At 36.4% G+C, this 72089-nt stretch overlaps 3 protein-coding genes across 3 annotated transcripts; 1 reads left to right on the top strand and 2 right to left on the bottom strand.

Moving 5' to 3' along the window:
• Window positions 1-20714: 20714 nt before the first annotated feature.
• Window positions 20715-28873, top strand: LOC114354857 (sodium/hydrogen exchanger 7-like). Its single transcript, XM_028307428.1, has 8 exons — window positions 20715-21200; window positions 21597-21755; window positions 21841-22001; window positions 22245-22460; window positions 23035-23108; window positions 23359-23500; window positions 27110-27215; window positions 28617-28873. The coding sequence occupies exons 1-8, from the start codon at window positions 20975-20977 to the stop codon at window positions 28871-28873; spliced, it is 1341 nt and encodes a 446-aa protein (XP_028163229.1). The 5' UTR covers window positions 20715-20974.
• A 16389-nt stretch (window positions 28874-45262) lies between these two features.
• LOC114354853 (uncharacterized) lies at window positions 45263-50181 on the bottom strand. The gene is made up of 6 exons (XM_028307424.1): window positions 49745-50181; window positions 49551-49676; window positions 49303-49344; window positions 49161-49228; window positions 48008-48211; window positions 45263-47370 (listed from the first exon to the last, which is right to left on the bottom strand). Exons 1-6 carry the CDS (start codon window positions 50079-50081, stop codon window positions 47257-47259), a joined length of 891 nt encoding a protein of 296 aa, XP_028163225.1. The 5' UTR covers window positions 50082-50181; the 3' UTR covers window positions 45263-47256.
• Window positions 50182-50231: 50 nt separating this feature from the next.
• Window positions 50232-65932, bottom strand: LOC114354852 (uncharacterized). Its single transcript, XM_028307423.1, has 2 exons — window positions 65907-65932; window positions 50232-51675 (listed from the first exon to the last, which is right to left on the bottom strand). The coding sequence occupies exon 2, from the start codon at window positions 51392-51394 to the stop codon at window positions 50471-50473; it is 924 nt and encodes a 307-aa protein (XP_028163224.1). The 5' UTR covers window positions 51395-51675; window positions 65907-65932; the 3' UTR covers window positions 50232-50470.
• Window positions 65933-72089: the final 6157 nt, after the last annotated feature.

Genomic DNA, 72089 nt, shown 5'->3' with positions numbered 1-72089 from the left:
ACAAAAGTTTAAAACCCCTGTTTTCTAGAAATCAGACTAAATTAAGTAGGTACCCCAAATTCTTCAAGTACCACAGAATAGTTATGGGAAAAGCACGAGTTTTTTGGGCAAATAGGTCCATTGATCACTTACATACCTACTTCGCAATTGGCCTTTGATTCTTACTCACCCTGTTAGGTTAAAAAGCTACCACATTCATTGCACAACGGTATTACCAATAAGTGAAGTCTGTGGTCTGCGCTTAAGATTAAAGTCTTTCAAAAAGCTGGGATGTAGGTACGGCGACCAGCTCATCAAGTTACTCGTCAACAATGTCAAAAATGTAGCATCTTATGTACCTACCTAGTTCTATGTACTTAATAATATGATAAGTGTAGCTGATAAATATGTAAAATGGTGGACTCATGTGCTGTCAACTGTAGGTACCTACCTACAAATAACATAAAGAAGTAAAACATGGCACTGACTTCCAAGTAGATTCATAAATTCAACGCGCTGAAACTTATTGAAATTCCCCAAGACGAATGCGGCTGTAAAAGCCATAGCACACCATAGTACTTACATGGCAAGGCTCCCCATGATGAGCTCATCTGGTGACGTCACGCGCCCCCTTGGCGACGGCATGGACAATGAGTACATGTCGCTATCCACTGCTGTGTTTAGTGCACGTTATTAGATGAAACTATCTTCAGCAAGCGATTTTGCTTTGGATTTCTGTTTGTCACTGTCTTTTTCGATAAAAAACACGATTGCAAAATTCACAAACACTGTATTTTTCACTGAACACCGCGATTAGAAAACTTCAAGCACTTTATTTTATTATTATTCTGTTTAATGGAGCACTTCATTTTTCACCAAACACTGAATTTTCACATCCTATAGCTTGACACATACTTGACTTCTCATGGCTTCTTTCAACTGTCAATAAATAAAGAAGGAAAAAATACTTTTTTACGATCCAAGGCAATCGAAACAAAGTTCCCTATAAGTTTTCAGATCAATTTTACGATAATGATTCGATTAAACTATCTTAGGTGTCTAACCTGACTGTAATGCTGCATGTGTGGGTAGTTTTAATTTTTCCCACATTTTTTCTGCCTACCCTCAATCTAAAGCAGTGACGTAAGTACAATTTATGACACATCGATCGGGCGAGTGTGACCACACTCGGCGTAATGAGTGCTCTCGTGTGATGGTGTTGATTTATAGCCTGACCAGGAACATAAAAACCCTCGCCATGTTGCGGAAAACTAATGGTACTAATTTCTTTTAATGGCAACAGTAACTGAAAACTTCATTGACATGTCACCTTGCATGTCAGTCTATTGCTGTCAAAGTGTAAACAAACTTTATTTTAAATGTGCGCAATTGGTTTTATGAATTAAATTGCTAAAATATTTTTATAGTCGTGAAAGAAAAGTGGTTCACAATGTGTTAAAGTATTTGTCGAAGAGAAATACTAAGGGTTCGGACAATATTTTCATTGAATAATGTTTCCGACAAAGGTTGTCAAATTGACTGACATGTTTATCGTATAGTACAGTCCACTATGAAAATTAGCTGTGGTTTGTTTCAACTACCTATTTTAAAAATTTTGTCACTTTCTAAGTGTTGAATTTTATGGGATTGGGAAAGAAGTACCGAGTTTGAAGCGTTCATGAGCAGACATTGCAGTTGAATATTCAAGTTCTGAATTTGCGCCCGTATTCCAGGGGTGCTATCAGTTTTCGCGCGTTCCCATATTGATTTGCTTATAAAATATTCAATTTTCATGATATCAACAAAAATTTTTCACAGTTAGTCTTATTTTAGCTTAAAGTTTTTGTTAGGGCTGAAAAAGGGGAATAAATTTTGATTTACATCTTCCTCATTATGGCACATCGATCGGGCGAGTGTGACCACACTCGGCGTAATGAGTGCTCTCGTGTGACGGTGTTGATTTACTTAACTGGTCAATTGATCAATTTTGATGCGTATAATCGGTGTGCTCTGAAAGTTGACTGTTTATAAACAAACTAAATTGAGTAATATAAGTTGAACAATATAAATTGAGTAATAAATTAATAAATATGTAAAAATCGATGTGGAAATCATTGGGGGCGGCCAATGTTTAGCGAGGTTCAAGAGTGAAAATCTTATATTTTTAGAGAGATGAACATTATTGAACATTGTGTGAAAAAAATCAGTCTACCTTTGGGAACAAAGACATCTTCCAACTAGAGATAGATTATATTAGCAAATACGCAAAACTTTTTTTTAAAGGGACGCGCGCTGGTAGCCTGAGGAGCTTTTCCAGCTTCACCGGGCAGAGTGGCGAGTACAGAACCCNAAACCTTATCTGTAAAAATAATTATTACTCTTAAATAAGTATTCAAGATATCTTCAACTCTGTTTCCTTGTCTACAGTCATTCTACAAGTTATATTACAATACTTGTTTAGAAATTCTTAAAACTACACTCTTAACTAGGGTTTAAGTCTGCCTTAAGCGTTGTCTTAACTCTGTCTCAGTGATTTCCAAAGGATTGTGCCCTTTTTTGCTTACCATTGTCTTGGGGCATAACTTCAAGATTTCTTGAGTGCGACTATTGTCTTGGCCAAGACAACGGCTGGAATTAGGCTACTAGTCTTCAAGATATCTTCAATGCCTTATGAAGATAATCTGTTGCTACTTGGGAAGGTACTCTAGCCGTTTGGCGATCGTCGGTGCGCGTGCCGACGAGGCCGAGTGTGGAAGCCCAGGCTCCTCCGCGTCGGTCGCAGACCGACGTTCGCGATCGGGCCGGAATACACAAAACGTTCGTATTACCTATCTTTATACCCGCAGCTTTGATACATTAAAGTAGATACACAAAAGATTCTTCTGTCGCGTAGATTGTAAAAGAAATCACAACCCCAGGGCCAGACTGCTTAATAAGTCTAGCAGATCATCGTTGATCAATCAAGTCGCACACTCCGTACCTGCTTTATACTAGAAAATAGACTAACGGAGGATACAGTAGGTAGGTTTACGACATCACATCGATATAAACAGTGTAGCACCTTAATTATGTAGTTCTACAACTGTTATACCTACTTATTGCAAGAAAAATGTATAGTCCTATTATATGAATTGATTTTTATAACCTTGAAGCCTATACAAACAGCCTGACACCTCACCCAATCAATATTAAAATGCCTTACAAAGCTTCGCATTGATAGCTCACACCGGCTCAAAGGGGGTCGAGGGCTCTCACTGGCACGCCAATTAGGCACGGCCGGCTCAGGTGGACAAGTACGTACAGGTTATACTTATTTTGTTGCTGCAATATAGTACCTATTACAACTGTATAAATGCCACATCAGTCAACAGCAAGTCAGGCTATACATTTTAGTTGCTAAATTCTAAATAGCACCTAAAATAACTACAAAAGATGCCAGAATGCATAAGACTTGATATGCTGTCGGGTTATCGTATTTTACGTGCCACTTTCAAAGGTTCCTGAAAAACTTTAGATCGTAGATTTGACCTGTGATTTTGTCAGGTATCTATCCGAGAATGTGTATGTGTAGTTTACTCTAATTCAAAGGTTTAGAAGGTTTACAATCCATCCCACCTTATAGCTAGTGTTTAGCGCAGCTTCGTAAGATTCTAGTTAGAAATTTTAAAACTATTTTTTATATTTAAATGTAGCCATGCTATCAGATTCTATCAGCCATCACGTATCTAAACCAGAAGTTTTAAAATTGGTTTATAATTTTAAAACTTCTGGTTAAATAATTAAGGTCCAAATAAAACAGTCCATAATAAAAATATTTAATTTATTGTCGTATCACATTGTTTAGTCATAATCGATTAAAATACAATACTCGAATCGGATCTAAAATAGTAATCTCCTTACAAGGTAATGATATGCCATATAAGGTGTAGGTCTAAAGCCCGGTCTGTGAGCACGTAGAATTTTGTCCAATGACCCCAAGCTACCCATCCTTATCGCTCGCGCGTAATTATATTGCTGTCGCGACTGTGCGACTGGCATCCGCAGTGAGTGTGCGAGCGCGACATCAACATAATTACGTGCGAGCGATAAGGATGGGTAGCTTGGGGTCATTGGACAAAATTCTACGTGCTCACAGACCAGACTATAGACCCATAATATAAACACTAATAAACTAAACATTATAAAATGATTTAATGTTAACATTTTCATATTAATAATACTATTCCTGTGTACATAAATCAAGGTGTACAGACGACAGCACGTAAAATTAATCAATTTTGTACCTTATGTAGTTCTTTGAAGGTGTTTTTGAAACAAAAATGTTTAGTCTCATGTGCTGACGACTGTACATAATATACAAAAGCCTAACATAATATACAAAAAGTCTAAAATAATATACAAAAGCTTAAAAAGTAATAAAGTCGCACCGCAAGCGGATGTCATAAGAATATTTAAGTTGTCATATACAGAGTGTTCTGAGACTTGTTTTTGATATACAGGCTGTCAGAGAAATGTTGTCAATAACTGATAGTCAAACTGTTCCAAAATATACATAGCATTAATTCTTTTCCGCGTAAATAAAAGCGGAGTGTACTGTAAGCTATTCCTTTCGAGGTCGTCCGTCCATCAAGCAGTGGGTCAACCACATCTGTCGTTTAATCATGTAAAAGGAAAGTAAGGTCTCGACCACAGGGTTTTTGCAAAAACGTAGAGTAGGAAGCGCATCGCTCAATGGACTGACGACCTCAAGACTACAACCTGAAAGTTACTGGCATTTCTTTCCAACTATTTGTGCCTTTTTATAAGGATTTATCAATAAAATAAAAAAATATAATACAAAGTATAGCCTGACCAGGAACATAAAAACCCTCGCCATGTTGCGGAAAACTAATGGTACTAATTTCTTTTAATGGCAACAGTAACTGAAAACTTCATTGACATGTCACCTTGCATGTCAGTCTATTGTTGTCAAAGTGTAAACAAACTTTATTTTAAATGTTTGCAATTGATTATGTGAATTAAATTNGTATCAAGATTTTACGTCAGATTACTTTACGAAGTTATTTATTTTAACGTAATGATCTCTGTTGACAAATTATAGTTCAAGACTCTCGGAGGTCAATAAAGATTTTATCACAAAAAGTTGCTACTAATTTAGGTGTTTCATTTTAATGTTTGTGGGCAAACTAGTCTCTCCTGATCAAGGACTGGCTCTTATGTAGCTTCTAATAGATATTTTTCCAATGTCAGCAGTTTAGGGAAAAGATTTTAAGAGCTCTTTCAAAGTAGGCGTTTTGAGCCGGACGTTTGTTGTCCATTTGCAGGACCGCAAGTCCGAAATTTACAACTGCGTTGAAATAAAAAAAAAATAACAACGAGAGTATGCGTGCAGTCTCGCAAATCGCACGACAAACGTCTAATTTTAAAGAGCCCTAAAAGTACTTTTATTACTACTTATCAGATCTCATAGAAAAAAGGTAGAAAATGCTGGCCTGTTTTAAGCCAGATTCCGTGTCAACGTAATAGTTACCCACATTGTAACCGTTTTCACGGTTGAGCTCGCGGCCGGCGCCGGCGCACCGTGTAATTGAAGATTTGATTTTGAACCAGTCGGACGATCAATCGGGCCTTCGATCTTTACGACTGAATTTACATAACGCGTATTAATTATAGCCTAAGTAGATGGTTGTGTTTTTTGTTCTGAGATGTTAAACAAATGACTGCTTAAGTATTTTGGAATTGAAATAAAGCATTATTTTAGGCGTTTGACTATGTGAGGCACAGCCTATTATTAGAAAAGTTATATGCATATGGGATAAGAGGAAATGTGCTCGATCTTGTCAAATCATATCTTAGTAATCGAAAGCAATGTACACAAATTTCAAAATTATGCCCAAAGACTAAAAAGATTGTTAATTACAGATCAAAATTCAAAGATGTTACATTTGGAGTACCGCAGGGGAGTGTGTTAGGTCCTTTATTTTTTATTATTTACATAAATGATCTGCCTAAATTAACTCACTATCAAACCATATTGTTTGCAGATGATAGCACTGTGGTATTTACAGGAAATGACAAAATGCAAATGGAACTTGACATTAATAATACTTTATCTAATATTATACACTGGTTGACATTGAATAACTTAAAAATAAATCTTGACAAAACCAAAGTAATGACATTTAAAAATAGACTTGATAGAGTTGATAACATAAAAATACATTATTTAGATCAAAATATTGAACAAGTAAATTTAACAAAGTTTTTAGGTCTCAACATAGACAATGGCTTAGGTTGGAAGTCACACACTGACACACTATGTACAAAATTAAGCCAATATTCTTACGCACTGTATATGCTTAAAAGGACAGTAAATATGTCTGCTATCCTAACAGCATACCATGGATATGTTGCTCCCCTTTTAAAGTATGGTGTTATGTTCTGGGGCAACTCAGTAAATAAAGGTTGTGTGTTTAGAGCACAAAAGAAATGCATAAGGGCAATGTGCAAAATAAAACAGACTGAAAGCTGTAAACCGTACTTCTTAAATCTAAGGATTATGACTTTAACCTGTATTTACATACTTGAAGTGTCAATGTTTGTTAAAAATAATTTGGATCAGTTTGTAACTTTAAATAGTAAAAGACATAAATTGAAAATTTGTATACCTCCAAATAAATCAGCACTCTTCAATAAGAGCGTTTTCTGTATGGCGCCTCGAATATACAACCATCTACCAAAAGATATAATTGAAACTACATGTATACTTGTATTTAAAGCTAAGCTAAAGGACCTTTTGTTAAAAAAAGGTTACTACTCTGTAAATGAATATCTTTCTGACAATTTATAATGATTTGTGTGACAATTTGAGTACCTAAGTATTTATTAATGAAATGGTTTTTTTTTTCTCTCCGACTGACATACTATTGTATTCTGCTGACATTTTCTGTATGACTTAATTAACTTATAATTATTAATAATTGACTTGTATTTGAATTGTATCATTTATTGTGTCATAGATTTTTACTAGCTATCAATTGTATCTTATCATTATTGTATGCCCATGCGGCGGAACACAGCTGATCTATCATACAAATTTAATGACCTGACTTATGTACCTGTGATTTCACAATAAACACAATTTGAATTTGAATTTGAATTTGACTGTGCGATTGGCACCCGCAGTGAGTGTGCGAGCGCGACATCAACATAATTACGTGCGAGCGATAAGGATGGGTAGCTTGGGGTCATTGGACAAAATTCTATGTGCTCACAGACCAGACTATAGACCCATAATATAAACACTAATAAACTAAACATTATAAAATGATTTAATGTTAACATTTTCATATTAATAATACTATTCCTGTGTACATAAATCAAGGTGTACAGACGACAGCACGTAAAATTAATCAATTTTGTACCTTGTGTAGGTCTTTTAAGGTGTTTGGAAACAAAAATGTTTAGTCCCATTTGCTGACGCCGTACATAATATACAAAAGCCTAACATAATATACAAAAACATAAATAGTAATAAAGTCGCACCGCAAGCGGATGTCATAAGAATGTTTAACATGTCACATACAGAGTGTGTCAGAGTCTTGTTTCCCATATACAAGGTGTCAGAGAAATGTTGTCAATAACTGATAGTCAAATAACTGTTCCAAAATATGTATATAGCATTGGTATTTTCCAAGTAAATAAAAGCGGAGTGTACTGTCAGCTATTTCTTTCGAGGTCGTCCGTCCATCAAGCAGTGGGTCAACCACATCTGTCGTTTAATCATGTAAAAGGAAAGTAAGGTCTCGACCACAGGATTTCTGCAATAACGTAGAGTAGGAAGCGCCTAGCTCGATGGACTGACGACCTCAGGACTACAACCTGAAAGTTACTGGCATTTCTTTCCAACTATTTGTGCCTTATCATAAGGATTTATCAATAAAAAAAAATATAATACAAAGTACATACAATAAACGTATTAATTTCGTATTTAGGCCTACATGCGGCCTTATACATAAACTGTAAAATTATGTCATTTATTAGTTAAAACTACAATTAATGATAATGGTTTTCATTTAAAAGAAATAAAAAAGTGACGCAATTAAACCTACAAAATGACGAATTTAAGTGGATTTTAGTGTCCTTAATATACGGTTTAAAGTCGATTAAAGAAATGTTAAAGCGGTGATACATAAGACATAAGCTCTGATAATACTAATATGTAATAAGGTATTTAAGCTACATTTGCACTATTAAGGCCACTCTTATGGTCAAATCCTGAAACTGAAAGTTATGGTCAATTCTTGTTTATTTATATCGTATAGGTAATATTACGCAAAAGTATCAATAAAATTTAGAACAGAAAATTCACGTCGTCGTTGTCTATTTTTTTTATGATCTCGATTTATAAGAAAAGTCCACGAAAAATTGAATTTAAACTTTTAAAGCCTGCATAGAAAAAAATAAAATTTTTAAGAATATTTAGTTACTTCAACGACGATCCCAATGTGGAAGTCAATATTTTTGTCTATGTTATCAATGCCCAAATTTCATTAAGAGCCAAAGCACACGATACGTTGCGGCTGCGGTGCGACGCCGGAGCGGTGTCACTGCGTCGCCTTACATAGAAATATAATATGTGGCTCCGCAACGCATCGTGTGCTTTGGCTCTAAGTTGTATGAACAATGTTACAAATTATATGGACTTATTTACATTCATCATTTTAAAATACTGAGTACTTAAAGTTACAGTGAGTCAGATGAATAATTTGTGATTGCTTATGTAGACACTTATCAAGCAATGAAAACTATCTAATAGAAAAAAAAATGACAATTCGAGAGATCTAAATTTTTTTTATGAATACGTAATGCAAGTTTTTTCTAAAAACTTTACCCTTTCCTTTTGAATAAAAGGTGATAATGGATATAACATGTTTTAGAGTTTTTTAATGTTTTTTTTTTTTTCGTGAAAACAAGCAAAATCATCATTTACTTTGTCAAAGTTAGCCTATCAATTGAGTATCATAAAATACATAATTTCAAGCGTATTTGCACAATGTTGTGGATTTTTATTCAAAATTGTATCTACAAGATCCAAAATAAGTTATGCGTATAAAAATGATCTCGAGACGTTAAAAAAAGACAAAAGTTACTAGCACTTGATTTCTGAATGTTTGAACACATTTTGTTTCCTTAGTCTACATACATGGAAATCTATATTATTAATGTTTATATAGAACATAAGCTTTGGGGCGGAATTAGAGCATAATAGTATAAAAATAGTACAAGTTTTACAAAACAATAAAACTTGTATTATTGAGGAGAGACGATGCACAGCATCTGGTGGGAGCTGTGTAGTTTTTTACCATTTTATACCTTAAATGACGTCACGATTCCTATTAAATAATTGCGGAAATGAGGTCATTTAAGGTATAAAATGGTAAAAATCTACACTGGAAGTAGACGCATCTCCCACCAGATGCTGTGCATCGTCACATGCCGAATAATAAGTGCGTTAATGCTTCATGATTTAAATATCTTAATTTTTTGATCTCACTTAATATAAACATAATTTATTGGTCAGCTTTGTTAATAATAATCTTCTCATACAGAAATATTTCATATCGGCTTCAAACAACTACACTACAAAATTAAATAAAGTCATAATTCCAATTAAAATGAAGGGTCATTTTTTATCACCCCACAAGACGTGTTTTATTCAAAAATGCTGAGCGAAAATTACCATTGACCATTCAAACATTATTTTCTTTCAGCGTTCAAAATAATTTGTATCCATAAATAATTAATCATTTCGAAAAGTATTTATTTCACATAATGTCAATGAAAATTTTGATGTCATGTCAAGAAACGGGACTATTCTCACTGCTGCAAATCCTGTGTAGCCAGGATCTACAGCTTAACCGCAAATAAAAACCCAACCAGTGAAGGTCAAGTTTGTCCCGGGGGAAAGTTAAGCTGTCATTGGACCCGCAACGAAATTAATCAGAAGAACATAGGAGTTCGAAGTTCATGATCAAGAGAGTCATACAAGATTTGTTCCCATAAAATTTAGCTAATATTATTATTATAAATAAGCGTACTTATGTGAATCATAGTGCAGTAGACGTCACCGACTTGAGCCCGCGAACCAGGATTGTGGGCGAAAGATCTTTCGTGAATTCGTCTAAAATCTGTAAAAAATAAGAATATTAGAACATGCATATTTTTAGTACTTTGAATTGAAAAAGTCTAGAAGATAGCGCAAGAAAAGTGACGCACTTTAACTAAAGCCTGGTCCGTGAGCAAGTAGAATTTTGTCCAATGACCCCAAGCTACCCAATGACGTCTTGTTTATTTGTTGAAATTTAGTTGGTCACATATCGTCATAAATTATAGCCTATAATAATATGTTAATCTGGGTTATAAACAATAATACTGTAAATTTTCAACAAAATCCGTTCAGCAGTTTTTGCGTGAAAGAGTAACAAACATCCAGACATCCAAACTTTCGCATTTATAATATTAGTAGGATAGGATTTTTCCTATGTGTTCTGATAGTGTAACAAGAAGATTCAAAGATTATTATTATAACACCTAGTCTTTATACAAGCCCTTCGTCTAAAGCAGGGGTTCCATAACTTATTTGAAACGCGCCCCCTTTCAACCGTACAATAAATCAAGATTATTTATTGGTCGTATCGAGCAGTCTGGTATGCATTTTCTCAGCGGTCGCAGGTTTTTTATACTTAAGTAGTTCAGTACACAGCACAGGTGGCCCGCGCCGCCCTTTAAAGGTCTTTGCGCCTCCCCACTTTGGGAACCAATGGTCTAAACTCTAAAGTGAGGCTAAAATCATGACATCCAAATGTCATGTTACATAAATTTTTACTAGTATTTGACTATATCAACTGTCAGAACGTATGGGAAAAGTTTGAAGTGCCTCACTTATGTTGCGCTTACTTAAAAAGCCCGGTCTGCTTAAAGCTCGCACATTCACTGCGGGCGCCTGTCGCACAGTCGCGACAGAAATATAATTACGCGATAAGGATGGTTAGCTTGGGGTCATTGAACAAAATTCTACGTGCTCAAAGACCAGACTATACAAGGCGTTATAATTTTATGCATATAAGTACAAATTTAATACCGGCGTTACCTTTAGATACTGCTCGCAAACGGCGACGCTTTCCGGCGTAGAGGCGGCGGGTAGTTTCGGCGGCGGCGGCAGTTGTACGAACGTCACCGCCGTGCCGTCAGCGCAGCGGTGCTTGATTATGTTGTTCACGCTGAAATTAATCACAAATTAATTTTATCATCTTCAAGGAGGCGCAGCGTGATAAAATTTTATCGACAATATTAGACGACACATGTATGGGCTTATCGACAAAGTCGATTGACTGTCTCGATAAAAAAATATTGTATTGGCGCAAGTCGGCCGTTTGGTGTAGTGGTTCAGAACGGACTACTATGCCGAGAGGTCCCGGGTTCGATTCCCGGCCGGGCAGAAATTGAAATGATGAATTTTAATTTCTGTGACGGGTCTGGGTGTGACTATGTATAATATTTATGTATTTAAAAAAAAAAGTATATAAGTAGTATATCCGTTAAGCTAGCACCCATAACACAAGCATTAAGTTGCTTACTTTGGGGCTAGCTGGCGCTGTGTGAAATTGTCCAAAGATTTATTTATTTATTTAAGTACACTATACGGGAAATTGACCGAGACGAATCGCGAGCCCGCACCGAAGTATGGGCACGGCGAAACTCACCGAAGTGAGTGTTTACACACTGCTCCCGATAGTTGAAAAGGCGCATCTAACACCAAGTCAAAACGGATACAAAAGTTTTAAATAATTGAAATGGGTAATTCTTAGCTAGTTATCAAAATTTTCTGGAGTTAAGACGCCTACCGATCTAAAAATTTTCGAATCCCACCTTAGGCAGTTCGATTTATATTAAGTTATTCTAATAATTCGCTGTCCTTGAGTTTCACTTGTATCCGAAAAAAAATATTAGATGCGCCTTTTCAACTATTGGGGGCAGTATAGTGTAAACACGCACTTCGGTAGTTTCGCCGTGTGTCGCCCATACTTCGGTGCGGGCTCGCGCTTCGTCTGGGTCAATTTACCGCATAGTGTACTTGCGCCATATGATGAAGAAATAAGCGAGATTCANGAGATTAATGGCCATTTTCATCATCAATCCCCAATATTTAGGTGACCCCTTTGAAAACAAAATTCCTGTTGTTTTACCATAGGGCTCGCTTAAAAATTAGCAATAAAAGCAGAAGTTTACTTCCGCAAGCTGTTACCAGTATGTAAGTTTTGCAGAAGTTGGCTTGCCACAGCTATTTTGCATGCGAAAGTCAATTTCTGCAAGTTTTATTACTAGTATAAACCTCGGTATAGGAGGATATCCGTTCGCTTTAAGTTTGCCGCTGGCGATATGACGTCACTCCAAGGCAAGCGTCTACTTATAACTTTATCAAACTATATTTAAAATATTTTTTTAATTATTATTATTGATAAAAATTGTGTATTTGCGTAAAATAAGACACATTAATTGCGTTTAATCACTAACTAATTGCGTTTAATCGCGGTTGCGGGAGGGGACTCGCATTCCACGGACCGGCAAACTTAGCGCGAACGGGCAGTAACAGTGTGCTTACCATGAGTTTACGTCATGTGTGCTCGCTAGCGAGTACATAAAAAAATCTATGAAGATTTTATTTCTTGAAAGTAGCCGCTAGGGGCGCTGTACAATATGTCATACATTTAATGTCATTTTTTTACGCAGTCGCTAGCGAGCACACCTAACGTAAACTTATGGTAAGCACACAGTAGACGCACGGTGTAGACGTCTTAAAATTATAATCGGCCGAGAGATGGCGCTGTACGTTATTAACTCGCGCAATCAAAGTTTTTTTTCCGTATTTGACTACCCAGAAGATTTGTCAGGGACGTTGCTTTGCTCTTTTCAAGTTAATTTTTGAAGTGACAGACTAGCGGCCCGATTTTTGCCATTTGCTAGTTTGTTGCGTAATATACAGGGTGTACGTACAGGGTGTTAGGTAAATGGGTATATGAGCCGACACTAGCCCATGTTAACATGGCCATATGGTATGGTGAAGTCAGAAATTTGATATCATTATTTTATTTTTTTTGAATTTTCATACAAAATAAATTTTATAAAATCAGATTTGTAAGAAAATTAAAATAATTAAAATAAGATATCAATTTTCTGACTTCACCATACCATTTATATGACCATGTTAACATGGGCTAAACTCTGATTTTTAATTCGACGGAATTTTGACATTTCAGAAGTGTTGTCAACACTGAAACATTCCCACTAAGAATGGAGAGCATTTTCATAAATTAAAAAATAATCCTTTCTTGAATTTAAGGTTTAACTTGAAAAACTAAGGCTTAAAAATGTACCGATCATTTCAAAATGGTTATTTGAATTTTTATTATCATACTTTTGAAGTTACAAAAAAAATTGGGAAATTATTTTTCTATTACTGGTCTCCCTGGCCAATAATCCATGGGTTACAAACCTTTTTTATGAAAATCCTTTTGTTAATAAAATCTTAGCTTCATAAAATAATCAACTTAACAAGATGCCAATTTTATAATCCAAGTTGATTATGATGAAAGATCAGTACCGTGGCCTTGATTATTTCAGGGACTTTGTGTCGCTCGGTTGCCAATTATTAACCCACTACCTGAACCTTCGTGAATTAGATTTAATAAACCTTTTGTTTGTACATGTTTAGTTTTTTATTGTTTAATTTCCTTTTTGTTACTACCCTTCTACTAGGGTATGTTACAGTATTTACAAAAAAGAAGTATTTAAGTATGTTTATAATATCCGTTGTCTAGTACCCATAGTACAAGCTTTGCTTAGTTTGGGACTAGAAGCGCAGTGTAAAATGTCCAAGGATATTTATTTATTTATTAAGGATATTTATTAGCTCTTTCCTACCAAGAGATAAATAGGTTTACCATAGAATGGCTTGATCATACTTATGATTATACGTAATACGTAAGATTGATATGTCTAGAGCATTATTGAGAGATTAATGTTTCTTAGAATTATCTGTAACTGTAGACGTTTTGAAATGTAGAAACGATTAGATTATGCTTAAAATCTTCCGCGGGAATACACCTCAAAAAAGATAAATAATAATATAGTTACGTGAAGAAGGTAGGTATCCTAATCCTACCTACCTATTCATTTGAAATTGTCCCAATTGACCTCATTCTACAAAATTGCCTATTGTCTTGTAAACGCCCAGATAATGTGATAACACTAGGTAATACCTAATTAAATATGGTGGTGGTTTAGTACAGTCATCAAACAGACTCTACTTTTTATTGAAAAATAACACCTATTCCCACTCATTAAGATGGTACTTGGTGGTGTGATGCGGTTGTCTATACGTCTAGCTTGGGATTATGAAGGTACTTACATAATTACCAAGTAATCATTAACAATATGAATGAATGCTTTATTGCCTTTAGCGCTATAAGAAATATCACAAAGTAGTCGCAAATGCTACCTACATTTCTACTTAGTGGACACTTTTTCTCGCATTACCTCAGAAGGTAGATTTTAATGTATGAATACAAACGTCAACACGTAAATATTTTTTGTACGTTGGTTATATTTATTTCCGCAAACCGTTATTAAACCACTAAGTATATAAATCAATTACTCTTAAAGCTTAAGTGCGTGTTTATATTTTAGATGTCCATGAATATTGATAATCTAATAGGAATCATTAATAAAATAAAAAACAAACAAGTTGTTAATAGCTAGCAAAATAAAAAACGGTCAAGTGTGCAAGGTTTGCGCGCTATGGGTTTCGTTCGTCATATAGAGGGAAAAGTTCAAATTCAAATTCAAATTCATTTATTCATCATGTTACTCGCACTCTATTGAAGTCAGTAGTAAATCAAACTAAACTTTGCAGTTAAAAGTAATCATATCAAAACAAACACATTAATAGAAAGCAATTAATGGAAATTATTTATATTTTATTGAGTTGAGTTACACAGGTCATTTATTTCATCATTTATTCGTTTAGTAGCTGTTAGCTTGCAGTAGTTAGCTTCAAACAAACGGAGGTGCAGCGGTGGGAACGAGAGCTGGGAAAAATCCTGTAGCTTCAAGCAAGAGTTTCGTAAGTACATAGTATTTGATATTAATTTTAATTTAATAACTCATAGTATTCTTGAGTAAAAGTTAAAATCTGTCGTTAAAGGGTATCTCTCTACAGAGCGACAGCAAAAATCTTAAACTTACGAACCCTTTTTTCGTTTTGTAGCAAAACGTGAAGTATACATTAATAACCATGCATTAATAATAACAATTTATTATTAATTGATATGATAACTAATTTTTTGCGCTAGTTTAAAGAGCATGTATCTATTAAACCAGTTTTGTTCAGTTCTTTAGACGGAAAACATGGTGTTGCAGCAGTTGTTACAGTCGGATCGCCACCATAAGCAAAATGTTAGTAACTAGGTATGATGAGCACGACCTGAAGTTAACCCAAGATTAAATGTACAAAAATATGCTTACATGGCTGTATTGATTAATGTTTATCTAATCGCCATAGTCACATAGCTTTACTTTGTTTGAATCATTACAAAAAAAAAGTATTTTCATACCTACAGGTGCCCAATCAATTCTTACAGATATTTCATGACTAAGAGATCGTCCTATCAGTCTAATTACTTAACTTGAATTTATTGTCATTGTAAAACTTCTAAATCTAATTGTTTTGTTAAAATGAAGTTGGTTAATAGTACTTAACGTACACCATATGTTATGTATTAGTTAAGTAACTTGTATCAAATTTTAAGAAACCTCTAAATAGGCTCCTTAAAATTTAATATAACCTCGACTTATCATTAAGTTGTTGGTAAAACATTAATTTCAATACTAAAACTTACCCTTCACAAATAGAGACAGCAATCAAAAATATTAATTTATACATTTTCATTATTTAAATTCACTAAAATATCTTACAAAGAATATCACTTTTATTATCACTTAGGTTTTAATTTACAACTTTAAGTTCTGCACATGGCTCTACAATGGGCCAGGGCTCAGGAAATGGTCATTGAGCGGAGTGATTGTTGTTTGGAAGGTCGATTGTCGCGGGTACGTGTGTCGTGCACGGATCTCCGCCGCGCACTGCGCCTGCGCCTATAAGTCTATACTGCAGGTTACAGCTGTTAGCGTTGCAATTTCAAAACCCATTGACGACAACAGGTAGCATTAATTGATAAGAGTGACACTGAAACATTCAAACTCGGAATACATTATCATTACTCATTTGTTATCCTTAAGAATTCGGCGTCCTTTCTAAAATGGGCATGGTATAAGTAATGTAGCGCTTTAAAAATAACGAGTTTTAAATGCTATCTACGTCTCTACATTACCAAGCAATTTGTATTGATCTCGGGATTGCCTTGCACAGGGTCGATTTGGAATAAAATATTATACGAAACTAAAAACCTTACTATTACCGTACTTATCGATGTATTGTAAAATCGCGATCTACTATTTTGCTCAAGGTCTCAAATCTCAAACTTTTTGTTATTGAACCTAAACTTTAACTAGAGTATACTAGACCGCATTTTTAGCCGTCACCCTGAACTAAATCATGCTCTCAATCATCTTAGAAATGCAATAATAATTTAATCGTTTGTGTCGAATGATTGAAATGATTGCGTCAGTCCGCATCTGATTTGAACTTGCATACTTTCGTTGAACCTATTATGAGTAGAAGGTTTTACGACAGCTTTCCCCGGATATAGGTACGAGTAAGTAGGTTCGTTGTAGAGAAATCCCAAAATTCCCTACCAAACTAGGTGGGTACTATTATTACCACAGAAACAAATATTGATCCGGAGATGGTTGCTTATATGATTTTTTTACTTGCCCACTTAGAGTCGATTCGACCAAACAAGAGTAAATATTAAATCTCAGAATAAATCGTCAATTTTGACATATGTATTTTCCATACTGAAACTGTCAATATGCCAGTTATACCAGGAGTTATTCTCGCATAAAAAATTGGTCAAATCAGGCCTTACTCGGTTTGCTAAACTATTGATAACTAGTCAATAACATGAGTTAAATATGGAAATGAAACAAAACATCACGGTTGCAGTTGCAGCCAGATGTCAATGTTAACAAGCATGAAATAATTCTTACATAACTGCAATATATCTCATTTGCATCTACAGACCTCATTGTTTAGACTGCGCTTAAATCAGACAACATTTTTACTATATTTATTTATTGTGTACTTTGCATTTAGCCTTCTAGAGGTCTGATTTCCCAACCTACCACCTTTCTTCATCGAGTTATTATTCAAAATTCTGTCAAGTCCAAGTATTTCAAATATGTCTCCTTTACAAAGTTGCAACTCGTAAAGTACTTTATTGGATCAGCAATAAGCACCGCAGTTGGATAATTTAGTTCTCAATAGCCCACAGCGTCATTATCTCGTTGACTGCAATCATCACGCGAACATGGGATCATTATCACTTCCAAGATACAAGCTTCAAAGTCACTAACCTATTTTTTCAAATATGATCTTGACAAATACGGTATTAGGTACCATGAATTTCAAAGGAATTTATTTAAACTATTTAATTAATAATCCGAATATTGATGTTTGCTTATCTATATTTTGAAAGATTTTGTCTATGTTATAGAATATCCCTTCGTTTTATTATTGTAGAGTCTTTTGTTTTTAAACAATTCCATACGAATAGAAAAATCTACGTCACAGTAACAGGTAATTAAGAAAGCACACATTATAAAACATTTAACATGTTTAAAGTTGAATGGCCTGAGAACAAAAGAACTAACATATACCTACAAATACTTTAATTGCCTACTTACCTAATATTATTAAAGTAAAATATTTAACATGGTTTTCAGTGTTTTAAATGCAAAAACAAAAAGAACAGGGAATTATTATCAGGAATATGGATACGAGCCGACAGGGATTAACCGATGAAGGAAGAAGAATGGTATTAGATTAAGCATGGTGATTTACGACATCTGGACTCTCCATTAATTTTCCGGTCTACGATATTAACAACTAAATGAGTTACACTTAGATTAGAAATAAGTACCTATTCATTATAAGGTAAATAGCTAGGTACGAAGGCGAGTGAGCTTTACATGTGTGGTGGCTCACTACTGATTGTTTTTCAAAAGTTTTGATAGACATTACTATCGTTATGTGCATGTACACGTACCTACACACACAAGTAAATCTCACTCGCCTTTGTGAGTTGCTAGAACTATAATTAGCATCAGTAGCGGCGTAAGGGGGGGGCGGTGGGGGCGGTCCGCCCCTGGTGCCAAGCATCAGGGGGTGACAAAGTCGCGCAAAGTCGCGCAGATTAGTACTCACTGACGCATCTGCATGGCAAGGACGGTCGTGATGTCATGACAGGGGGGGTGCCTTAAGCTAAAATTATANTAATTAGCATCGGTTCAGTTTTGATAGAAATATTACTCGGTTTCCATAAAACGTCATAGGAAATATCCCTATACAATTCAACTGCAGGCGATGTGTCACTAATCACAGAGTAATGTAGTGTAGTTTCACGAAATGTTATCAAGTGGGTTACATTCTACCATGGCTAGTAATTTAAATTGCGTCAGTAAGGTTGGAACTGTAACATAAAGTACCGCAGTTTTCCTTAAAGGAAATCTCACCTGGCTTACGACTTTTACCTGAGAGAAGTGAGAACCTATAATTTTCATATTTACTTACTGAGTAAGTTCCGTTTTACATAATAATGTCTTGTTTAGAAATATTTTATAAGTTTTTGACGGTAGGTACGCATGGACGTAAAGATGTGGATGGTAGAGATTGCGAAAGTCTATTTTTGTTTCTATGCTACGTTTTTGCGCCTAGTGCTGGGCTAAACTCTACATAATAACGAGATGAAATAGAATTACTTATGTAGGTACTTCTGAAGTTACACTTAAGAAAATAAATAAATAATAATAAATAAAACGTTTATTGCCAGTAAAACCAAATACATAAAGTCCTTATATCTAGCGGATACCGCACTAAGCGAAGCTTGTGTCGCGGTAAACTTTAAAACTTGTTACACAAAAGAATCTTTACAAGTGGTCTGGGAACATTCAGATCAGACTATTACTAACAGTTTCAGAGTGTTATTAATCAGGTAAATGAAATTACTTACAATATTTTAATGTTACTACTTAGTCTCTATAAGTAGGTATAATAGTCACCTTAATAAACTATTGTAGGAAACTATGTTTAAAAATTAAACAAAATATATAAAAGAAAACAGAGTGTAGGTATAATATGTTAGTGTAGGTATAGTAATCATACATTATTATGGTTCAGTGTGTTTGATAAGGAGACATGAGATAAAAGCTTTCTGTGATAGACCAAACGTCATGTGGGTGAAAGTTTGCAATCGATTATCTTAAGTTGTAGGTAAAGAAAATGTAATGATAATAACATAAATTTTCATTATACAACGAATGACATTGAAACTACGAAAAATTGCACGATTTGAGTAGTCCTGCAACCTACAAGCCTTGACTTGTATTAATAATAATGCCTTGACCAACCAGTTTTATTCAACAACTGTGGGAAATAAAACCGATCAAAACACTATTATTTTTAGTAAACTCATCGACTTGGGGGAAAAATGAGAAAAACTTTAAGCAGGATTCCTATCAAGTACCACCTAACTACTATTTTGAAATGCTGAACCTATTTTAACAAAATTAGTTAGTGTATGTAGGTACAAACTACTCCTAATCAATTTATTTACAAAATATTCCTTCCAAAATTGTAGCTTTGATTCATTTGTATAACAATTGCAAACCTAAATCTTTATTTTCATGTACAGCTCTTTTCGTGATCGTAATGTGTGGTCTTAAAAGACTTTTCCAGCCAGAGTTTAAGAGATATCATCGTACCTATCTACTCAATGAACTCAATCCCATATCAACACTGCAAGAAAAAGAATAGTAGGTTAGAGCCTCTTGCGTGCGAAGTAACCTTTCCTGAAATCTGGAAGTGAAAGAAACCAATAAACCCATCTCTGTATTTGATCACAATCATAGGTAGAGTCATGCAATTTAGTCGTCCTCTCCATCTTACTCTGTCAATATTTTTCTGGTTCATTATGACCGCCTCTCAACCAGAAATTTTTTGTGCCCCAACTATGTNGGCCGTGCGCGAGGCATTATTATTATTATGTTCCCAACATAGAGTTATTTTAGTGTGCGAGTATCAAACATATTATGTAGGTTTAAGTAATGAAATAAAATATTAGCATTTATAATATTGGGTGTAAAAAATCTTTTGCAAAAAAGAGTGAACTTTCAAAGTGCCAACCGCGATTCAAAAATTAATAATATTTTATTAGAATGCCTAAATTATTTAAAAACATTCGTAAAAATCTCTTTGTAAAAAATAAAAAGAATACTGACGAACGAAGAAACGAGGATAAAATTCCAATCATACTGAATAATATTTTATGCCTTTGCATGTGACAGTGTGGAAAGTCAAATGACATTTGATGCGTATAATCCGACTAAATTTAGGAGATCTACTGACAGATATACTTCTATCTCTTTTTTACGCGTTCCAACTATGCATAAGTAAGGGATGCAAAGAGAACTCATAATATTACTTTTATTTTTACATGATTATACACTTCGTCGTACCGTATCGAATAGTTTGGATTTTCACGAAAAATTTCGTCGGATCACTGAAATTGTAAAAGTTCTTGATGCTCTCCACATAATTTTATTAAATGTTTTTCAAAATCTGAATCTTTAACTAGATTAAAAGTGTTTTGTGTGGGGTTCTTCTGGTTGCGTCAATACATTGAGATGTGAACAGATGTGAAGTGTTTTTTTATTTACTTTAAATTAAAAGTGTAGATTACACCAAAAAACGATAAACATGCATACTATAATTTTCCTTGGTGTCTTATTACATGCTGTATTATTTTGCTGTGGATCGGGCACGGATATCGCATTAGATGCAAAAGCGACGTTGCTACATCGCATTGATAGCTTGAATCTTCTGATTTATACCTGCCTTCTTACCCTAACTGTTCTTACTATATGGGTATTCAAGCATCGTCGAGTGAGCTGGCTCCATGAAACAGGATTGGCAGTAATTTATGGTGAGTAGACTTCTAGAACCTACTGTAGAGAAGAGGAGCAAGTAGGTATTTAGATACCTATTAGTCCTAATTGTTAAAGGTAAACATGTGATCAGCAGACCTTGGTTTTTTACTGCGATACTGCGATTTATGTAACAACAAGTTGTGCCTTCCTATAATAAAGAATAGCTTCACTTAGTAATTTACTTTCCATTGCAAAATCAACTCTACTGGTTGTTACCTCATCCTTATTATTATTCTAAATGCTTCTTTGGTTGAGTGAATCTAGGCCTAAATACACTGGGAATATTAATGTTTATTTTAAAATGAACTGCAATGAATATCAACTAAAATAGGTCAGTTTTTGTGACAAAGGAACATTATTTACTTGTCTATAAATGTAATATTTTCATGCAGGCCTCATCGTTGGAGCTATCATACGATATGCTGGCAGCACTAACCAGATCACGCACATCGATGTGCATCCAGCACCAGACACCAAGTACAACTTATCCGTGCCGCCTGATGTCCTACGATTTCACTTCCCCGACAAGTTGCAAGTATCACATGCTGGAGGTAAAACTTACTTTAATTCAAGCAGCATAAAGTTTATATTATTATTATTTTCATTCAATGAAATAACACATTACTTTGCTTACAGACATCCCAGTCCCAAATAAGACCTATGCCTATAGCTTTAGAGGTGAAATAGTGAATATAGAGCAAAATGAAATAGATCTGAAAGCAACGTTTGATCCTGAAATATTTTTTAACATCATCCTGCCTCCAATTATTTTCCACGCTGGATACTGTCTTAAACGGGTAAGCTTTAAATAAAATGTCTATTATTTCCTTAAGTTGTTACTTAACATAACTACTTCATAATAATAATATAGAGATTGATAAAAGTATAATGATGATGAAATATTATAAATATTTCAAGAAAATTAATGTTAAATTATTAGTTAAGTAAACCAACTAATATTAAATAAATTAATAGACACTACACATTTTTTCAAGGCACCATAATGTTGGAAAATTAAACGTTAACACATTTTATTGCAGAAATATTTCTTCCGTAACTTAGGGGCAATATTAACCTTTGCGATGGTTGGTACGGCTCTTTCTGCGCTAGTGATTGGATCTCTAATGTATGGCTGTGTGCAGCTCATGCCAGCGTCACTTGCAGCCAGCTTCACTTTTCTAGACACCTTGTACTTTGGTGCATTAATCTCACCCACCGATCCGTTAACTGTCCTGGCTATATTTTCACAGCTGAAAGTAAGTTCTGGTTTACTTATTTTTTATTCGACAGAATTTTTTGATTAACCCTTTAACAGCTGTTCACGTACCTACTCAGTCTGTGACACATATTCCGGCGGTTAAAGGGTTAAGCTCCTTGGGATTGTTTTGGCCATCTGGTATTAATTTAATTTGTACTTAATACACTCATTCATTAGACGTGATATACATGAATTTAAAACTTTTACAGTACTTATTTATTAAAATATCTGCTTAATTTATATTGTAAGTGCAGAATAGAGTAACTCCTTTGTTTGAAGAAAATTACACATTCATTCAAGTCCTTGTTGACTTTGTTAATAATACTCCAATCACAAATGAATTTGTTTTTATTATGCTTATGTACAGACTCAGTTCTAAAAACTTGTTTACCTCATCGCATAAAAACTCATACCTGCATAGAGGCATATAAAAAGCTTCGTAGTCACAAAAAGATAAATTCAAAATATTTATTGCTGTAAACGTTGATTAATGTTTTTGACTTTGATGAATCTCTTACGCCTGTTTAAATCTTGTTATTTATTAATATTAAATGGCTACATATTTATTCTAGGTGGATGTCAACTTGTACGCCATGATATTCGGAGAGAGCGTCCTTAACGATGCTGTGGCGTTAGTACTGAGCGGGTAATTACTTTGCATTATTATCTTCGCCTCACGTGACACGAAGCCGTGATGTCATCGTGACTGCTCATTTGGACTGGAACAAAAAAGGAAAATTATCCTCCACATTATGGTGGAACGCTATACTGAAATAAATACGCCACTATTTTCCGTTGAACATAGGGTTACCTACTTGGTCAAAAAGGAAAATATTGCCATAAAAACAGAAACATAAATAGATTCTATCAATAATACAATTTGTTTTTTTTTTCAGTGCCATACAAAACTATGAAAAGAGGTACTCTAACGACGGTGGCTTCGAAATCACTGCGTTCTTGGGTGCAATAGGAGATTTCATCGGGATATTCAGCCTTTCTCTCCTCGTCGGTGCTTTTATGGGCTGTCTGACTGCATTGATATCCTTTTTAATAGATTATACCATTTCGTGAAAATAATTTTAACATTGATTTCGATTGCGCTGAATGCGGAAAACTAAGATTAGAAAATCTTTTTTCATCTCAAATGGTAAATGGTGATCATAATATTCATAAATAATCAGTAGAGATGGGCCGACTAGGGATTGCAATCCGGTCCGGCGGATCCGGTAATCCGGCGGATCCGGCGTGTTTTTGGAACTACCGGATCCGGTGAGTCGGCGCCGGTACCGGTGGCGGATCCGGTAAAGCAAAAAATACGCGAACGTGAACTGGGAAAGTCAAGCGCGCGCGCATTTGCCAGATCGCTAGACGTGCCGCGACACTACATTGCATTTTCCTTTGCAAAAAATAAATACTTCTTGTTTTATTGTTTCTTAGGAGTCAGATTATTTCTTAAAAAGAACTGAAGTTGAATTTATAAGTACAAGACAATGCCGGAAATTGGCGTCTTTTTTTTTTCGCGCGGCCATCGACCAAACCATGTTTTTTGGATACAAAATAGTGTAATAAACCAAACTTATTATGAAATGTATACCTCTAAACTCAGTCTGAACTGAGTTACGAGCATTAGAAGTTTGATGATTTACATACTAGATTTGCTTTTTGCGCGCAAGTTTTGTAAGAAATTGCAATAAAATAGTGACATTGTATGTGTAAACAAACAATACCATCCATTAAAGGCATCAGTGTGGAGTAGAATCAGCGCAATAAAAAAATAGCGCAATATTTTGTTGCAATTTCTTACAAAACTTGCGCGCAAAAAGCAAATCTAGTATGTAAATCATCAAACTTCTAACGCTCCTAACTCAGTTCAGACTGAGTTTAGAGGTATACATGTCATAGTAAGTTTGGTTTATTACAATATTTTGTAATCAAAAAACAAAGTTTGGTCGATGGCCGCGCGAAAAAAAAAGACGCCACCTTCCATACAAAATCTGGCATTGCCATTTAAAAGACTGTTTTGTTGATTTAAGTCTGTGTAAATTATTAATAAGAGTTTAATAGTATTATTACTTAAGTATTTTCAGATACATACAGCAATAAGTGAGAGTCAGACTGAATACTAACTTTATTATTTCGAATTTTCATAATTTTATTAGTACAAATAGTACGTACTTACCAAAAATTACAATTAATACCGGAAAATATAAATAAAAGTGACTTTATTTTCCATAAATACGTATTTTATTTTTCTTTTTATGTACTACTAGCTGACCCGGCGAACTTTGTTCCGCCTTAATGGCAATAAATAAGCAGACTTTTTTTTTTTCGAACGGGATAAAAAGTATCCTATGTCCTTCTCCTGGCTCTAAAGTTTAGAGCTGAAAATTGCTGAAAATTGTCAGGGAGGTAGTTTAGNCAAGTACAACTTATCTGTGCCGCCTGATGTCCTACGATTTCACTTCCCCGACAAGTTGCAAGTATCACATGCTGGAGGTAAAACTTACTTTAATTCAAGCAACATAAAGTTTATATTATTATTATTTTCATTCAATGAAATAACACATTACTTTGCTTACAGACATCCCAGTCCCAAATAAGACCTATGCCTATAGCTTTAGAGGTGAAATAGTGAATATAGAGCAAAATGAAATAGATCTGAAAGCAACGTTTGATCCTGAAATATTTTTTAACATCATCCTGCCTCCAATTATTTTCCATGCTGGATACTGTCTTAAACGGGTAAGTTTGAAATAAAATGTCTATTACTCCCTTAAGTTGTTACTTAACATAACTACTTCATAATGTTGAGATTGGTAAAAGTATAATGGTGATGAATGATCTTATAATATTTCAAGAAGATTATTGTATAAATAAATTATTGAATAATAATAATATATGACACTACACATTTTTTCAAGGCACCGTAATGTTGGAAAATTAAACATTAACACATTTTATTTCAGAAATATTTCTTCCGTAACTTAGGGGCAATATTAACCTTTGCGATGGTTGGTACGGCTCTTTCTGCGCTAGTGATTGGATCTCTAATGTATGGCTGCGTGCAGCTCATGCCAGCGTCACTTGCAGCCAGCTTCACTTTTCTAGACACCTTGTACTTTGGTGCATTAATCTCACCCACCGATCCGTTAACTGTCCTGGCTATATTTTCTCAGCTGAAAGTAAGTTCTGGTTTACTTATTTTTTATTCGACAGAATTTTTTGATTAACCCCTTAACAGCTGTTCCGTACTCAGTCCGTGACACATATTCCGGCGGTTAAAGGGTTAAGCTCCTTGGGATTGTTTTGGCCATCTGGTATTAATTTAATTTGTACTTAATACACTCATTAATTTGACGTGTTATACTGAATTTTAAATATTTACTCTACTTATTTATTAAAATATCATTTAAGTGCAGAATAGAGTAAATGCTTTGCTTGAATTACACACTCATTCATTTAAATCCTTATTGACTTTGTTATTAATACTCCAATCACAAATGAATTAGTTTTTATTATGCTTAGGTACAGACTCAGTTCTAAAAACTTGTTTACCTCATCGCATAAAAACTCATACCTGCATAGAGGCATACAAAAAGTTTCGTAGTCACAAAAAGATAAATCCAAAATATTTATTGCTGTAAACGTTGATTAATGTTTTTGACTTTGATGAATCTTTTGCGCCTGTTAAAATCTTGTTAATTATTAATATTAAATGGCTACATATTTATTCTAGGTGGATGTCAACTTGTACGCCATGATATTCGGAGAGAGCGTCCTTAACGATGCTGTGGCGTTAGTATTGAGCGGGTAATTACTTTGCATTATTATCTTCGCCTCACGTGACACGAAGCCGTGATGTCATCGTGACTGCTCATTTGGACTGGAACAAAAAAGGAAAATTATCCTCCACATTATGGTGGAACGCTATACTGAAATAAATACGCCTCTATTTTCCGGTGATCATAGGATTACCTACTTGGTCAAAAAGGAAAATATTGCCATGAAAACAGAAATATAAATTAAATAGATTCTATCAATAATACACTTGGGTTTTTTTTTCAGTGCCATACAAAACTATGAAAAGAGGTACTCTAACGATGGTGGCTTCGAAATCACTGCGTTCTTGGGTGCAATAGGAGATTTCATCGGGATATTCAGCCTTTCTCTCCTCGTCGGTGCTTTTATGGGCTGTCTGACTGCATTGATATCCTTTTTAATAGATTATTCCATTTCGTGAAAATAATTTTAACATCGATTTCGATTGCGCTGAATGCGAAAATATAAGAATAAGAAAAACTTTTTTTATCTCAAATGGTAAATGGTGATTTTCATAAATTAATCAGTAATAATAATCACTCGAAACTCGACATGAAGCATAATGAACGGCATAAAACTGGTTTCTAGGTAGAATTGCCATAATTTTAAAATGCCATCGGTAAATTCGACGATTTAGACCGTTTAATAATGAAAATGAGCTAGAAAACCGGTCTGCATTGCGATGCGCGCCAAACTACGTGTCTCAGAAAATTCCATCTTTTCATTTGGGGAATTACCAATTACTTACAATGTTTTGATAGTTGAGAATCAATTTACGACTTTATTAATATATTCAATTAATGCAATATTTCCTTAACCACTGTGCACATGACGAAGTTCACGCATGTCCGCGAATGGCCGCTGCTGGAGTCTGCGCTGTTTGTTCTCATGTCGTACGCCGCTTTCCTCATCGCAGAAGTGTGCGAACTTACAGGTACGTGTTATGTTACATGTTACTTTATACAAAGAAAATTAATCTATAATGTAAAAATGAAACGCAAAATGTGTTGGTAAGCGCATAACTCAACAACGCCTGGACCAATTTTACCAATTCTTTTTTTAATGTTCGTTGACGTTTAAGGATGGTTTTTACGATGAGAAAAGTTCGAATAATTTCTGGGAAAACCCTAAAATAGCCCTTTTGTCATGCGGGCGGAAAGCTAGTTTAATATGAAATTTGAAATTAGAATACTTAGTGCAAAAGTCGGCATAGAATCAGGTGATAGATGATTTAGTGCGTTTTTCCTGTTATGCGTGCGGATGTAATCCGCATGCGGGCTGCACGCATTTCATTATTTCATATGCGCGTGCCGAAATCCGCAGCACATAAAAAACACTTAAGAAAAAACTTTTGACTTTTTTTTTCTTTCCGTGATGGAAACACATTAGAAGATCACTGTTAGGCTTGTACAGACATTTTATAGACATACCCCGCGATTGCTGCCTCACCTTAATATCTACAGGTTGGAAATGTTTGATGCTGATAAAAAAAAACGCAGCGAATGTGCCTTGTGCACGTGTTAAAACGCTTGACAATCGCTCAGTTCGCTCACACTCGGCAAATATTGTGATAAGGCTTAAAACATACTAGTATTTTTCCAGCCAAAATGAGGTCAATTCGTTTATTCAAATTACTCCAAGTATCTTCTTTAAGTGTACAAATGGAAGATTGTAACAAGTTTCTGTTATCAATATGCAAAATTTTTCATTGCCGTATATCGCCATGTCAATTTAACCAATTTGTGCATAGGACACTAGTCTGAATGACCTTATAATGTAATANTAGAAATTAGCACGAAAATGTAAAATGGCTCTTAATCTCAGGCGAGATCGCCCGTCGTGATGTCTGCTTAAAATATAATAAAATTAAACAGATTATCATAATAATGATAATATAACAGCCAATATTATTATTATGTTTATGTATCTAGGTGTATGTCTATTATATTAATATGTATTCGTATGTTATTTATTTTATCTAATGCTATGTAAGTATATTAATTAAACGTCATATTTATTACACCGCCTTAGTCTCTCTGCTCGACCTGTGGTTGACTGGCAGATAATGCCACTTGGCATTAAGTCCGCCACTGTACAGTTGTATGTGCAAAAGTGTAAATAAATAAAAATAAATAAATAAATTATCAAAAGACTCGTTCGATCCGCATATCGGATCGTATCAGTCGTTATCGATATATTTAATATGAGAAGTCATTAATATTACATATTACCGATCAAGTTATCGGTTATCGACATAATTTATTATTACAATGAACAGATTTTTTCTGTCAAAAGCAGGTGAGCCTTCGAAACTGAACGAATTTTGAATTCGCAGGCGCTCAATCGGGCGGATGCCGGTTCGACAAGAAGCCGCAGTACCGGTACTCGGGCTGCCACGGGCAGGACGCGTCGGCGCTCAGCATCATCCTCGGGCTGCAGTACGGCTTCGAGGAGGCGGCGTACGCCGTGCGCGCGCGCTCGCCCTGGCGCCGCGTGACGTCGGCCGCCGCGCACGCCGCGCTGGCCGCGCTGCAGGCCAACCTCACCGCGTCCACGCCGCCGCCCACCGAGCGCCCCGCCACGGAGCCCTAGCCCCCGCCCCGCCCCGCCGCCCCGGCCCGGCGACGCTTAGAGTCGCGAGGGCACCCGTTGTATTCAAAAAACCTCGCCCGCCTCGATGAGGTGGGCGATCGCCGTGATCGTTTGACGCGTTTCGCTTCCTCCATCGCGAAGTATTAAAAAAATATCTCCCGCACTCGAGTTGACGCGGCGATCGAACGTTTTAAGTTCCGAGAGTTATAATCTTTTTCGAAACCCAGTTTGCGCGTCGGCCGAATGTTATGTCGCGGGGAAATGAACCGCTTTAAATCGCGGGAGGACCGAACCGACGCATCGGAGACGATCGATACGTTTGTCGCGTGCGTTCGTCGCGTCTTGACGTAAGAAAGGAAATGTTTTCGGAGTGTACGTTAACTGCGGTAGCTATATCTTATAGTGACTCGAGTTAACAATTTAAGGCTAGTGCGATTATGTGAACTAGGCAGCTCTAAAAACGATCGGATCGATACGTAATGTTACATCTTAGAAATATGATTGTATTTCGGGCACATTATCGTACCCGTCGAGACGTAAGACGAGTTCTCGTATCTGCAGATATTTGAGCATGGTCTAAAATTATCCTACTTATCCGCTATGAGCGGAGTTTATTTATTATCTATTTATTGATTGGAATTAAATTAGTTAATTTGCTTTATAATATTGCTGGGACGCATTGTTCTAAAGTCGCTGGGAATGTTTTTATACTTCAGCAAGTGCTCACTGACCGGGTGAATGATTCAACATTGCACTCGATGCACTTGTTTTGCCTTTCAAATGATAATACTGTTCTGTTTGTTTCTGTTGTGATAGTTTTCACTTTAAAAAACTCCACAATTTTGGTGTAAAATGTTGTGTCGCATTAGAACCAATTTATATCAATATTTATTTTAACACCCCCACTCTTGGGTTGCAAGTTATGCTACCTAACTGTTCAGTTAGGTCATCACATCATTTATGACCGCATCCACATCGGAAACTGGCGCGAAGCGACGCACGCGCGGTCTTGGGATAATGTCAATTGAAAGACGCGGCGCGCGCGCAGTGCGGCGCGTGGCTGCTCCGTAGACTGTGTACTAGATTTATTGTGTATTTTCTAATTATTGTTTACGCTACGAATTTTTTCCATGCGGAATTTCGTAATCTTGTATTTTATTANCTAACTTCTAAGATTTGTAAAAGGATTTTTATCTTGACTTCCTTTTTAAATGTTTATGTTAAAATAATTAATAGAGGCGTTTTACGTACCAATAAAACGCTTATTAATTTACTTACCTTATTCGAAGCTTAATTAATTGAGATAGGCACGTCATTTCCCGCCTCATATTGCTATCTCTTTCTACCCTATAGAGCTATCTCTTTCTACCACTACCGCCTGGCAGGGGCGAGACCGACCATTGAAGGAAGGTCCGCCATTTCTAGAAATCATTGAGTCGCTATACTACCAGGCAGAACTTATTCATAAGCTTCGAATAAGGTAAGTAAATTAATAAGCGTTTTATTGGTACGTAAAACGCCTCTATTAATTTGACTTGACCGTTATTCGAAGCTTAATTAATTGAGACTTGTTTGTTATCGCCTGGTGGTAGTGGAAGGACGCCCAATGTGACATTTTTATTAGGTATATTCGTAGGTACTTTCTAATTCATGAAAATACATTTTATATGTATAATAATGTATATTTAAAAATAAACAAAAGGGAAAAGTATCTTCTACAAAATTATAGGTACATAATAAAAACCATAAATCATAATTCTTAGATCTTGATTAAAAATAATACACATAATTTGTGATATTTTTCAATCTACAGCACTAAACAAAGCCGTCACTGATGGCGTGATTGATGCAGGCATAACTTCGCGTCGATAGAATTTACAAAAGGTATTTGTTGATCGCCAGTTACCTCTTGACAAAATATCTTCAATCGGGTAACTATCCAACCAATTCTTGGAGGCGACAGCAGAACGTATACTTCCCGGACTGGCAGTTATGCCTGCGTCCTTCAAAAGACTTTTGATCCACCCTGCTATTATTGCCCGCGATGCAGGCCTAGGGACACCTTTCGTGTTTACAAACAAATTACTGCATTTGGCGGAATCTCTATGGGATTTAAGCAAATCAATTGTCTGATTTATCCAAAACACTGGATTTAAATTAATACAAGCCGGATTATGAATCAATCTCCAACCTGATTGCCTGTAGTTCACAGAGTCAGTTTTAGACCCAAATGCTGGCCAGAAAACTACAGAGTCGTCTGAGAGAATATAGTGATTAGAATCAACACAAAGTAAGGTCAGATCATGAATTCTTCGTCCCGAGGTTAGCAGTAAAAGGGCAGCTGTATGTCGTTGTGTTTCAAAGGTATTATTTATATTGACTTTGTGCTTTTCCAAAAAGGACGCTAAAATATCTATATTCCAAACCGGTGGTTTATGACATATTGGTTTTTGTAATGCTATTGATTTTAAAACATGTTTAACCAAAACATGAGAACTTAGCACACCTGCACATTCAGCATTACAAAGAGTAGAGATTGCCGATTTATGTAGTAAGACAGTATTGTATGATAGTTTATGTACTAAAAATAAATCAGACAAGTATCTCGCCAAGTCACTCCCTGAAGGATTAGATGAATCTATTTTGTGCTCCTTAGCCCACACTAACCATTTTTTCCAAGCAGATTCATAAGTTTTCTTGGTCGAGGATCGCCATGATTTTTGAAGAAGGTCAATTTGTTGACTATTCCAACCTTTTAGATTTTTCGTCCACCCCCACATTTCCAGACCTCCAATGTCATGTCGTGTACATTCGGAGGTGGAAGGCCTGTCGACACATCGATCAGGACTTCCTCTAGGTTCAGAAGCGTGAGTGGAGGGGCTATTGCTCGTGCTTTCACGTCTGCTCTCCAAAATACCCGATCCCAACGAGGTACTACTAACAGGTAAATTCCCTGACACTGATTGAGATGGTTCAGTACCCTGGGAATGAGGTAGGGTGGAGGAAAAATCCATGCCAGAGGATAGTTCCATGTCCGTGAGAATGCATCGTGGAACAATGCCTGATGATCGTTCAGATCCAGCGATGCATAATTGATCACAACATGTGCTCGATTGGATGCAAATAGATCGATTAAGGGGATCCCCCATTGAGAGAATACTTTCAGAGTGCCCTTGGGAAGAAGATGCCATTCTGGGGCTTGTCGCAGCCTCGACAGATGGTCGGCATGTCCATTGTAAATTCCGGGAATGTGATAAATTTTCACATGTATGCGATATTGGTCCAGAATTTGATAAATTTGATATGTCAGGTTTAACAGGGGGGGTGACTTGGTACCTCCCTCGTGTCGAAGATATGCAATTACGGTCTTGTTGTCGCACTGTATTAGTACCGTACTGTGACTCAGGTACTGAGAGTGATCTTGTAAGACTTTTAGGATTGCTAACATTTCCTTCTGGTTGCAGTGAAGGTCTTGTTCGTTTTTTGTCCAGAACCCTGTCAACGATAGGTGATCTAATCGAGCTCCCCATGCTATGTCCGACGCATCGGTAGTCAGGTAATGTGAAGGTGGTGGCATGTGAATAGGTGATGGCAGTTTGCAATTCCGTAGCCACCACTTTAGGTTTTCTCTGGCGTCCAGAGGAATGTAGTGTCGTGGTTTGGAGTTCTTCTTCAACATTTTGTTGAGTAGATTTAACAGAGCGCGATAGTTTAGGCGGCCTTGTGGCACAGTAAAACTGGCAAAATAGAGAAGTCCTACCAGACTTTGTAAATTCAAGAGATTTGTGCATCTTTTTTCTAGCATCGCTGTCAACTTGGCTATCAGTGATGGAAGATTCTCTTCGGGAAGCTGTTTCTGGTTTGTCCATGGGTTCCACATAATTCCCAAGTATGTCAGGGCCTTTGACGGCACTAGAACCGACTTGTCGTAGTTGACCATCCAACCTAATGACTCCAAGAGCTGTATGGTATTCATTTTCCTGAGAACCTGAGCAATCCAATTCGTTAAACTGGCGAACGTTTTTGGTGCTGTACTCAGGCCAAAGGGCAAACATGTCATTTCCAATAATTCGCCTTGATAAATCAGATGGAGGAACCTCCTGTGGCTGTGAGCGACTGACAGGTGGAAGTAGGCTTGTGATAGGTCTACTTTGCACAGCCAATCTGACTCAAATTGAATATTGGACGGGGCGTACCATCGCTCTTGGGGACCAGAAAAATTGAGGACAGGAAACTCGGACCTGGTGTAGCACTTTTTGGGACTCCTTGGTCTTTCATTTGAGTTATTACAACAGACATTTCGTCTGAATGTGGCACGCTCAAGTGGTGTCTTAATACTTTTGGATGAACTAGCGGTGGTTTTCGATAAAATGGTATGCGATACCCTTTTAGAATCTTTAAATNTGGCAAAATTGAGAAGTCCTACCAGACTTTGTAAATTCAAGAGATTTGTGCATCTTTTTTCTAGCATCGCTGTCAACTTGGCTATCAGTGATGGAAGTTTCTCTTCGGGAAGCTGTTTCTGGTTTGTCCATGGGTTCCACATAATTCCCAAGTATGTCAGGGCCTTTGACGGCACTAGAACCGACTTGTCGTAGTTGACCATCCAACCTAATGACTCCAAGAGCTGTATGGTCAGGCGCACGTGATTTTGGAGTATATTCCTGTCCTGATTTGCGATCAGAAAATCGTCGAGGAATACAACTACCCGAATATTCATTTTCCTGAGAACCTGAGCAATCCAATTCGTTAAACTGGCGAACGTTTTTGGTGCTGTACTCAGGCCAAAGGGCAAACATGTCATTTCCAATAATTCGCCTTGATAAATCAGACGGAGGAACCTCCTGTGGCTGTGAGCGACTGACAGGTGGAAGTAGGCTTGTGATAGGTCTACTTTGCACAGCCAATCTGACTGCTGCAAAAAATCTGGTATACGGGTTACATTGATCAGTCGGAATTTTTCCACTATTATGTAACGATTGAGGGCTTTCAAATTGAATATTGGACGGGGCGTACCATCGCTCTTGGGGACCAGAAAAATTGAGGACAGGAAACTCGGACCTGGTGCAGCACTTTTTAGGACTCCTTGGTCTTTCATTTGAGTTATTACAACAGACATTTCGTCTGAATGTGGCACGCTCAAGTGGTGTCTTAATACTTTTGGATGAACTAGCGGTGGTTTTCGATAAAATGGTATGCGATACCCTTTTAGAATCTTTAAAATGTAATTTGGTGCTTTTAATTGTTCCCATCTGTGAATGAAGTCCTTGAGACGGCCCGCCCGAAATCTGATCGAGTCAGAATTTTTTACGTTTATTATCTTTGTTATATTCGGACTGCGATGATTCTCGCTTTTGTCCAGATCTATTCTGTCCTTGACCTCTTGTGTTTCCTCGCGAGGAACGGCCACGAAAGGAATTTTGATTATTCGCAGTGGCGGAATGAGAATATCCTTGCGAAGGATAGTGTGCATTACATCCACCTTGCGGAGGTGGGTTATGGCAGTAGGTGGCATGTGCGAAGTGCGCACCGCTATAAGTGCCATGAGAACAACCTTGCGTAGGTGCTCGACGGGATGCAACCCCCTGCGAGGAGGTGCTTGGTTTGTTAGGCTCAGCCTGCGAGGTAGAGCTATTTTTTGCCTTCTTTATTGGCCAAAAACACTTTCGGACTCCTCCAGCCTTTTCGATGGCGCTTGTAAATTTTTCGGCATCAAATAAATTTGAGGCTGTTGGTGGAATCTTTTTCAAGCAGGTTTTGACTAATGGATCCTTCACATATTTCGTAACACAGTCCCTTCTCATTTGAATTACTTCAGCTCGATGGCCACAAACAAGCTGTAATAAATCTGATGACGTTTTAATAAAGTCACCTGTGGAAAAAAGGTCATTGATTTTTGCACTTAGTCCCTCATATGAGAGGTTATCAGAATCTTTAGTCCATAGCAATAAATCTCGTAAAGCTTTTTGCAATGATTCTCTCTGTTTAACAGCACACATCGTTAAAGCTGCGAATGCTTTGTCAGCGTGTAATAAATGACGCGGACATTCATATATTTTCACCTCATCGTTTAAATCCAGATCAGTGTAACCTGGGCAATTATTATATAATTTCTGGGTTTCTAAGTACCTAATATCATTCCATTCAGTACTATCTAAATGCTGAAAATCATTTAGCAATTTTAGATGCTCAACAGAAGTTTTAGGCATAGTAGGCTCCTTGAGCTTCGTTTCAATACCGAAGGTAAAAGGTTCTTGGTCGTTAACAACCTGGCTATCGCGAGGTGAAACTGGCAACTCATTATATAGGTTANATCATCATAAAAAAAAACATTTTTTTTTACTTCAATAACCCACTTTTCTGGCAATTTTACTCTATTTCTTGCGAGAAAAATTACGTGATATTTTCCGAGACCCCCCCTCTCCCCTACGTGAGATTTAGTGAGGTTTTCGTTGACCCCCTCCCCCCCCTAAAAGTCTCACGTAATTTATGGACGCCCCCTTATGGCTAACTCCCGAAAAAATCGAAATAGCATCATCGTCAGAAACATAATCACGGGTACTTACAGTTTTCCTTTCTTTCCTCATCAATTGTTTCTGTAGGTTTCGCACTTGCTTTGATAATTTATCCACTTTACGATCGGAACGGTGCTTTTTACCCCTGCCTTTTTTTCCTTTTTTGCGGTGAGTACGTCCCCTAGTTGAGGAACTTGACTCACTTGAAGAGGAGGTACTGCTGCTACTGCTGCTTGAAGATGAACTCGTACTATCCTTTCGAAATCGTCGTTTATTACGCCCGGAAGATGGTTCCGGTATTGGTTCCGAAGCTGGCAATTTATCTACATTTTTGTCGTTAATTTCCATGCTAAAAGTTTAGAACACGATTAGAAACTCAACTCAATAACTCATAATATTACTTGTATGAGGGTAGACAAAAAAGAAAAATTTTCGAACGAACATTCGTTAAAGTTTAGCATTTAAAATAAAAGTAGGGTATAAAAATATTTGTTACTTGCGTTGCAACAAAATTAGTTTATAACGGTTTAGTAAAAAGAAAGAATTCTTTGTTACTTACGTGGGTGTGTGTTATACTCAACTTATTATTATAACTCACTTATGGGATTTTCCAAATATTAAATATAAATTATTTCGATCCGAACAAAAAATAGACCTTTGGACTATAATATTTTACACAGTATCTGTCGGAAGTGCAGAGCTCTGCACACGGCGGGAAACAAGACGCCAATGATTTCTAGAAATGGCGGACCTTCCTTCAATGGTCGGTCTCGCCCCTGCCAGGCGGTAGTGGTAGAAAGAGATAGCTCTATAGGGTAGAAAGAGATAGCAATATGAGGCGGGAAATGACGTGCCTATCTCAATTAATTAAGCTTCGAATAACGGTCAAGTCAAATTAATAACATAACTAATGTTGTGTATTAAAGTGTAAAAGTTTTGTTTTTAATGAGGATTCTAATACTTTATTTGATAAGTTTATTTNAAATTAATATATTATTATAAACTGACAGAGTTTACAATTTTACGGTGTCATAAAAATACAATATCCCAACTGCATAATTTTAAAAATAAAGATTCTACTTTTGAATTGCAATCACTAAAAAAATACAACTGCACTTAGGATTTAATGAATGCTGCTGGACAACGCCATTCTTGTGGCGGAGTTTTGGGCTGACACTGTGTAGGTTTGTTGTCGACACGATAAGAAGAGAAGAAGAATATTATATTATTTATAATTTTTTTTCAAGATATAAAACATAATACGAAATGTATATTACAGCTGCCACTGTGCGCGAAGCTTACGATTGCTAATAATAATACGAACATACCTTGAGCGCGACTCCTGCCAGCACGCTGGGGCATAGTCGATTTGCGATGTCGATAGTTATTATTTTGTTATCTGTTTTGCTCTTACCAGTGCATATTTATTTGAAGTACATAAAAGCTTGCACTGTATATAAATGTATAATAGTCTATATAATATATATGTTACNATGTAAAAGCTTAACTGTAACATAGGTTTCAAGTGATTTTGCATACCTAGTAACATTCTCAATTGACATCACGGGACTTAATTACAAAAATAACATGTTTTTATTTATTTGCCAGTCACTACCTACTTCACATACATTCGCTAACAGTAACAGCTGACAAACATCCATCACTGAACAATTAATATTTCCATCAGCTTCCATACAACGTCGTCAGTGGAAATGACGCAAGCAATTCGCCGGCAAAAACTGTTTGGAGCAAAACATTATACTGCTTCTATGAATGCTTTGTCGGTTCTCTGATAAAGTTTAATAGACAGCACATCAGGCTGTACATTTTTATTGCAAAAAAACTCATAATAAAACGACTTAAGATGCTAAAATGTTAATGCTGGTTTGCCGTCGTGCTTACGTGGTTTGACTCGTAAATGTTGGGTAGTCGCCATAGAGTTTTGACAGAAAAACGAAACCAAATTTGGGGGTTCTATGTTTATACAGCAGATAAGCAGAGCAGGCAGGAAGCCTGGATTTTGTATACGAAATTCAGTGCTTAAAATTAAAAAATTACAATCGCTAGCACAACTTTAAGAGTAGGCGCACACCGTTGAATTTTTGTCGGCCGATAGTTTAGTCGGGCAGTTGATCAGTATGGGCATATATGGGAGTGCGCACACTACGCCGATTCGATTTGGCCGATTCTTCATACAAATTAAAATCAGGCACAACTATCGGCCAACTAAAAATCAACGGTGTGCGCCTACTCTAAATGTTTGTAAATAACTTGATGTGCTATAAGTCTTTTTAGATAAAAACTAGAGATGAAACGGATATCCGGTAACTATCCGGTAGGCCGGATATCCGGCCTAAATTTACTATCCGGCCGTATACCGGATAGTAACTCACTATCCGGCCGGATACCGGATATTAAAAAAACTACGTCAATTTCCAATTAATAAAATGAAATGCATTAATCTTTGAGGTATGTAATATTTAAAGTCCAAAAAGTTACAAAAAAGCCTTTCACAAAAAATAACATCTTTTTCTGGGCTATTCACTCTAATAACGAATACATAAATAGTAAATATCTGTCAATATCGAAATATTGCCAAATAAAATAGACGATCTTTTACCCGACTACACCAGAAGGAGGGTTATGTTTTTTTACACTGATGGTCTGATGACATGATGCAGTTCAGTCAGATTGCGCAGCAAGTAAACTAAATTATATTTTCCCGCTAATTCCCGTTCCCGTGGGAATTCCTAAGTATACTATAACCTGCCCAGGAGTATGATGAATAATTGTACCAAGTTTCGTTAAAATCCGTCAAGTAGTTTTTGTTTCTATAAGAAACATACAGACAGACAGACAGACAAAAATTTTACTGATTGCATTTTTGGCATCAGTATCGATCACTAATAGTTATTTTGAAAATATATTTCATGTACAGAATTGACCTCTCTACAGATTTATTATAAGTATAGATAATAAGGCCCGCAATTGACTCCGTTTCAGATTTTTTATATTATTCTTAAAATTTTGATAACGGTCATTCATACACATGTTTATGAGTGAACGTAGTCGTTATCCTACTAATATTATAAATGCGAAAATTTGTATGGATGTCTGGATGTTTTTTACTCTTTCACGCAAAAGCTACTGAACGGATTTAGATGAAACTTTACACTATTATTGTTTATAACCCAGAATAACATATAGGCTATAATTTATGACGATCTGTGACAAACTAAATTTCACGCGGGTGAAGCCGCGGGCAAAAGCTGTAGTAGAATAAAATAAGAGCTAAGAAACAATAATAATGTCCTTCAAACTTTTCATTTATAAAGATTAGACTATGTATTTACAATGACGCATTTTCTTTAGAATACCGAATTGTATGAATTCGGTATTCTCGTTTCGCAAAATCCGCAACTGTTTGACCTGACCGATAAAATGTTTGTTCTTATCAATTGACTTTAAAATTACCTAGCAACATTAATGCGATTGGATCAGGTCATAGAAATTCAATGAACCTGACACGACTTTTACACAATAAAAATAAGGTACAGTTATGTGGCGATTTTATTTGCCGAATAAGGCCAAATGGTTAGAGAAGATTAGTCAACGACAGTAGCCTCTTCAATTAAATAATTACACATTGATTAGTCCAGTAAAGAACATGGCTTCAGTTCAGATAACCATGCACAGATGTAACCCCAAATTGGGACTTCATGTTATTTTTCATCTTTACCATTTAGCAGATATTTAGCTTTGATATGAATAATCTATAGCAGCTAAAACTTACATTTTCGTTACTATTCGGCAACCATCTTGAGAAAGGTTATTAAGTTCTTTATAGAGAACAATTGTGATTAGATTAGGTTTACGGCGAGTTTTACTGCCACTGAAGTCTTACTGTTTGGGATTTAGTCAGCACTGGCGTAGTCTAAATTCCTCATGCCTTTTTCATTCCAATGTTTATCAAGCAATCTAACTGGTCCAAAGAAAGTGAATTAAGAGCTAGATAAGAATAGCTCAACAATGGTCATAAGCAATCGATTTAAAATAAGTATAGACAGCTAATCAGGCTAAAAACCGTGGCATCTTATATTGTGGTACAATAATGGTTATTATAAATAATTATTTTGCTACAGAAATAATAGTCTGATGTGCGAATAATGCACGAATGTAGACCCAGATAGTAAGTAGAAACCTTAAACTTTGAAACTAAGGTGACTTAAAAAAACATGGTAGATATTATCGGATTACATAATCACAGCAAATTAATGAATAAAATAGGGTCAATAAACCTGTCTGAAAGCACCGAATGTAAGGAGTGAATCAGAATGTAAGGAGACACCATAGTATCAACTTTAGAGTTCAGAATCGGATCAGAATTGTCCTAATTTAAGACTGAAAATTGCATAGCAGTTTAGCGGCATATTGCGAACTTGCGACCACCACAAGAGAATGGAGTGCTATTAATAAAGTATAATAGAATGATCAGACAGTATCTAAAAGACTCAAATGGATTATTTTAGATACTGTCTGATTATAAGTGGATGATATAGAATGAGCTTATAAGCTGTAAAAGCAAGTACACATTGTCATCCATCTTTGTTTCTTATTACGAGTAGATAGGTCATTAATCATCATCATTTCAGCTATAGGACATCCACTGCTGAATATAGCCATGATTTGCTGAACATAGGCCTCCCCCAATGATTTCCACAATGGCCGGTTGGTGGCGGCCTGCATCCAGTGCCTTCCTGCTACCTTTATGAGGTCGTCGGTCCACCTTGTGGGCGGACATTCTACGCTGCGCTATTAGATAAGTAAATAGGATTAAAAAATTTGTTATTGCGAATCATTTACGTTACAATTGGTCGGTCCAACAAAACATCTCAATGATGCAATCCGTTCAAAACGAAGAGTGACCGATGTTTATGAGTTATTACAAGCAATCAAAACTAATAAACACTTGCAGCTAACGGCTCTATGAGTGAGTCCCAAATATGCAGAGGTTAAATGTATTTTATTACGCCGTCCTCGCCTTTATTGTTGCTCAATGCCTTTGCATTTCCGGAATATTGTAACAAATGGAATTGTTCCAATTATTTTAACTAAGTATTCAGAGACAATTTCAATTTGAAATTTCAGTATTTCAGGAGGACGCTCTATCACTTCAATATCACTACATAAAAAACTAAAGTCGCTTTCCTGTCTGTCTGTCTCTATGTATGCTTAGATCTTTAAAACTACGCAATGAATTTTGATGCTGTTTTTAATAGATAGAGTGATTCAAGAGGAAGGTTTTTATTTTAAGTATAATACATTGTACCTGTGCGAAGCAGGGGCGGGTCGCTAGTAAGAATAAGTCGCATAATCAGAGTAGTAAAGACTGAAAGAAATATATCTGATGACGTCATTACTATGACACGTATATTCTTTACCATGTTTCTATGTACCTATGCCTAATCCTATAGCTATATCTTTGTACACCAATCCCAACATTTGATCCCCTTCAGTGACCTAATTTAAATCTCGAAACTATGTCGCGACCTCTAAGCGCAGAGCTTTTAAGTTAAACGAATCGAACGTTTAGATTTATACCTATAACCTTTTTAATTTATTATCTCAGTGAAACAAACTTTGAACCCACAATATACAAAAAGAAGACAGTAATGTTTTTCTTACAATTATCTAGACATTGTTTTCAACTGCGTTCTTTGTGGACGTAATGGTCATTTCTCAGTTTTACAGATGATAAGCGACGTTAGGCTATTTTTGGAAGCATTTGCCACAGGACGCTTTAGCAAAAAGGCAAAACAAACGACCACGTCATTCCGATTCTTGGAATTAAGTTTCGACTCTTTAAAATGGACGCTAAAATTTCAAAAATGATTTTGGCCAAACCATATTATGACAAGGCATAGACTAAACAGGTATAGGAGTTGTGGCCACAATACTATCGGCAATATTTAATTTGATATTTATTTTTTGTTATTTCTTTGTTATTTAAATGTTGTGCCTGGCTCTAATCGGAGTTCAGACTTAATATTGTGCTATGTTGTTGTGTTAATTGTATTGTTACTGTTTGTTCTCTGTAGCTGTGCCTTATATAAATAAATAAATAAGCCATTTCTAACAAAGCAGTAATCTACCTCTACATTGTAATGAATGTTATTTTTTTAACTGTGTTTAAATGTTTACTCTAGTAACTTTTTTTGTATTGAAAAGTTATATTATAGAGTGAGCTTTACATGTGTGGTGGCTCGCTACTGTTCGTTCTTCAAAAGTTCTGATAGACACACTATCGTTATGTGCATGTACACGTACACACACAAGTAAAGCTCACTGTCCTTCGTGAGTTGCAAGAACTATAATTAACATTGTGTGCTGTTATAAAACTTCTTTATCGAAGCTAAAAAATATTACTTTTTACAACACTTAATAACTTAAATCAGCTAAACACTTTTTGTACAAACAAAACAGACTCAGAAAACCTTCAAAAATACATTTAACCTTTTTACGACTACATACGAATTTTTGACATCATAAATTACATATTTTAGAAATAGCGCGTGACGTCTCTAGTGTTTTGCAAATACTGTATAATTTGATATACAACAAGAGACTAAATCGCATTGTTCTAATGTCCTTGCGAAGAGACAATTAGCTAACTTAATTTCAGAGTCACTTGAACAAAGTCACCATTGTTGTCTTGCGTCAAATATTCTGATAATACGTTTGGCAGTTCATAACTGCTTTATCAAAACAAAAACATCTATTTTATAGCNTTTATAGCGTTAAGACAATTAAATGCTAGTAACTGTGTGATTTCAAGTGATATAATATTTTGGGTCCACGTAGTGCTGTATTGTCAAACCGTATTTACGCCCGTTTTCACAAACGATAGTTGCTTAAGTGAAGCAGCCAATCGAACGCACAGCGTTTAATAGAGCTCTGTGATTGGTTCGTATGTCAGTTGTCACCCTGTGCGTCCACGCGCACTGTGATACCTTATAGTAATGTTTGTGAATACGGGCGTCAAACCACTACTAAATACTTTCCTACACACTCATAAATGATGCTTTATGTTACGAAGTTGCTTTGTTAACTAATAAACAATCGTAAAAACATGTTTTTCTGAGCTAAATAATTAATGCTGATCAAGAATCAGACCAATATGTCTTACGTATGTGATATGACGTTAGTATAACATATAAAAGCCCCCCGGAAAATTTTATACAAAATAAGTGATGCGACTTATAATTAATATTCACAGAATACCCAACCAACAGTATAAATAATCTATACTAATATTATAAATGTTGAAATACATAAAGCACAACACTATGATCGTCAATTGATTTGCACTTCACTAGTGTCAATTTTTTTTTTCTTCTCTCTGGTCGCGCCGAGCGTCCCGTTGGTGTTAATTTGTATTAATATAAAATGTGCTGAAATAAAAGCAAGTTGATCTACAAACAAGTTTATCATTATTCTCAAAATGGTAGCAGAGCGTGNGATCCGAACAAAAAATAGACCTTTGGACTATAATATTTTACACAGTATCTGTCGGAAGTGCAGAGCTCTGCACACGGCGGGAAACAAGACGCCAATGAATTCTAGAAATGGCGGACCTTCCTTCAATGGTCGGTCTCGCCCCTGCCAGGCGGTAGTGGTAGAAAGAGATAGCTCTATAGGGTAGAAAGAGATAGCAATATGAGGCGGGAAATGACGTGCCTATCTCAATTAATTAAGCTTCGAATAACGGTCAAGTCAAATTAATAAGGAGTTATTATTGGGCTAATGACCAAGTACAAGTTCAGTCATGTTTTATATTTTAATTTTTACTCGTTATGAAGTTACCCAAAAATAACTTATTATTAACATGAATTTTAGTTGTTCTTAAAGAACCTTTATGTACCAGACTTGTGATTTTTCCAGGTTAAAAATCTCCAAAACAAGGGAGGATGTGACGCGCCCCGCGACGCATCGACAGCCCTAGCACCGAGCGCAGAGATTTTGACAACCCTACGGCTGCGCGGCCGCACGCCGCACGGACCGAGCTAATATTTATATGAGACGGCGGCGACCGCGGGCGCCTAGCAGTGTTGCCAGAAGGTTACTTTTGTAACCTTTTAGGTTACTTTTGAACTGCATTGGTTACTTTTTGGTTACACTAATGAAAAGGTTACTTTTAGGTGATTTTTCAGAAATTGTAGAAGTAACTTTTACAGGTTATTCAGTAAACNATAGCTCTATAGGGTAGAAAGAGATAGCAATATGAGGCGGGAAATGACGTGCCTATCTCAATTAATTAAGCTTCGAATAACGGTCAAGTCAAATTAATGATAGTTTTTCGGCAGGCCGTTAAACAGTGATACTCGATGGTATTTTATAATTTAAGTCGATCACAAAGTACGTACGGATGTGATTCATTTTGCCTTTAAGGTTCGCTTTTTGTGATTTTCGAATTATGTCGAATGATACAATTGAAACAAATCGATCCAGTGTCCATAATAATTAATTTATAATAATGTAAGTATGCACAATGCGACGTGCATCGCGAGCTTGCGTTTGTACATAGACACCGTTGCTGGCATGCGCATGCGTCAACCTTTAGTTTGTGCAGCCACGACTGCGAGGTTGTGAATTTGATATCAAAAGGAATAACAATTCGTGTAATTAGTTTGTGAAGTACAATGTGATATACTTAAGACTTAGCGTTAGTTTGTGTGTTACGTGCGACCCTATCAGTTTCTTCACTTGGTAAAAAAATCCACGCATTTTATCGTTTACTGTAAAGGAGTGATTTGTTGTGTCGGATTCGCCCCTTATGAGATAAAAAAAAAATTTAAAAACTAAAAAGCAATAATTTACAAGCACAATACCTATTATCTCGTAGAGGGGAATCCATCATCAAAGCACATTTCAAATTGTAATCGGTCGCACGCCGCAGTATCCACAATAATTACAATTAAAAAATTAAAGATCTCATTGTTACTTAACACGAGTACTACGTATAAATAATTAATAATAACCAGTTTTGTAAATATTTAATTTTTATAGTCAGTTTGCGACTTTGCGAGGCCCGCTTGCGACCGGAGCGCTCGCCATTTCCAAGTTAGTATCTATACTTACTCGTAGTGTTAGCAGTAAGCGGTGAGGGCACGCGGGGTGTGCTGTGCGTCCGTGTCAGATCGGATGAATTCATGACCACGGTCTCATCTGGCAGTGTGTTTTTATTTTGAAGTATATCATCGACTTGGAAATCGGCATCGGTCCGCAGAAAAAGTGAAGTTCGTCCCGTGCGTGGCTCACCCGCACCTCCCGCGCGTCGCCGACCAGAATGAACCGTTCGCTAGCTACAAGCCGCGTTCTTCTAAAGCCTGGTCCGTGAGCACGTAGAATTTTGTCCAATGACCCCAAGCTACCCATCCTTATCGCTCGCGCGTAATTATATTGCTGTCGCGACTGTGCGACGGACGGCCGCAGTGAGTGTGCGAGCGCGAAAGCAACATAATTACGCGCGAGCGATAAGGATGGGTAGCTTGGGGTCATTGGACAAAATTCTACGTGCTCACGGACCAGGCTTTAGGAAATTCGATTAGCCTGTCCCTTTTGAAATAGCCGTGTTTATCTGAGCAAGTTGAGCTTGTCCGGTATCCACTTAATTTTTACCTTAAGATAATAAATATAAAGTAATATGTAATTGGATACATAACTGCTACGTTGCCCAATTATTACTCGATGAATACTAACAAAGCCTCCAGGATACCGAATTACTGATCGAAGCGGGTACATTAACTTTAGGTAAATCCACATCATCGATTCAACTCAAAGAATTATGACGGAATAAGCATTTAAATTTGATTCAAGCTGCAACTTGCATCATCTGGCTAATCTCTGCATGCTGTCACGTCGCGGTAGATAATCCTAAAATTATGTAATTTTTCTAGTCTCACTTATGGATATGGGGCACCACTATCCTGTCTTACTTGTACTAGAATTACGAACGTTAATTAAGCGAAACTGACATTTTGTAAAACTGTACCTATTAGTGAAATATACGGCATGATAAGAAAATATACTCTTGTTCAGTGCAATTAAGACATTTATTTTAATATTAGTTAATTGTTTATAAAATTATTTGACTATACATAAGAATGTTTTGTAAACTGACTTGTAATATTTTATTACCCCCAGATAATTGTAACAAATTTCCATTAGTGGCGTAGCAACACCGACGACGCAGGCGCCGCACACGGCCGCGTGGCGGCTCCTTGAGACACTGACTAAATTAAAGCGGTAATATTTATGACAATCTGCATGTTTTATTTTATTTTTATTATGTTATTTTAAAATTTACGCTTGTCTCATTATTCGATTACTAATTAAAAATAAAACATAGGATCGATTCTAAAGTATATAATCATTCTAAAGTCATATAAAACACAAATAGTATATCAACAATCGTAAATAGGTGTGCCATTTAAATCATACATTCTCTCTGTAACCCTATAGTTAGTACATGTAATTAATTCATGTTGCTGTTCGCAGCAATTACATCTACAAACGAATTGTGATTATAAACGTGCATTACAACGTAAAATATTGTTAATCATATTTGCCATAACATAGGTATTTATTAACTTTTAACATGTACCACATGCCATTCTGTGCGCAAATAACAAATGCAAAATAGAGTCCTATGATTTTCAAATATTAGCAAGACGTTGAACTCTATATCTTTAATGTAATGCACTATGGAAAACGGGAACAATATTTTCTATTGCCAACTATTATATTTGTCACCAAAATATATCATGTAATTAAATATCTTTGTATACCATGTTTAATTTGCAAATAAATTGTGATTATTATCAGTTAATATTGCTGTTAGTAATTATCAGGAAAAATCAGGTGATTTTATTCTGGTGACAAAAATCATACTCTTGATTTAGGAACATTTATTAAATTTGTAAGATTTAGCGAACGTATTTTGTACTAAAATGTACCACTTCACTGTTACTGACTAGAGTCACCTGTTGGGCTTGCGTAAATGCTAATACATAATACAACACTTAATACGAAAATCGGCAGTAAAGAACCCATTTGAAAGTAAAACAGGCTGGAGTCAAATAACTCCAATGAAATCAATCACATGACACAATAATAAACAATTCATAAAATTGCAAAGATAACACTTAATTTATAACTATCTACTTTGGGTATTGTTACATTGCTTCCTCTAATAATAGAAAATGTTAGCAGCAAAAATATTGTATCAATATTATAGAATATAATTATCACTAACTTGGTGCATGTATTTATTTTTTGGTGCCAAAGAGAGCTGCCAGTGGCAAGTAAGAGTATAAAATATATTATTAATTATCACATTTAATAGAAACATCCCCTTTTCAGAATTCATACTAAGCATATTTATCTATCTACAACTACATATACAACAAAAATTGTCCTATATCATTGAGAATTCGAGTGTGTGTTCTCTGCAATAATAGTATTCATGCATAAGTCTTTGACAGGAAATAATTCATCAATCATTACACTTATCACAAGATATTAAACTTTTACAATCAAAATATCATCTCATTATCCTTAATTCAAGCAAAGAACTTTAATAGTATACTTATGAAATCTGATTTATTACAATTTGTTAAACTTAAAGACAATAAGTACTACACGCACATTGTGCATAACAATAGCTGAGAGGTGACTATAGACACCAGTGACTTCAGAATCTTTCAATTTACATCTTATTTACATAGATATAATACAGAGTTGTTATATTAGATAATAGAAACTTCGCTAAATCTGAAAGAATGTATGCTACTGTGAACAGGGAAAAATTCACTTTGATTCTGGCTTGTCGGGTTTGCTAGGCTCCGCCTTCTTTTCGTCGTCCTTGAACAGAAGCGGCGTCATGCCCAGGAAGCAGCCGATCGTAATGCCTATCACTCGGCCCTGTAGGGGAAATAAATTGCAGGTTGAGAATTAAGATTGGTGGTGTGTTGTAGACTTGTAGTCAGTAGTTAGTATAGATTGTAGATTATTGGTTACTGGGTGGAACAGTATTATCGTTATTAATCTCGAATGATCTGAGTAGGTAGTAACTATAAAATTATCACTGTCACGGGATTTTGCAACAAACTGCTGACTGTACCACTGACGAAAACATTGTGCAAATGCGGGTGAGTGAAGAAAATTCATCGCGCTCGAGCAGACGACGCCGCATTTCTTCAGTCTGCCCGCGATCAGACTCGTGCAGCCGTAAAACGTCGGGAGGGTAAATAATCTGTTTACCATTAATAAAGTGTTCTTTATCATTATTAAAGATGGAGGAGGTTTTTACCCAAGTGGGGCCACAAACAAGAGATACAGATTAATTGAATGACACTGTAAAAATGTGGAATATAAAGCTATAATAATAAATAAAAAGTGTTCTTGTTGCAAAATCCCATGACAGTGATAATTTTATAGTAAAAAAATGCAAGTTTAAAATATTAGGTAGAGTAACTATTTGCTATCTGTGACACAAGAACATGTCATGGCCCACGGGAGCAGCGTTTGAGGTGGTGTGTGCAGTGGGAGCGGCACTGACCATGTTGGTGAAGCGGCGCGTGACGGGCATGTCGAGCTGCACGGGCGACAGCGCGGGCGCGCCCAGCCCGATGAGCGCGGCGGCGCGCTCCACGTAGTACGACGAGCCGATGCCGATGACGTCGCTGAACGTGTTGCCCAGCGCCGCCGCCGCCATCGTCGACAGCGTGATGTACGCGCTCATGCTGCTCTCTATGCTGTCGCCCTGCACAACACGATACAATCGTGACATTGTATTTGAACAATAGGCTAGTTTCCTAAAAAAAATTTTTTAGTCCGTCATGTTAATATCAAAAAATATTGGACACATATATTTTTATTTGTCAATCTAACAAATAATTACATAGTTATGGTGCGTTGAAGTTCCGCACGACGTCACAACGTGCGGCACTTTTATGCACGCATTGACGTCATGGGCCTTTTCTTATGAACTTTGGCGCGCTTTATCTCTTTAAATTTTCATTAGTTTGAAAAAGTGAAAAATACGTGTAGAGTATTTTTTGATAAGTTAACTGACGGACTAATTAAAACTCTTGCTTTTTGACCCAGGAAACATCCCTATTCAATGCTGTAGTTTAATGAATTGAGCTTCAGCATTGAACTGTTCAAATTGACTTGTCACATCAGTGAGGTAGATATGGAAATAATTAACTACTTTTAAAACAAATTTTAACTACATCTAACATCTGTAATCACATTGTATTTGAGATATTAGATTGCCCATTTACTTAATATTTTAGACATTTTTTTTATGCTACACAAGGCATTTGACCGCAATCACACCGCAATTTGACATATTGAAAACAAACCTGTGGATTTTTACAGGTGATAAAATTGTTCATGATTTCAAATGAGTCATATAAAGAAAATTGTAGACTTAAATAAAAAAAAAAAAAAAAATATTACCATGAGGCCCATGAGTAAATCAGTCTCTGACAACATTATACAAAACATTATGATGTAATGTTGACTCATAATTAATAACTGATTCATTCACATTTCGCACTGTGTAATTATTGAATTGTTGTATACTAAACAAATATCTATTTCTGAAGTATGTAATGCTTTTCAAACTCTTTAATATAATTTATTACATCCGTAATGTTGCAAGAGGTGCTAATCATTTACTAACTTAAATTAAAAGAAACACTCACCGCAATAATCATAATGAAGTTGTCCAAAAACCCAAAGCCAATGAATGGTATAGAATTGGATAATGATACTGAAAAAAGAATATGTCGTTTTAGATGTTATTGTATTATTCCAAACTAATCTAATAAACATCTGTTTACTTACAGTGCAACAGCTCCTTGGTACTGGGTTTGGGTATAGTAGAAGCTGAAATACAAAAAATGGTATTTATAATAAAGTTAAGTCATTTCCAAATGAACATTAAGAATCATTGAATTCTCAAAGAAGTTATTTATTAGCATGAAGTATGCCAGTGATAACACTGCAAATTGTAAAGTCAACATAATTAACTGGGGCATTAGATAACACAAACTGTAGCTTGTAGTTTTTGATCTAAAACTTTGTCAACTAACCATATTTCTTCTTCAACCAGTCTTCAGGCACAGGGCAATAGGTTCCCGTTGGATCGACGTCTCCCAAAGAAGGGACTTTGCTAGGTCTCCCTAGCTTACTTCTCCAGCGTAGACCAGCCAATTTGTCTACAAAAAACATTATTCAATAAGTACATCTCCGAATAGTTTGGAACTCTAGGAATAAATCAACCTGCCTTCAAATTCTTCCTTGATTCTATTGGACTCGTATTCTTGTAATGCAGAAAATAACACTTTCCGCTCTTCATCTTTTAAATGCAGCACAAGTTCAGTGGCGTGCACTTTTGTTAAGGGCCCTGTTAGTTGGGTTTGTTCGTCGAAGTCTTTAGATGTAGGACCTAAGCCTAATTTACGAATTTTCATTGCTATTGGGACAAATATTTGGGACTTTGAATACACCACTGTAGCACTATGTCGCACTTGTAAGTTTGATGAAGGATTTTTGTGGCAACATGAATTGAATCGAATTAATGGCCGAGTACATAATCGTTTGATTACACGTGCTGCCGGCATATTGCAACTAAATACTTTAATTTAGCACAACAAATACAAATAAAATTCTATTTCCGACGTTCAACTCATTTGATGTAAGAAAAAACACGTTCCGTTCCGATCCACGATGTTAACTGTCACTCAAATTTATTTATTTATTTGTAATAGGTATACAAACAGTTTACAGTCTGGGCTTCATCGTAAAGAAAAAGTGTTAATTACATACTGGACCGTAAGCCAAAATTAGTATACACAGCATGATAAATTAAATTAAATTACAAGTACTATCCAAAAATAAATACAGTTCTAACTTAACTCTAACAGTTACAACACAATATTATGAAATTTTATTAGATATTTTATACTAATTGCGGTGATTACGACGGAAGCAAAAGATTACCCAGAAGACATTACCCACCGTTCCCACCGGGAGACGCTGTCGTTTCGTCATTTTTGAGCAAGTCGGATATAGCCTTTTTATACTGAGGAAATTTACTATTAAATACATCTATGTCCTTGCCCGCACGAGCCAACTCATTATATGCGCGACACATCCTGACTAGAGGGTTGTAGTAAGAAGTATTGTTTTTGTATGCCTGTATTGCGAAGATGTTAGACTTCGACCCACGGGATCTATGTCTGGTATTAATACTGAGTGAGGAGAGAAGATCTGGAGCATCTATCCGGGAGTGCAAGATTTTATGCAGATAAAGTAGGTCGTATCTTCTGCGGCGGGTACTTAGAGGAATTACGTCAAACTCCGTTAACCTTTCACTATAGTCTTTTAGTGAACGACCGTAGTGATTCTTGCGTGATATGTATCTTAAGCATCTACGTTGGACTCTTTCTATGTTTTCAATATGGACGTTATAATATGGAGACCACACCGGGCTGCAGTATTCTAGAATGCTTCTGACTAAACTATTAAACAGATATAGCACACTGCGAGGTTTCCTAAAATCTTTCGTAGTTCTTATTATAAATCCTAAGGCACGATTACTTTTTTTAACAATTTGGTCGTAATGTGGACGGAATGTTAGCTGCTCGTCGAACAAAACACCTAGGTCTCTGACGGTGTCCCTTCTGGATATTAATTGATCGCGTATGTAGTAAGAGTGTACAAATCTATTTTTCTTTTTTGTAAAAGTGATAACACAACACTTATCTACGTTGAGGGACATTTTATTGGATGAGCACCAATCATCGATAACCTTTAGATCGTTCTGCAGCACCAGAGCATTACTCTTCCTATCAACACTCGTGAAAATCTTGAGATCATCGGCATACAAGAGGGCATGAGAGGATAGTCTGTCAGTCAGGTCATTGATGAACATGACAAATAGGAGCGGTCCAAGGTGCGACCCTTGTGGAACCCCAGAGGTGACCTGTATGGGTGAAGATGTGTAACCCTTCACAGTAACGAGCTGAGTCCTATTTTTTAAATATGATATTATCCACCGTAGCAGACATCCGTGGATCCCATAGTGGGATAGTTTCTGGCAGAGCAAGGAATGGTTAACCTTATCGAAAGCTTTGCTGAAATCCAGATAAATTGCATCCGTTTGGCCTCTAACAGCAAAAGTTTGACAGAGATAGTTTTTAAAAACTAGTAAATTACTAAGTGTCGATCTATTTTTAACGAAGCCATGTTGTTTGTTCGTGATATACTTATTCAAGTGAGAGTAAAGAGTAGTGTAGACGAGTGACTCAAATAATTTTGCCAAACAAGAGAGGATGCTTATAGGCCGATAGTTAGCGCATGCTGTTTTATCACCCGCTTTGAAAATGGGTATAATATGTGCGACCTTCCAGCGTGTGGGAAAAATACCAGACTTAATAGATTTATTAAATATAATGGCAAGAGGAGAACACAGCTCCTCAGAGCAATATCGAACAAATTTGGGTGGAATATCATCTGGACCAGGGCCTTTACGCGTGTCAAGTTGTTTAATTTTTGTGTCTATATCTTCCGCGGTAATTTCAATATTATGCAAAGAGAAATTAGGCACATCAGGCATGTCCACCAATACAGCAGACTGAGTGCACAAGTCATAAACTGACCCAAAATATTCCGAAAAGAGTTCACAAATGCCTTGACCATCCGAACATGTTTTATTATTGAATGTCATTTGGTTAGGAATAGTAACACCACACTTTTTATCGTTCACATAACGCCAGAATGCACTAGGATTTTCGGGTAGAGACTTCTCGAAAATAAAGACACATTATAAAGTTGGTAATATTAGTTTTTCAAAATAGGGACTTAAGGGGTAGTTTAAAGTTCAATTCGAATTAATCCCGCTAAAGGAAATATTACTAAAAGGGATTTGTTGTGTTTAATAATTAATGATGACCTTTTGCTAGACCGGAATTAAACACCATTGGTGGGTGGGGTAGAAAGGGATATTAAATGTTACTTTGATATTAACCAGAAAAAGGCTACAGTGCCAAGATTTCACTTAGCGATAAATATTTCCATTAAGAAAAACTAAACTAAGCAGAGCTATAAAATATGAAAGATAGTTTATTTATTTATTTTTTATTGGGCTATCAACATGAGATACAGTATTAAACACAATAGTAATTTTTCTGATGATTTCTGCTCTTCAATTATTTACTTTAAGTTAAAGACACATAGATAGGACGACAGAAAATTTATATCCTTATATTTGACGACGCAAATAACTAAAAGCGGACTTTAAAGACGTGTATGTATGAAAAGCGAAGCTATTAATATCAAATATTTATACATAATGAAAGATAAAAGTAAATTAAAGTACAACTTTATCTTAAGTCTCAAATACTTTCATCCCTCTCACGTTTAAAGTGGGACATTACTCAAGCATAGCGGAAATTCTATTGAGCGACAATAACATATAGACCTGAAATAAATAAATAAATAAATAAATATCCTTAGACATTTTACACTGCGCTTCTAGTCCCAAACTAAGCAAAGCTTGTACTATGGGTACCAGACAACGGATATAAACATACTTAAATACTTTTTTTTGTAAATACATACTTATTATACATAGAAAACACCCAGTCCAATACAAACAAATATGTTCATGCACACAACTGTTTGTACTGTGCGGGAATCGAACTATACACTACACCAAACGGCAGACTCCTTCCTTTACTTCAAATTAAACTATGTAAGTAACCTCTGTTGTTTGTAAGTAGTCAAAGGATATTCGGCCTAATAAAAAAAAAATGTTATTTCTTTCTCTCTTTAACGCAGAAATAAGTAGGTAGCCCCGCAGTTTTGCCATAAGTTCTAGCCTAGCTTTTGCATAGCTTCGCTTTAAGCTAGCAACCGGTTGAAATCAGCGTTCGTTAACTAAGTCCAGTCGCTGTTTCTAATTAAACCAATGCGTGATATTCGGTCCACATCACGACTTTGATATTTTACTCCTCACTTAGCTTGTTTCACGTCACTGTACACGTACAGAGATGTCAGTTGGCACAGTAGCTAACAATCCAGTTAATTGCCGTTTCTGGAAGTGAAGTGGCTCTATCCGATATCTTGATAACGTATCTTAATCTAAGATGTAATTTCAATCAATAGAGCATGCGGTTATTTATTATACCAAAACGTAAGTATTTCTGAAGATGAATGGATGGATGGTTCCTTTTTAAATTATGTGTTTGTGAACTTATACTTTCACTAAACTTTAAAAAATTTATACCAGAACGGCACATACAGTGTAATTAGTATTAGTTGTTTTTTATCAAAAACTATGTGGAAAAAGTCACAGGCAAAAGCTAGTGTTGCTATTAGTTTTCTGAAGAAATTAAAGAAAATATCTACCTTTAGTGATGAAATATCTGTACAAATTCTAAATTATATCTGAAAGTCGCTGCCACATTCTAAACTTAGAAAAAATATTTACCGTTTACTCGTTTCGCTTTTGAAACGTTTCTAAAATGCAAATCTGATGGAAAACCTATACACCGACCATTTGCACTGACATAAAAGTTATACCCTGTATCGTTTGATCGCTTCAACGTATTTACCGACAGGGCGTATGCAAATGGTCGGTCGAATTTAGCGCTGTTCCCAACCTGTCACACCGAAACGAATAACACTGTTACTGTTACTCGTTGGGAAAAAAATCTATCTTTATTTATTGGGACATTTGTTTACCTATCTTCACAACGGTTCACTTAATCATCATCATCATCATCTTATCTTATCTTATCTTATTTAGGGCCGCGCATGAGCGCAGTGCACGTCGACCCATTGGGATCTTTTGTGCTATCATCATCATCATTTCAGCCACAAAAAGTCCACTGCTGAACATAGGCCTCCCCCAATGACTTCCATATCGCCCAGTTGGTAGCGACCTGCATCCAGCGTCTTCCTGCTACCTTTATAAGGTCGTCGGTCTACCTTGTGGTTAAGTACCTTTAATGTCAGGAAAGAAAAGATGGCGTTAAATGTACACAAAGCGCAAAATATGTACATTAAAAAATTAAATTACTTAAGTAAGCTAAAGCTGACGTTCAGAAAATACAGGCTACAGTGTGACCGGTTGGGAAGATGGACAATCAAATATTCTAACGAGTAAACGGTATTACTTGATGGTAGTTTTTTTCCCAACGAGTAAGAGTTACACGTTTCGGTGTGACTGGTGGGAACAAGCGGAATTTAGTATCCAATACTGTTCCATTTAGGTATTGCTGCCTTTTATTAGCGTACAAAATCCATCCACTACACTCTGAGCGACAGTGTTGTAAAATATCGTTATAGTAGATAAACCCTATCTATATCGATTTTACTCGAGGGTACAATATAGCTATCGATACGTCTGGATGCAGCACAGGACCGGTTGTTACTTTTTTTTTTATCTACAACGAGGAAGCTCTTGGCCTGTATCTCACCTGATGGTAAGTGACGATCAGGCCGAAGGTGGAAGCGAGCTTCACCCGGAATCCTCAACCACGGAGAAACTGGCTACCTTACCTCTAACCGCCGGAACACAACAATGCTGTTAACATTGTTGTTATGGCGACAGACTTAGGTAAGACGGTGGTAGCTAGCCAGGCGGACTTAGAACAAGCCCTACCACCAACCAAATCGAATAGAAAAATCTGCCCCCACTGGGAATCGAACCCGGGACCTCTGCGTCTGAAGCAGGTGGTCTTACCACTAGACCACAGAGGCGGTTAAACTCTTTGCTCTGATCCAACAGTGGACATTTTTCGGTTGAGGAAAAGATGATAGTTATTGATACACCTTTAGGTATAAGTGTGGTCGTTCCCATAGAACCGAGATCCCGCCTCGCCAAAAGTTTTACGAAACACTACTTGATGGAAACCTTATGAAAACTTTCATTGTTATCTAGATTTTCTGGTATGCCTGGATAACACCTGAGACTTATTTAAAGAATAATAACAGTTCACTACAGAAACTGATTTAAAAATCGTCACATATTGTATAATTTCTAATGAAGGAAGAGCCAAGCCATTGTATACAAAAAAATAATTATATTATTATCCCTTCTTGCTAGTTAAAGAAATGACGAATCACGTTGCTATTACCACTCCTTTCCATATTTACGTATAAACCGCTATCGTCATTTAGATCATTCGTGATTGTGTAGAACAATACCAAAATAATAGGTATTATCAATCATTTCCCTTGTTAACTCGGCTTGTGTAAAAACATGTTCGCGTGCTACCAATTTACACAAAAATGTCCAATGCCCATAGTTTTTTATTTGCGTTAATAGAATTCTTTGTCCAACTTTGGCTCGTGGGGTCATAAAAATAGCTAAAACCAGTAGAACTTGGCATGTCTAAAAAACGGCTGGATTTTACAAAATTTGTTACTACCTACGTTGAGGTGCTTACTTGCGGACTTTTTGCGGCATGCCTTGGTAATATAAAGCAAGAAGGACGTGGAAGTTAGCAAGTAAGGATTTGTACTTTTTAGCCTAAATTAAGCTAGTAATAGAGCTGTTAATTGCGTTATAATTGATGAGGTTATTTCAGCTAATTTGGCTCTGAAATTCAACAAAACAGATTATAGAATAGCCTTTTAAACAAGGGATATAAATTACCTATTAGATCTCGAATTTACAATCTTAATCGTATTATTTGGTTTTCTTTGAATCATATTAAATATCATTACATTTTAATTGAAATATATAATATAATAAAGTTTAATGATATCAGTGTAATTTGCTGAAATAACAAACTGAAATTAATGTGGTACGTTCTAACTAAAATACATGGAACATTCATTAAAATAGTTGGTTTACTTTGGTTACGAGTATTTCAAGGGAGTTCTGTTAAAATTTAATTTAAATCTCGAGATAGTTTGTAAAAACTTCTATTGCATACCACGCAGCGGCAGTTATAATGTTAACTATTCTATAGTTCGCATTGTTGACTGCTGGCACGCAAAGGAAAAGCCAAATTCATTGGCTTCAAAAGGTTCTAGACAGTTTATTAAAAAATAAAAAATACACCATTATTAATTTTAGGTCTAACAAGTTCATATCTGTTTTTGAGAGTCTAAATTGAACACAGCTCAAGCTGTCATAGAAGCTAAATGCGAGTAGACACTCATATCTTCAGCAAGTTTTCAGTTTTCTAATATAATTTTGATATCTTTAAAAACTTTAATTATTTAGATATTGTTTTGGTCAACTTACAATTGTTTTTCTTTGAAAACTTCAACTCTCTCACGTCAAAACATCATCACACAGAATAAAACAAGTCGTTTCGCTATCTGTGTGAAAGTATACATAGGCTTAGATCTTTAAAAGTATGCAAAGGATTTTGATGCGGTTTTTTAATAGATAGAGCGATTCAAGAGGAAGGTTTATATGTATACTTAGCACCCATACGAAGCCGGGGCGGGTCGTTAGTTGTTCAACAAACCATTGATCCCACCAAAGTCATTCAATATTCACACATAAATTACATCCAACTATAAATCAAACGTAAAAACATCACCGTGACTAACGGCGAGTTGAAGCAAAAACTTATCGGATCAAATCGGCATTCGCTATCGGAGTTGACAGCGATAAAGTGGGCAGTCCAACCGTCAGCTGGCAGACAGTCACGAGTCAAGCTCAAGGCTAAACCTTAACCCTGGTGCCCACTGCACCCATTACTGTGATTACAATAACAAAGATGTCAGTCCTCTGGAAGAGATTGGGTTGAGACAAGGTTTACATTCTCAAGACAGTCCAAAGAAGGCCATTCTATTTTATGTAGCATCATCATTTTAGACATACTTTCTGATGTACATTTTAGGCCTCAATGATTTACAGATTTACCGATTTGAAGCGACCAGCATTCAGTTGCTTTTTTAAATGTTTACACTAAGTTACTAAGGTTTCAGGTATTGCTTACTCCTAGATCAGAGGAATGGTCTCTTCTACCACTAACCCTTTAATAAACCCTATAATGTATTTTATGTCATAATATATTTTTCAATATTCTACGACTGCAATCACATCTGGAATTTAACTTATAATGGTCTTGGTAATCAAACATAAGACAAAGTAACATGAATTAAAAGCTTTGAACAAAATTTCAAACTACACTCCTACCCTTTTATCACTAACACCATCATAAACAATATCTCATCTAGCAACCACTACATCAATGGTCACATCAACGAGCAGCTAGATTACAATTGGATTATTCAAATCTAATATAGTGGGTCGGGATTTGTACAACCGCATAAACTATAAGCGCTATAATCGCGTTTGAAGTGCTTTATCGCTGCATTCCATCACGACTATTGAAATGTTCCAATACAAATATTTATTATAATGAACATGAAAGTTAACAAATTACCACTTGTACTCTATTATTTGTTTTATCTTGAGCTCCATAGTATTTATACAGACTGGGTCTGAAATACGCCTCAGGTCATCCGGCTACGATCAAAAGCGAATGAAAACATTAAATTAAAGCAAGATTTTGCAGGTGAAATAAAGTAACAAAACATTTTTGGACGTCATGATTTATGACGTACGACACATTTTGTGATAACTCATCATGTCATGACAACTGCCTCTAGTTTTACTGCTGGGTACCTATAGTTTTCCCTGATTTTCCTCATATATTATTTTACGGCGAATTAAAACCAACGGGACTATGGGATGGGAGGTGTGACCTCTCGTTCCCACCGCTGCAACTCTTGTATTAATAGCCAGGTTCTACAGCTTGACCTCTAATAAAAATCCAACCAGTGAAGGTCAGGTTTGGCCTATTGGACCCGCAACGAAATCAATCAGAAGAACATAGAATTACAAGCAAACGTACCTTTGATCATCAGTCAGGAAGTGGTGGGCCCAGCCGGATCATCTAGCTGGGCCTACCAACGCCGCGTCTTCCAGTCCATGGTCGCCACAAGAGTTAGAGAACCTCTCTTTCCCATCAGTCGTTTATAGCGAGTACTTAGGTATACCCCGCCAACTTCGCTGTAACAAATAAGATTAAAAGTCAGTGTTTACACCGCTTCCTAATAAAATTTTAGATAGTTCCTTCGTGATTTCTGTTTCAAGATCTGTCAACTCAAACCAAAACGTTATCAGCAAGTGGTGAAACTGGTCATATCTTTCTAAAATTGAAATTGATAAATCTAAATTATCTTACACTTCATCTAATGAGTTCATTGTTTTATCTATCAACTCCATTTGTGTTATAAATATTTTATGAATTGATCGTAAATTATTAAATGATGCCTACGGCTAGTTTGCTAACCGTATCAGTTGATTTGAAATAGTTTTTAATGGATTCAGCGAAACTAATCGGCAAAATGTGATATGATTATTAGAGATATGAATCAAAACATATTAATGTAATAAATTGTCAATTGTTTTAATATAATTTTTTGCTACTTAGTTTAGGTTATTTTATTTCCTTCCTTACTATGTAAACTATCAAGTTCTTGCTTTGATAGATACGTAAGCACGCTCTATCGTGAGCTTTTTTAAAGTTCTGCGGCTTCCTCAAGACTCTCCAGTCATCTACCTAACTGTCTTTCTACATTTTTTACAGGTGACAGGCGAATAGTTTTATTATGTAAACGAACTTACTACGTTCTTACTGTTGTTATGTCATAAAAAGAAAGGCAGTGATTTTGGTTGTTTAGAGTTTTAGACGGTTCATTATGAAATTAAAAGGTATTAATGTGTGAATATTTTGTAGGTACTAATTAGTTACGTTATTTTAATTATCATCAAAATATTAAGTATATTAAGCGCAATACCTTATCCTTATTATTTGTTTTGTCTTCAAATGGTTTTGACTATCTGCGTGACTTAGTTAGAGGCGTTGAAGGGAATCAGGTATATTTTAAAGTAAAAATGCGAAATAATTTCAACAGACTTGTGTACTGATCGAATCCAACAGACAGAGAGTAAAACAAAAGAATGCCGTATGATTTTTCACTGTCACAATATCCAAATAGGTTTTATATCACTCGCGATCGCGAACATGCCCCCGCGCGTTGAAGGCTCGTCCTTCAACCGAAACGTCTTCTTCTGGGAGCAACGGAACAATCTTGCTGAAGCTACGCCGTACGACGCCGTTCGCAGTTCGTATGTCAGCGACGCGACATATACCATCACTGGCTCCAGGAAAGACTTTGACAATACGCCCAAGTTTCCATTTTAGAGGTGGAAGTCCATCTTCTTTCAGCAGAACAAGCGTGTCGACTTCTAGGGAGTACTTGCATGAATGCCATTTGGCTCTTTGCTGAAGTTCTGCAATGTACTCTTTGCTCCATCTCGTCCAAAAGTGCTGGCGTAATTGCTCAATGCGTTGAAAGCGTGTTAGCTTGCTGATAGAGCAGTCTGCGTAGCTCGAGTTCGGCAGGGCGGTGAGAGGGCGGCCGACGAGGAAGTGGCCGGGCGTGAGTGGCGTCAGGTCTGCGGGGTCCGACGACAACGGAGAGAGTGGCCGAGAGTTAAGTATCGCCTCGATTTGCACTAAAGTGGTAGTGAGCTCTTCGAACGTAAGGTTACAATTTCCCAGCACTCTATTCAAATGAAATTTAACTGACTTAACGCCAGCCTCCCAGAGACCTCCAAAATTAGGACTATACGCAGGTATGAAATGAAAATTAATACTTTCCTGCGCCATGTCCGAAGCCAACGAATCACAATTGCCTTTTAAAAATTTCGAAATCTCGTTAACCGCTCCTACGAATGAGGTACCGTTATCTGAGAATATGTGAGAGGGTTTTCCTCTGCGTGAGATGAATCTGCGCAGCGCGAGAAGGTAATTATTACTTGTTAAATCACCCACTAGCTCAAGGTGTACCGCTTTGGTCGTGAAACATACAAAAATTGCAATGTACGATTTAATAAGTCTACAGCCACGGCCTGTGCGACTAGCGACAGCCATAGGACCTGCATAGTCTACGCCTACACTATCAAACGGGTATCCACCTGGTTGAAGTCGCTGCTGCGGCAAATTTCCCATTAATGGGTTAAAAGTCTTACCCTTCATGCGATTACAACGTACGCATTGACGATAACATTTTCTTGCTAAGTTGCGGCCGCCTATCGGCCAGTAAGTTTCCCTAATGGTAGCCAACAGCAGTTGAGGGCCGGCATGCATCATTTTTTTATGTTCAGATTCGAAAATTAATTTAGTTACTAAATGAGTGGACTGTATAATAATAGGATGTTTCTTTTCAAATGAAAATTCTGAATTAGATAAACGACCACCAACGCGAATTAAATTATTACTATCTAAATAAACGTTGAACTTAATCAGTGGGCTTTTGCTAGGCAAATCCTTATTTCCCATTAATAAACTATATTCCGGGAATGATTGCATTTGCGATTGTCTCAAAATTACAATTAGTGCTTCATTTAATTCGCAAGTACTTAAGAAGCTAGTTCTTCGCATCGTTCCCTTTTTGCAATTATTTATGAACCTAAGCACATAAGCCACAGTGCGTTGAAGCCTAGAAAGTTTTGAAAAACGACTAAAATCAATAAACTCACTTTGAGTTGCATTAGTTACAATCAAGGTTACTTCCTTCCGAGTTTCAGGCAAATCACTGGCTGTACTAGGCGCTGTTGGGGTTGCAGGCCAGTGCGACGAATCGTGTTTTAAATAATCTGGTCCGTGCCACCATAAATTAAGCGACTGAAGAGATTCTATACTAACTCCACGAGATATTAAATCTGCGGGATTATCTTCAGACGGAACATGTCGCCAAGTACAGTTACCGGTTTTGTCTAAAACTTCAGCTACGCGATTGCGTACGAATGGTTGCAACTTCGAAGGCAACATTTTGAGCCAACCAATGAGGACCATTGAGTCTGTCCAAAAAATAACTTGGTCGACTTGCAATCGTAATGCAGCAACTGCTTTCTCGTATAAACGAGCACCCACTACGGCGCCGCATAGCTCGAGGCGTGGTATTGTTGTCGGCTTGATTGGAGCGACTCTACTCTTGGCAAGCAATAAATGGACTGAGACCTCACCTTCACAATTAATGCTACGAACATAAACACAAGAGCCGTACGCACGCTCAGACGCATCCGTGAAAATGTGTAATTCCAGCCGCGAAGCTGAATCACAGATAACCCGTCGCGGTATACGTAGGCTGTTTAAACCCGGGAGGCCTTGGACCAGCTCCCTCCAGGTTTGCTTTATGTCCACAGGTAGCTCATCATCCCAAGACAGTTTCTGTAGCCATAGTCTCTGTAATAGAATTTTCATGAGGATGACACAAGGTGAAAGAAGACCTAATGGATCAAATATTTTCGCAATTACAGAAAGTATATCACGCTTTGTGTCTCCTTTGGCTATTGGACTGAACGGAAAGTAAAATTCGTCTAAAACTGAGTGCCACCCGAGGCCCAGTGTTTTACCGGCGCCAGACTCACAAATGTTTACATCGGGAGATGACTCATCAGTCTTAGGCAATAATTGAGGCTCATTAGACTTCCATTTTCTGAGAGGCATGCAAGCAGAGGCTAACTCAGCTGTTACCTGATCACGTATGTACAAAACTTGTTCAATTTCATCACCACCACTCAAGAGATCATCAACGTAAAAATCGTGGATAATAACTTCACCTATTTGAGTGTCTCTACATTCTAGACCAATTTGTTTTAGGCAACGAGTAGCGAGAAATGGAGCACTAGCGGTGCCGTAGCTTACCCGGTTCAAAGCATAACATTTCAGTTGCGAATTGGGTTGATTTTGGTCACGCCAAATAATTTGTTGCAACGGTCTGTCTACGGCATCGACTTCTATGCATCTATACATTTTCTCTACGTCTGCTACAACCACATACTTATGCTGCCTAAATCGTAAAAGGATTGAAAGTAGGTCATCTTGAACTGTAGGCCCAATCATTTGAAGCTGATTAAATGAAACACCTGTAGTGGTTGGACTACTTGCATTAAATACGACGCGAAGTTTGGTCGTAGTGCTACTCTCACGAAGAACTCCATGATGAGGGATAAAGTAATGAGGGACCGATGTGATCGGTTCGCACTCGGTCATGTGACCTAACGATTCGTATTCTACCATGAAGTCATTATACATTTTACTAAATAACAAATCTTTTTTAAGTCGACGTTCTAATGATAACATACAATGTTTCGCTCGCTGATAAGAATCACCTAACACGCTTGGTGTTTGCTTTAATGGGATCCTAACACAGAACCTACCGTCTGAGAGGCGAGTTGTATTCTTTACAAAATGTTCTTCACATTGCTTCTCCTCTGGAAAATAATGAGATGACTGAGGGCTAACTTCTTCGAGCTGCCAAAACCGCGTAAGTTGGGCTTGAATGTCATCTTCAGTGCAATGTGAAGTCAATGGATCAACCTGAGTAAAGTTGCATTTAATGTGTGGAAAATCAGATACACGACCGCGACTGACAGGGCCGGNTTCTAGAGCAAAGATACAGTAATAAAAAATATTTGGCACACAACATTTTGAATCGGTTTTTAAGTCAACGTAATGCTAGTACTGTATCTGCAGGTATTTTAAAAGGTTTTATAGACACAACCTCAGATTGTTTAAACGCCTTAATCAATTTAGGAATAGATGTGTCTACGTGGGACATAATCATAATACATCTGTTGAGTTCAAAACTAGACCCCGAGACACGCAAGGAGTGGGAACTGCACATTGCTAGAACGGTAGCGTCTGATTGTTTACCAACTTACAATCAAATGAAGGATTTCTTGTACGATAGGTTTCGCGCTTTGGAATGTATCGAGCCTAAACATTTCAGTAAACAGTCAGCTTCCAATGTGCATACCGGGCAGAACATTAGTCATACTAGGGTTTTACATGCGACTAATGTTCAAAAGTTTTCTTGCGAGTTTTGTGGCGAGGAACACAAATTATGTTTTTGTAAAGAGTTTGCGAATTTGGGTTTTGAGAACAAACGAGACTTTGTTATCAAAAACAAAATGTGTTATAACTGTCTAGGAAGCAACCATGGTGTAAAGTTTTGCCGATCACCCACCAATTGTAGAGTTTGTAAAAAACGGCATCATTCTTTGCTTCATTCAGGGCAAGCCCCCACTTCGACTGCTGGTTCAGGGTTTTTAGGTCAAGTAGTAGAAGAAGGCGCGGGGAAAGACAACAATCTAAAAGGTTTAGAACAGGATACGCAGCCAATTGAGACTGCAAATCACATGGCATGTTGCGCGAAGACTAAGAGCAGTCATGTGTTATTGGCAACAGCATTGGTTGACGTTAAGTCTAGGACAGGCCAATATCACGTGTGTAGGGCTTTAGTAGATCAAGGCTCTCAAGCTTCATTCGTGACAGAAGCTACGGTCCAAGGTTTGGGACTAAAGAAAATAAATGTGACAAATAATATATCAGGCTTGGGTGATGCGAAACCTTCTGTGTTTTCCAGATCTATGGTTTCACTTACACTTAAATCTAAACTAGATCCGAGTTTTGAAATCGAGGTGAAGACGTATGTTCTTAGCGACATTACTTCTTACTTACCAGGACAGAGAGTTTCATTAGACAATTGGGTTGAATTATCGCAGGTTTATTTAGCTGATCCGCTATTTAACGTACCGAACAAGATTGACATTCTTCTGGGAGCAGACGTATGTAGTCAGATATTAAGAAATGGGTTGTTACGGGGTCCTACGGGTTCGCCAGTGGTACAGTGCACCACGCTTGGGTGGATAATATCTGGACCGATAAATACGGCTGCTGATGAAAATCGTGTTACAGTGTTGCATGCGCGTGTAAAGGGATGTAGTTCAAACCGCTCTAAAGATTTGGAATTGGAAACTTTATTTACTTCAAAAGGGTTAACATCGAAAGAACAAAGACGTGAAGGAATCTTCGCTGCGCCCACTCGTCGGCGTGCAAATGGAGAATACGAAGTGAAGTTACCATTCCACGTAGAAGTGTTTACCTGTAAACAAGAAGAAACATCTGTCAGAAAATTGAAAACATTTAGGACAAAGATTTACCACGGAAACAAGCTAAAGAACAGAAGATATTACACAGAGGATAATACACAGCTAGAACACATGAAGTTAAAACAGGAAACTAAGTACAATAAAGAACTAGCAGTATACTTACATCATGCTGTTATGAAGGGAAATAGATCAACTGCGAAAGTGGTGTTTGACGCATCCGCAAATGGAGTCAAACTGCGGAAGAAAGAATAGAGCAAACAAATTAGGAATTTAGAACAAATTAGGAATTATAGAACAAATTGGGAATTAAAGTACAAAAAGGGATTTATAGTACAAAAAGGGAGTTATAGTACAAATTAGGGATTTATAGTACAAACTAGGGATTTATAGTACAGATGAGGCATTTATGGGACAAATGGTTATGTAACAGAGAAGAGTTACTAAGGTTATTAGAACAAAAAGAACAAAAAGGACAAAGAAGGACAACTGGGATTTCAACTATAAAATAAAAGAGGGACTTACCTGAAACAGGAACAATGATGAATTTCAGTACTCGGTGAATTGCCGCTGCTGTCCGCACCTGTAAAAAAAGAAAAGTTATATCTATCGGTTGTATGGTATCACATCTATTCAATCCATTAGGATGGATAGCAACTTGCTTAAGCGAAGAAGTTATCAAGCAGTGTGGATAGCTGGAATAGGGTGAGAGAAAGAACTTACTGGAGTTAACTAAAGATGGGAATACTTACCTTTTAACGAGTTACCACTTAGCTGTAGTATCCACGGTGGTATGCACTCGATCAGACGATGCTTTGCAGGGCTGCAGGGATTCTCAGATGCCTTCAACATTGCTTACGCTGCTGGGGTTTATTTACGCGTAATCACTGCATCAGGGAAATTCCCGTTGGGCTAGTTTGCTAGTGTCAAAACTCCGTTACTTCCGTGACAAATGAGTAGGTATATCGCAGTTTAAGTTTGTGGAGCTGTTTGGATGTCTAAGTTGTTAGTAGTGTGTATGAAGGTTTTTCAAGGGTTTTTAAGAGAACAAACTATCATACACTAAACTCGAAAACAAAAAGGGTTTTATGTTCATATAGGTACGTAGGCCAATCTATGTGAGAAAAAACAGTTCTTCACTCTCTAGTTCAGTTCGTGATTTTTAGGTAGGTAATAAGTTCAATTGATATTTTATAGACATTTTACAATTTTCATACAAGGTTTATTAACAGGCTCATAAAAGTTCTGACCCGGCAGTCGGGGATACAATTTTGTTGTAGGATGACTTGTCTCCAAGTACGTGGTTGTTTGGCAAGATTTTCTAGGACAATCCCTGAACTGATGGGATGACTTGTATTTTGTAAATGTAAAATGTGTAGTTTTAAAATTGGTTTTCACTGGTTAATAAGTAATTAACTGTTAAGGAATGTTATATTATTTGATTTACTATAGCCTGACCAGGAACATAAAAACCCTGGCATAGAGGCGCGTCAATTGCATTTGATAGTGCAACACTGAGTACAGTCGTACCTGTGTTAAATTAATAGGCTAACTTGATGTATCAGGATTCAGGATTACGGGCTAATTTGATATTTTCATGAATTAACGAAAAAATATTATTATAGGTAACCTGGTTTAAATAAATAAAATGAAAACATCAATCGAGCTAGTAGGATTTATTTTATTATTCATCAATAATCAAATTCAGAACTTGAATATTCAACTGCAATGTCTGCTCATGAACGCTTCAAACTCGGTACTTCTTTCCCAATTCCATAAAATTCAACACTTAGAAAGTGACAAAAAACTTTAAAATAGGTAGTTGAAACGAACCACAGCTAATTTTCATAGTGGACTGTACTATACGATAAACATGTCAGTCAATGTGACACCCTTGTCGGAAAAATTATTCAATGAAAATATTGTCCGAACCCTTAGTATTTCTCTTCGACAAATACTTAAACACATTGTGAACCACTTTTCTTTCACGATTATAAAAATATTTTAGCAATTTAATTCACAAAATCAATTGCGCACATTTAAAATAAAGTTTGTTTACACTTTGACAGCAATAGACTGACATGCAAGGTGACATGTCAATGAAGTTTTCAGTTACTGTTGCCATTAAAAGAAATTAGTACCATTAGTTTTCCGCAACATGGCGAGGGTTTTTATGTTCCTGGTCAGGCTATACCGTGCTTCGCTAGTTAAAACAAGAAACTTAGGACAATTGTTTAAAAAATGATTATCACAGCAATTAGGGCATGGTTTTATAGATGATGCATTTGAATCATTGTTCTGACTACTCTGATAAGATACCATGGCCTTTATTTTAGTTGCAGGTTTGCTCTTTAACATATTATTTTGTGATAGTTCAATAGTCTCAAGTAAGTCTGCGCGATTACGTATGAAACTAAGCAAGCATTCTAGACTTATCGGCTTATCATTAGGCAATGAACCCTTGTGTTCCTCCCACTCACGATATGTTTTAGAGTCTAGCTTTTTCGTGATAATATAAATTAATAATGTATCCCAATGATCGACAGGTTCTCCTAGGGATTCTAAGGACCGCAAATTCTTATTAACCTGATCAATAATACCCTTTAAATTGTTTGAGGATTCTCTTGTGATCGATTCAATGTTAAATAAAGCTGAAATGTGATTTTGTATCAATAAACGTTTGTTATCAAAACGATCACACAAGAGTTTCCACGCAACAGAATAGTTTTTAGCCGAAAACTCAATGGAATTAATTACCACAGCAGCTGACCCTTCCAAGGAAGCCCTTAAATAGTGGAATTTATTTACCTCATCAATTTGATCGTTATTGTCAATTAAACTGGAGAAGGTATCGTGAAACTCCATCCAAGTCTCATATGAACCACTAAATTTTGGCAGTTGTATCGTGGGCAATTTAACAAGTTGATGATTGTTGGAACGACTACCGATTGATTGCGCATCTAGATAATTATCTTGTGACTTACGATAACTGTCTAGAATTTCTTGTGCCTTAGCAAGGGCGCGATAATAATTTCCTTCAAACTCACTCCGTTCACTAACTTGCGAATCATCATCACACGCGCACTCAATTTTCAACTGCACCTCATCGTAAGAATCGTATAAATGTTCGACCTTACCGATCCGCAATTGTAACTCCTTGGCATCGCGACAACAAAGCGAGGATGCTTCCAAACCGGTCAAATAATTGGAAAATGCAGTGAGACGACCCTTTATGCTTCCACGTATCCTTTTCAAGTCCTTATCGTCCATCATTTTGGGAGACTTAGGTCGGCTTGGTACTTTCAATTCACTAGTCATCCTGGAATTTATACATTTAAAACGTTTAGAATGTACTTAGTACTCTTAATAATTATGCCTAAATGAGACTATTGTTACACTGAATAATAAGGTGGATTAATTACCTACAAAAATCACAACCGTTACACTGAGTGTGAAAATAATGATAATTTGGCTTAAACAAATACTAGATAAATTATTCGGCACTTAATTGCGAACTTATTAACACAGTTTAACTAGTTTAACAGAATGCCAAATGTATCTACACTGCTAAATTGCAACGGGTAGGTAAAACAGTTACACAGTCATTATTTCACAAATTTTGCATAAAATAAACATTAATGCTTACTAACCTTATATATCCTTACAATTACACATAGAATATACCTTAGTAGAGTGCTGGGTCCTAAAATTAATCACTTTTTATACCATTTCGCTCACACGTTCAAACCGTTGAACTTGAACTTTGAACCTCGACCACTCTTTGACGACGCGCAATCCCCAGTGCCAATAACTGCGCTTTCCGTAACTTCCTCGATTGCAATAGTTATCCGGCTCGATCCAGGACCATGAAGGGAATCAGGTATATTTTAAAGTAAAAATGCAAATAATTTCAACAGACTTGTGTACTGATCGAATCCAACCGACAGAGAGTAAAACAAAAGAATGCCGTATGATTTTTCACTGTCACAATATCCAAATAGGTTTTATATCACTCGCGATCGCGAACAGTATTTTTATCATTGCTTTTAGTTTTTCCGTATATTTTTTTATTTTATTTTTTATTTTTTCTTAGAAGTTAACAATGTTATGTATTGTCTACTTAAAACAGTGTTAATACTAAATTTAGTAAGAGGGAAGCAAATTACCCGAAATATTTCATTACCATGCACATAGCCGAATGGAATCATTGGGCTTCCAAAAATTGTTTTCCATAATCTTCGAATTTCATCAAATTCTAATCAAAATCACCAAAGTTAACGTAAAGTTTTATCGGTGTATTTATCTAAAAAGCCCGAAAACTCGGTTGGTAGGTATCCAATCTGAATTTCATGAATATTAACTGCAAAATTGTTTTGTCGGTGACGTCCGACGATCTTTGGCCATCATAGCTACGTGGATTCCGTTGCCGGGGTTCTATTTCTGATTATATTACTTTTGAATGAACCTTTAAACTGATTTATTCAAAGTTAAATAAATAGGGTTATTGTCAACGATAGCTTGTTACCAAGATATTGAACTGAACTGTGGTAATTAGATTAAGGTAAATTACAGAACAAAGGTTAAAACTCAAAGGTTCAAGTATAAATGCAGGATTTCGATTAGTTGAATTTCAATATTTAGAACAATAGTTTACTTAATTTACGTCTGAAATTGAATCTAGGTCAGCGTTGTTTTGCAATACTAACCATAACAATTGAAAAAAAGATTCTTAAATACAGAAAATATTCATAACGCAGTTATAAAATTTAATGTTCTAATTCATCGCTCTTACGTTTGGCACCAACGGGATTCAAACAGGATACAGCCGTCAAAAGACCCGTGATATGTCACCAATATCGATTGACTGAAATATCTGCTTTGTCTACCTTCCATGACGCTCAAAGAAATGCCTCTGATAAAAGTAGGAATTCAGTGGGACGAAAAAAATTTTCAAAGCATTTTGAGTTTGGCGTGTTCCTTTGTGCATTGCGAAGAAGTCAAAATTTTACGAATTTCATACGTATTCAGCCTGAACATGTGGGCTGCATACTGGAATCGTCTGGAATTCCAGCCGCTTTATAATGAGGCATATTGGAGTGCTGGAAATGTACTGGAAATGATATAGGGCATTGTCGGTTCACTGATAATCTCACACAATTCACTGATAAAAAATATAGGGTGACAGGGAATCTCGACATATTTCTTGAAAGGGATTATACTAGAGGTCATAAGCAACAAATTATGTCTATTAAACCAGAGGTCAAAACTTAACCCAATAATAAAATTGTGAATTAACTACTCCACTCTAAACATTGAATTGATACTTTTCGGAAAGCTGCAATATATTTCAAACTTGGCCACATGGTGAATTGTGTCGACCTTTTAATAAAGCCTTTGTTGTTAAGCCTAGACGACATAAAATCTCGTTTCTGGATGAATAAAAATCTTTGTGTATTTCAAAAGCAACTGTTTCTAAATTACAAGTAGTTTTGGCAAAATATGCAAATAATACGAACACCACACATAAAAACATTGGTCATCTGGTAAATAATAGCAATGAATCAACGTCATCATCAGATCGTTCAGTCTCCATTGCATGAGGGTAACCCTCTTTAATTCGCTAAATTGGCGGATTTCGCCTAAACTCCTCACGTTGTGCTGTTCAGATGCTTTGAAAAGGCCTGATGTTCTCATATTTCTCCCATTTAATATAACTGGCAGTTAAAAGTTCACTTCAACGCCTTTATGTCACGAAAAATAAAAGCTTGTAAAAAAGATGTTAATATTTTCTTCCAAGTTCCATTTTTAAATTCCTCCTAGAAATATGACGTCACGTAGCGCGAGTAAACACGTATACAGGGTGGCATCCCGCGGTGTAATGTATGGCGCCCATTATAGCCTAATCTCAAGCCTTTCTCATATAAATTATCAACCGCACTAGGATATTCACGGGAATTTTCGGAATATTCCGGGAAACCAGCAGGGCTCTTTTAATAAAGACTTTGGGAAACGCTTTTGATAGAACATTGACTATTATACCGCCATAATTAATTTTTTTTTTGTTTTTCTGCTGGTTTTGAATACTTGGATTTTAAGTCTACATGAACCTGGATGAAGCTGATCGTTGTGCATCTGACTAATCGTTTTGGCTTAATAAAAATTGACGTGATTTGCCACCATTGATTCTCCGTAGTATGTACAAAACGCGCAGTCTAAAATACCTATTTTGTGGTCAAAACCAACATCTTTTTGCATTCCACGGCAGTGATAAATCCAAAATTATGCGACCCAAAAGCACAATTCAAAAAACATAGGTACTTCAACCTCAATTAGGTACTCAAAACATTGTTTTAACCTATCTCGTCCTCCTAACTTATTATCATAAGATCTCGTAACGCGCCTATAAAGAGACCTTTTTGGGAAAGATGAATATGTCCTCCCTGTATAGATCTATTAGCCCCAATTTTGTCAAAAGGTGAATGCTACGGTCAGAAGGGTAGGGACGTAGGTACAGTGCACGTCAAGGTATAAACTGAGGCATCTTAATCCGTTGGTGTAGGGTCGATTTTGCAACAAAATGTACAGTTTGATGTGCCGTCGTCTGTAAAAAACCCAAATGACTTGTTGGAGCCAATGAATACATCCAAATCGTATGTAAAATGGGATCTAATCAAAAGGATGCAACATTTTGAATTCTATTATTATAAATCGTAGAAATGTTTTTCCTTGAAGGATTTTCTGTCATGAAGTATAACCAGGCCTGTTCATCTCCGCGAGTTTACATCGAAAACAAAACACGCACGATTGCCCCCTACAAGAGTACTATTCGACAAGGCCTCACATACGAGCGAACATTGACTCACGCACGCGTATTCTTGTGTATGATGGAAAAAAATAAAGAAAATGGTGTACTAAATACTGTGCAGTATTTAACTGCCTAAATAATAATAAAAACACAGAATGTACTTTTTTAAGTTGCCTGAAGACACTGAGAGGTAAATAAGTAGTTAATATTATTCATGATAATTCATGCTAAATCATGTATTTCCTCCGCCATTTTCTGCAGATTGGCACCTCACGTCACATCATTTTACCGAAGTCAGCCCTATAGCTTCGGCGCAGTACCGATCACTGACGTTTGTCAACAAAACTTCTGACAAACTTGCTTGACTCTTGAGACAAGCTAAATTACACCATATTGTTAATGACATTGAGCATACATTTTTTTAAATGCCTTCGCGAAGTAAAACTTCTGTACGTAGTACTTATTATTATTCTGTGGTATAGGTAGTAATATACATAAGTAGTTTTCTGTTAATAAATTACAATCAAGTTACTGAAAAACCACGGTACCATCACAGTTCATGGAAATATTTATTCATGAATGAATTCCTTGTAAAATAGCCTATGATTTACATTATTAGGATTGTGTACTTTGTTAATGAAATTATATTGAAAACAAAACAATGAAATTCTGTTAACACTCTAAAGCCTGATTGAAATTGAATTAACAGGAATCGAGTTTATTTGTCATTACTAATTATTTTGAGCAGTGTTTTTTTTTATTGCCACATTTTGCTATTTTCATATCATGTGCTATAAGCCTAATTTAATAAATAGGTACTGTGTT

Source organism: Ostrinia furnacalis, unplaced genomic scaffold (genome assembly GCF_004193835.3).
Source record: "Ostrinia furnacalis isolate ACB-3 unplaced genomic scaffold, ASM419383v2 OfSCF2235, whole genome shotgun sequence".
In the NCBI taxonomy this organism is placed as follows: Eukaryota; Metazoa; Arthropoda; class Insecta; order Lepidoptera; family Crambidae; genus Ostrinia; species Ostrinia furnacalis.
Note: the sequence above shows the minus strand (reverse complement) of the source record. Positions and strands in the feature narration are given on the sequence as shown.

Coding starts and splice junctions, on each gene's coding strand:
- LOC114354857 (XM_028307428.1), top strand. CDS start 20,975: ATGCATACTATAATTTTCCTTGGTGTCTTATTACATGCTGTATTATTT. Junction 21,201..21,596: donor AGGATTGGCAGTAATTTATG/GTGAGTAGACTT, acceptor ATTTTCATGCAG/GCCTCATCGTTGGAGCTATC. Junction 23,501..27,109: donor TGGGCTGTCTGACTGCATTG/ATATCCTTTTTA, acceptor ACCACTGTGCAC/ATGACGAAGTTCACGCATGT.
- LOC114354852 (XM_028307423.1), bottom strand. CDS start 51,394: ATGTTCATCAATGACCTGACTGACAGACTATCCTCTCATGCCCTCTTG.
- LOC114354853 (XM_028307424.1), bottom strand. CDS start 50,081: ATGCCGGCAGCACGTGTAATCAAACGATTATGTACTCGGCCATTAATT. Junction 49,677..49,744: donor AATCAAGGAAGAATTTGAAG/GCAGGTTGATTT, acceptor TGTTTTTTGTAG/ACAAATTGGCTGGTCTACGC. Junction 49,345..49,550: donor CTGGTTGAAGAAGAAATATG/GTTAGTTGACAA, acceptor TTTGTATTTCAG/CTTCTACTATACCCAAACCC.